Source organism: Oncorhynchus clarkii, chromosome 20, assembly GCF_045791955.1.
Source record: "Oncorhynchus clarkii lewisi isolate Uvic-CL-2024 chromosome 20, UVic_Ocla_1.0, whole genome shotgun sequence".
In the NCBI taxonomy this organism is placed as follows: Eukaryota; Metazoa; Chordata; class Actinopteri; order Salmoniformes; family Salmonidae; genus Oncorhynchus; species Oncorhynchus clarkii.
Genome location: NC_092166.1, coordinates 42,949,370 through 43,021,458, shown reverse-complemented (window position 1 = coordinate 43,021,458; position 72,089 = coordinate 42,949,370). Strand labels below are relative to the sequence as shown.

Here is a 72,089-nt window from a genome sequence, read left to right as displayed (position 1 = left end):
AGCATCTGTAGATCGCTAGCTACTGTAGCTATAGTATAGTGTGCTGCATGCTGTGGGCAGGCAAGTTAGCATTGTCTATCAAATATTTTTCTGACAGAAATGGATAATATCCGATGTATATTGCAAAGAAATGAAAATAATCAACTAGTAAAATGTGATGAAATATGACATTAACACCTCTAGCCAACCGAATTGTTTGACTACAGGAGCTACCCGAACTGTGTCATTTAACAACATCTGTAGATCGCTAGCTACTGTAAACAAGGTTTACAAAAACGCAAAAGTTTATTTGACTGCTGACAACCCTATAAAACCTTAGCTAACATCTATATCAACTCAAACTTGGAATTGTATACTGTTTAATTGTCTATTTTTCTTCGTTTTTTGATGGCATGCGTTTGAAGTGTATGTAGTTGGATGCATTGTATGATATGTGACATGATTGTCATTGGGGCAAACGTGGCTTTCTATGATTTTAACTAAACTGAATTTAACTGCATATGAGCTAATAATCAACCTAACCCGGCACCCCCCTCCACACCACTGATATCGTCCTATACCCGGCCCAACAGTGTAAGCACCATCCCCGCCAGTAACACCCGGCCCAACAGTGCGGCTTACGTAAGTGTTACATATCTTAAAGGAAAATATAATTCTACTTGTTCCACACAGTTGGAAATGGTGACATATTTGCTGTTTTGTTTTCAAAGGCCTCTTGGTCCTGCGATCTCTGCGTTCCTTTCAAGGCGCTCTCTCGCCCCAGGTGAACTGCAGGCGAAGATGAAGAAACTCATTGCTTCTCAGCCTGCAGTTCAAGGTGAGTGTCTAGTTTCACATGTAAGATAAAAAATAAAAATGTTTCGATAAGCTGTGTAGCTCACAATCCTTTCTCTCTCCACGTGATATAGGGGTGTCTTTCCCTCGACCAGCACTGCCACCAACAGATATATCAGACGCAGAGCTGGTCAAAGCAGCTGCTGACATAGACACATGTATGTTTTTACATCACTATTAATTGACATAGGACATTTGATAATTATTCAGTTCAAGTTTTTGCTGACATGTATTAAAGTGTTTTAAATATTTTTCCCTATCATCAGCCCAAGGAAATGTATTGGTAAGAGTCATCTGGGTTTTAGAGGAGAGTCACTGCATGTATGCACTATTAAATATCTTACCTTGCCACATCCTGTATGTTGTGGCTGTCATCCTGTATGTTGTGGCTGTCATCCTGTATGTTGTGGCTGTCATCCTGCATGTTGTGGCTGTCATCCTGCATGTTGTGGCTGTCATCCTGCATGTAGCTGTCATCCTGTATGTCACGTAATCATGACTTTCTATTTTCCATTTTAATCACTAATTTCATGTAAGTTTTACACTCAAACTTGACCAACACTCATTTCATTATTTTGTTACATCCTATCACTGATTGATATTCATCTGGGCATGTTGGAATTGTGCTATTAACTTTCTCTGTTCATTCATGGAAGCATTTATTCATTCATTTAACCTATTTATTTCTGTGTCACTGCAAAAGCCGTATCCCTACAGCTCCACCCATCGCTCCCTCGGCCTCTGCCTCCAAATGACCGAGCCCCGGTTCCTGACCCGGCCCCTGCTCCTGCCCTACTAGGGCGGAGCGAAGAGGAGGATTTGCCCCGGCAGTCCTTCCTGCCTCCAAGGCCCGCCTCAGAAAGTGCTGAGGTAAATTCATCAACTGTAATTACTCCACATTGTTAAGATATTAAACATTGGACACAGTTGTCTTGTCTCCTGCATACTCTCTCCCTGTCCGTTTCTCTGAAACATTACCATCCCCTCTCCCCCATCACTCTCTCCTCTCACTCAGCTGCTGCTTCCAGAGAGTTGGCGTTCATCTCTCACCAAGGAGCAGCAGCGGTGGATCGGCCGCACGCTGTTCACCAGGAACAGCTTTGGGAGGTCGACACTCACCACTGACCTGGTCACGTGGTGGAACCCTCCCCAACCACGGCCGATCTACAATCAGCCACCCGCATCCCCCGACCCCTTCTTCGCATGTCAGCTGTTCCTTTGGATGCCCGTACGTATATGGGCATACAAGCTGGCATGTCCCCAGTCTGGGTGCAGATGCACACTGTGCAAGGCTGGGCTCTACAAGAGGGTCTTGGACATCGACCGCTGGTATCTCATGGCCACTGAGTACCTGGAATGCGGCCGGTGTAAGAAGAAGGTCGCGGGGTGGTCACGGGACCTTGTCAGTCAGCTGGACGCTCGGCATCGCTGCCAGTTTCCAGCAATATTGACATACAAGTAAGTTCACAAGGTTTTGTTAGTTAGTAATGAAGTTAAATGAATGCATGTCATTCATATGCTTTCTCTCACACTCACTCTCACTCACTCTCTTGGCTGTCCTGTGACCTGCGGGTTGTGAGGATGCTGAGGTCGCGCACTTTGGGGAACAGTGCGTCACAGACCTACAGCAAGCTGTGTGAAAGTCACAGCGAGTCCTTGATGCGTAGTTGTATACGGTACCTCGGGGAGTGCAAGCAGTTTCTGGCATTGGGCGGCAGTTCACTGATCCACCGGAGATGCCCTCACCCGTCTGGCTTCTGACAGTCTACAGTCATGACGTGCTATCGCGGCTGGACGAGGTGAAGGCCAGGGTCACCTCCGTCTTTGGGTCCATCTTAAAGATGGACTCTACCAAGAAGGTGAGTTTTCACTTAAAAATGTGAAGTTGAGTCATGTCTGATTTTTATTTTTATCTCTATATTTAAATAATGTCTTTACCTTTCTGTCTTTGTGTGTTTGTCTCCAGGTGACTAAAAAGCTTGCGGGTACCGCTGCAGACACAGCCGCCTGGGTTACCAACGTCGGTAACGAGCATGGGCAGGTCCTCGTCAGTGTCCTCACTGCCGGTGAGGGCGAGGGCCTGCTCCCCATGGCGGCTGGTCTCATGGAACGGTACCGGCTCGCCGGGGTGGCGCCCCCCCCAGCTCATGTACGTGGACCGAGACTGCTGCTCCAGCATTGGCGGATCAAAGACAGCTGCCATGTACAATGACTGGGACCAGCTGGTGGTTCGGCTGGACATCTGGCACCTGATGCGGCGGTTTGCGTCAGGTGTCACCACTGAGAGCCACCAGCTTTACGGTCCATTCATGCGGCAGCTGTCAGCCTGCATCTTTGAGTGGGATGCAGGCGATGTCTGCCGACTGCTGGAGGCCAAGAGGTCTGAGCTGGAGGGGAAGCACGGGATGGTCGGCCTCACCGAGGCAGAGGTTTCGAGGAAGATCGGCAGGAAGGAGATTGCTGTCGGCGTCATACGCGTGGAGCTGCGGTGACCGAATTCCTTCTCCTCGAGACCTTCAACAGCGAGAAGGGGGTCGACACCCTGGGCATCCCGTTGCTGGACTCCATCCGCATCCAGGCGATCTGGAAAGAGCAGAGGCGCCACCTCCACTGCATACAGGACCCACCCGGTGTACCGCTGTACACCGAGACCGGCAAAATCACCAAGGGCGGCGTGATGTTGCCGATTTATCGCTGCGCACGGGGCTCCACATCCTTGGAGTCATTCCATCTCCACCTCAACCGGTTCATCCCAGGTAATTGTCATTGTGGAGCTTAAAGTAATGCTTAATGTTTAATGTTAACAGCAACAGCTCTCCCACCCTAATCGTGCATTGTTCTCTCAGGTACCAGAGCAAATGCAATGCATTTCCAGGCATTCCTGTTGGATGGACTGATGAGGTGGAACGAGGACCGTGCGCAGGCAGCAGTGGAGGGGAAGAACAGGAAGCCCCTGCTCTCCTACAGTGGCCACCTGCAGCACATCCTTAACCTTAGCAGCGAAAGGGTGCTTGGCAAGGAACAGGTTAAGGACTACACCAAGCCTAGTGAGTACACAGGTAAGTCAAGTAAGAGAATGAACATTTACATCAGTTGCATTAATTACATCCCATTAACACTTCTCTACTCTGCTTTTTATTTTTTTTATTTCATAGGGGAACTCCTCGGAGTGGAGTACCTGTACTCGCAGACTGGCAGAGTGCTGCAGGATGTCAGCGGGGACCCTGACCTTCCGGAAGAGGCAGCCGCTTTCGAGCAGCTCGACGAGGAGGACGAGGGCTTTCAGGAGGAGGATGTAGACCAGACAGTCCACATCCCTCATGTCCCTCGTATGAGCGCCCCGTCCTCCAGCTCGGCGGCACCTCTGTCAGGGGAACCCGCTGACGCACCCAGGTCTGGGCCATCCAGTCCCACCGCCCCTGAAGACGGAAGCTCTCCTGAGGCCCCTGGTCGACACAGTTCTCCTCACCCTGACCACTCCTCTGATTCAGAGGTAATTATACTTGACCTTTTGTGTTGGTAAAAAAAATACATGCTATTGCAACAATTCAGAGACTGGCGGATTAATACTTTTCTGTGGTTGATCATTGTTTATTGCAAGCAAAAATATATAACCGTGAGCTTGCAGTTCCTACAACTTCCACACGATGTCGCCAATAACGTCATTTTCGTTGACAAAAATCCTTTGTGTAATGACAAATCATTACACAAAGGATTTGACGTTTTTGTCAACGAAAATGACGTTATTGGCGACATCGTGTGGAAGTTGTAGGAACTGCAAGCTCACGGTTATATATTTTTGCTTGCAATAAACAATTCAGAGACTGGCGGATTAATACTTTTCTGTGGTTGATCATTGTTTATTGCAAGCATCCTTAACCTTAGCAGCGAAAGGGTGCTTGGCAAGGAACAGGTTTAGGACTACACCAAGCCTAGCGAGTACACAGGTAAGTCAAGTAAGAGAATGAACATTTACATCAGTTGCATTAATTACATCCCATTAACACTTCTCTGCTTTTTATTTTTTTTATTTCATAGGGGAACTCCTCGGAGTGGAGTACCTGTACTCGCAGACTGGCAGAGTGCTGCAGGATGTCAGCGGGGACCCTGACCTTCCGGAAGAGGCAGCCGCTGTCGAGCAGCTCGACGAGGAGGACGAGGGCTTTCAGGAGGAGGATGTAGACCAGACAGTCCACATCCCTCATGTCCCTCCCCTCGTATGAGCGCCCTGTCCTCCAGCTCGGCGGCCCCTCTGTCAGGGGAACCCGCTGACGCTCCCAGGTCTGGGCCATCCAGTCCCACCGCCCCTGAAGACGGAAGCTCTCCTGAGGCCCCTGGTCGACACAGTTCTCCTCACCCTGACCACTCCTCTGATTCAGAGGTAATTAATTATACTTGACCTTTTGTGTTGGTAAAAAAAATACATGCTATTGCAACAATTCAGAGACTGGCGGATTAATACTTTTCTGTGGTTGATCATTGTTTATTGCAAGCATCCTTAACCTTAGCAGCGAAAGGGTGCTTGGCAAGGAACAGGTTAAGGACTACACCAAGCCTAGTAAGTGCTTGTTGAGTGTCCTTCCCTATAAGCATGTTGAAATTCTGTTGTCAATTTGTTTACTGTAAATTTTTCCAGAAGTTTACTAAGGGTTGGTAACAGGCTGATTGGTCGGCTACTTGAGCCAGTAAAAGGGGCTTTACTATTCTTGGGTAGTGGAATGACTTTAGCTTCCCTCCTGGCCTGAGGGCACACACTTTCTAGTAGGCTTAAATTGAAGATGTGGCAAATAGGAGTGCCAATGTTGTCTGCTATTATCCTCCATCCAGGGGCCTGTTGCACAAAACTAGGATAAGGGATTAAGCCAGGATATCTTGGTGATCCTGGCTCAATTGATCCGTAATCCGGTTGCACTAAAGATGGATAGGGGGCAGGAGGATATGTTATGGTATAAATTACCATGGAGATTTATTCTGTGGAGCTAGCCTGCTCCAGACCAGGCTAAATTCCAGGATCTATTTAATCTCATCCCTAATGTCAGTCAGCAGTCACCACAAATGGAAACCAATAGTTATTTCACTGCTCACTATACATTGTTATCACATATAACTAGACCCACTGTTATTTAAACGTTTGTGATCATTAATTTCAATGATTTTGGATAAAAAATGATTTTTAGATGATGTTGCTATCATTAGATAATTTACAGTTTCCCATAGACTATAAGGCTATATATAAAATGCTAGAATATTAGGGCCACAGAGGGGAAAGAAACACAAGTCATAATATTGTAACCAGTTGTTTTAAAGGAGGACAGTTGTTAAAATGACAGATGTGGGGCATTTCGTGAAATTGTACTTCAGTATGGTTTCATAAACAAAGACATGCTGATGTGCCAGAATATTAAGTATCACATTGTCATAAGTATCAAAACTGTAAAAACAATATGTAGCTTTTCTGCAGAAAGAACCAGCCTCATAAATGTATGACTTTATCCTTTTTCTTCAGTGTGGCCCTAGTACTCTGTCATATAAACAAATACACATTCCATATGAATATAAAAACACAATGTGTAACATTATGTTCCTTTATTGAATAAGGACAAAACAAAGCAGGTAAACCATCAGCTCCTTTCAAAACTGAAGTCACAGTGACTCTACAAGATGGAAAGCACAGAATCTAAGCATATTATACAAAATGATACATATACAGACCTTTGAATGTGTATAACACACCCTGCATGTCTGCACACTAAAATAAATGCAGGACAAATCCATACACATCAACTGAACAGACAAATGAATGGATGCAGTAGCCTCCCTGCAGCCTTGTATTACACACAGTATACCGCACAAACATCATAAGAGGCCAAATTCGTCAAAAAACGAACCCAAAAAAACCCAAATTCCTCTGCCACCGCAGGACATATTTAACCAAAATTGAAAGCACACATACTAACTAAAATAATTCAACACATATTGGTCCCTCAGCAGCCGACCACTGTCGTCATCAGGGAAGATTGCCGGATTGTCCCAGTCCATGGCTGGTGGCACTCTGGGGGCCCTCTCCTTCCTCAGGCAGGCCACATTGTGAAGGACAGCACAAGCCACAGTAATATCACATGCCCTAACAGGGCTGACCCTTAATTTGTGAAGGCAGTGAAAGCGTGCCTTCAGGAGGCCAAAGGTCATTTCAACTCTGGCCCTGGTCCTGGCATGGGCATGGTTGTAGGCCTGCTGTGCTTCCTGGGGGTCTGTGAAAGGTGTCAGGAGAAAAGGCTGGCAGCCATACCCCCTGTCTCCCAGCAACACACCAGAGAATTCACCTGTCAACACAAAATCTCATCATTACTACCTCATAAACACAGTGATATTCTTGACACAGCCATGATGGTTATAAATAGGGGTTGTGTGGCTTACCTTGTGATAGGCACTGATAGATTTCAGAGGCCCGAAAGATTCTGGAGTCATGGACTGAGCCAGGCCATTTTGCCACAACATTGCTGATCACACAGTCAGCATTGCAGACCATCTGAAATCATAAGATGAGGAATATTACACCAATCAATGCACATCACTGGCAATGCAGAGTGTTCGTCAATGGACAATATCAAAAAGTTATGTTCACCTGAACATTAATGCTGTGAAAGGATTTCCTATTCACAAAATCGGCCTCATGGGCACCTGAGGGGGCTTTTATCCTTATGTGTGTGCAGTCCACTGCACCAATGACATTGGGGAAACCTGTCACACAAAGTAATGAGTATCCTACTATGTGTTAACAGTTGTCCTGTAATTTGTAGATCCTCTTACCTGCAATCCTATAGAACTCCTCTTTGATGTCACAGAGTCTTCTGTGGCCAGGGAAGGAGATGAAGACATCTGCTAATGCTTTGATAGCCAGACACACACTCCTTATTGTGCGGCAAATTGTGGCCTTGTTCAGCTGTTCTGCATCCCCCACTGAGTACAGGAAGGCTCCACTAGCAAAAAAGCGCAAGGCCACACAAACCATTTGCTCCACACTCAGTGCATGGCTCCGTGCAGTGCGGTGCTTAATCCTGGGACCCAGTAGTCTGCATAGATACCTGATGCCATCTGCAGAAAACCTGTATCTTTCATATAGATGGTCATCAGGGAAGGCCAGTGGGTCCAACCGGTCCCTGAAGACCCTTTCTCACCTGAAGGCTCTCCTCAGCACAAGTGCTTCTTCATCCACCACATCTCGCACGAATGGGCATGCCATTGTCAGAGCAGAAAGGAACACACAATTTTGGGCCTTCATATAGGCTAGTGGCCACACCTGGTGCTGGGGGGGGTGGGCAAAAGAGGGCGATGCCTTATAACGATGACTTGGTTGTACTGATTGCTGGGAAAATAAAAAAAACCTTAGAAAGATGCCACCGTCCTGTGTGCTCACAATAAGAGCTCATATGTCATGGCTCACTTGACTTTACGAGAATATACCTAATTTTTATTTTGAGCTGTGTCATCTTCTTGGAGCTGGGGGAGGAAAGAAAAATAATGATTAATACATTTGTGTTACAGTTAGCATACAGTGTACATTGAAGGCATATCTCACCTCCCTCTCAAGTTTTTTTATTTCAAGGTCCAGTTTCCTAATTGTCCTCTTTTTTATTTCGAACTCCAGTGCAAGATTTTCCATCTTTTTCTTCTTGTACTGAATGTCTATGTCTGCCAGTTCTATTTGGCACCGGAGGTGGTTGCCATACAACTTTCTGATAGCTTGTGAGCTCTGTGAACACAATACAATTAGCGCAGCTGGAATTTGGCAGGATGTGGTGTCCTTTTATTAATACGCACTATGTTGCCAGGCTGGTTTTCCCACTGTATAGCATCTGGGTCCTGTAAAAGAAATTAGATTTTTTGATTTTGATGAGGACTCCTCACCATTGTAGAGTAAATAGTACTTTCACAGTCTTAACATGATACCTCATGCCTTCTGGAATCCAGAGAGATGGTCTCCTCCTCATCATCGTCTCCATCATGTGCTGTTGCTGCTGCACTGGGGCCTTCACCCTATCACATTTAATCGGATTCATATTGAAGCTAGTAGACAAGACATGCCAGGCCTACAGTATGCCTTTGATGGAGTACTCACTGGATCAGCATCGTCTGGTGCTTGTGCTGGTGGCTCTAACAGGAACACAGTGCTGCCAGACACTGCAAGGCAATAGGTAAACCAAAGTCAGACAGTCCAAATTGATTCAATATGAATGTGGTTGTATCCCATGTAGAGATGGAAGGACATACCTTGAATGAAGCGGGTGGCATCTTGGGAGGAACCTATGCTCGTCTCTTTCCCCCCAGGGATCCCCTCTAAGACGGGCCTGCCTTTATTTAGCTCCAAGGCCATGTCCTCTGCTGGGGTAAGGTCAGCCTTTGGTGACCCACCACCCGTGCCTTGTCTGTGGGTATTCTTTTTCACTGCTAAAACAGTACAGACAATGTGTGAGCAGGCACCTTCTGGGTACAATATATGCTTGTGCTTTGTTAAATATTAGTCAGGGACCATACCATTCTGCAGAATGTTCTTGTATTTGATTTTGACCTGCTGCCATGTCCGTTTTGGCCCGTTCATGTTTAATCTACACACACACACACACACACACACACACACACACTTAATGGAGTCACACTGCAAAAAATTACTTGGTATTTTTGTCTTGTTTTCAGTAAAAATATCAAAAATTTTATCATAGCTTTATACAGTGTGATGGAGTTACTTTACACAATTTCACTCATATCTGCAGTGCATTTCAATAAAAAAAATTAACCGTTTCATAATTACAGTACAACTGCATTTTTGGAGATGTGAATTAAATATTTGAATTGTAATTGTGATGTTTCAGCGGAGCGGTGAGTGTGTAATTGTGCACTACTTACGCATTCAGGCGGTCTGCAATACTTTGCCACGCTTTTTCTCTTTGCTTTATCACTGTGGCGGTGTTGCCTTTCTTCTTAATTATATCTTTTACCTCCTCGTATGCCTCCATGAGGATTTGTGCTTCCGACGGGGAAAAGTACGCGGCTCTAGTTGCCATGGTAAATCAGTTAATCTGTGATCTGTGGCGGGGTCTATTTGAGTGAGCCGTGAGCGCGCACCTATCCAGGATTGGTTTCACCTGGCTTAATGAATCCGTGTCTGCTCATCCTGGCTTGGTCTTTGTGCAACCAATTAAGCCTGGACGCACATGTTTTGGCTTCATTGAGCTCAGCTGAGTCATTTATCCCGGATGTCTTAATTCTACTTTTGTGCAACAGGCCCCAGATTGTCAGACCCTGGTGGCTTGTCATTGTTGATAGACAACAATACTTTTTTCACTTATTCAACACGGACTTTACTGAATTCAAAAGTACAATTCTTATCTTTCATAATTTGGTCCAATATACTTGGATGTGTAGTGTCAGCGTTTGTTGCTGGCATGTCATCCCTAAGTTTGCTTATCTTGCCAATGAAAAAGTAATTGAAGTGGTTTGCAATATCAGTGGGCTTTGTGATGAATGAGCCATTTGATTCAATGAATGAAGGAGCCGAGTTGGCTTTTTTCCCCAAAATGTCATTTAAGGTTACACTATCATTCTTTATATAATTTCTTAGTTTCGCAGTGTAGTTTATTTTTTATTTAGTTTAGTCACATGATTTCTTAATTTGCAGTACGTTTGCCAATCAGTTGGGCTGCCAGACTTAATTGCCATACCTATTGCCTCATCCCTCTCAACCATACAATTTTTCAATTCCTCATCAATCCAAGGGGATTTAACAGTTTTTACAGTCATTTTCTTAAATGGGTGTGTGCTTATTTGTAACTGGAAAAAGTATTTTCATAAATGCGTGAAATGCAATTCCTGTGCTGTTTTTAACTACCCTGGTAGGTTAACTGACAACCTGATCCAGGTTACAGGTTTAAGTTTTTACCTGAGTGGGTAGCTTGATGATAGCCAGTCAATATTTAAATCACCCAGAAAATATACGTTTCTCTGTTGATATCACATACATTATCAAGCATTTCACACATATTATCCAGATTCTGACTGTTAGCACTTGGTGGTCTATAGCAGCTTCCCACAAGAATGGGGCTTTATGTGAGGCAGAGGAACCTGTTGCCATATTACTTCAACAGTATTTAACATTAGATTGTCTCCAAGATTTACAGGAACGTGGTTCTGAATTTAAACAGCAACACCGCCTTTGTTGGCATTTCTGTATTTTCGGTAGATGTTATAACCATGTATTGCTTCCACTGTATCTTCAAAAGGTATTATCTAAGTGAGTTTCAGAGATAGTCAAAATATGAATGTCATCTGTTACAAGCAAGTTATTGACTTCACCTTGTTTCTTAAGTTATGTAAGGGAATACCCCCCTGAATTGTACAAAAATGAATGGCAAGATATTGGCATTGGACAAACCATATACACGATGTCCAATACCACCCAAAGCGGCGTTGATTCGTGTAAAGTATATGGCAAATGCCATATGGCAATTGCCAATTGTAACACCTCAAAAATCCAACAGGGGGCGAGTGCGCTCCACCGGGGTTTTTCATATTGGAAATGTAACCCAAGTCAACATCCAAAAGAAAATTTTTGAAAAAAGGATATTTTTTTCAAAAACTTTTCACCCCTTAAAAAAGTGCTTTCTGGGCCTTTTTTCGAAATTCTTTCGATTTTTTTGTCAATTACACATGTGTAAGAGCTGTATGAATATACTTTTGTCCAATTTTTTTATCATATTTTTTTATTTTTTTAATTACATGCGCATAAGGCATATGTTTTGTACATTTGCAATATGATTTCATAGGAAGTCAAAAGTCAAAAGTCAAAAATGTCAAAATTTGGTAAAAAACTTCACACATCCTTAAAAAAGTGCTTTCTGGACCGTTTTTCAAAATTCTTTCAATTTTTATGTCAATTACACATGTATAAGAACTTTATCAACATACTTTAGTCATACTTTATTATCCTATTTTTTATTTTTTTTTACTTGTGCATAAGGCATATGTTTTCTCCATTTGGAATATGATTTCATAGGAAGTCAAAAGTCAAAAGTCAAAAATGTCAAAATTTGGTAAAAAACTTCACACATCCTTAAAAAAGTGCTTTCTGGACCGTTTTTCAAATTTCTTTCAATTTTTGTGTCAATTACACATGTATAAGAACTTTATCAACATACTTTAGTCATACTTTATTATCATTTTTTTTTTTTTTTTTTTTACTTGTGCATAAGGCATATGTTTTCTCCATTTGGAATATGATTTCATAGGAAGTCAAAAGTCGAAAATTTGATTTTTTTTTTAAACTTTAAAAACTAAAAAAAGTGCTTTCTGGACCGTTTTTCGAAATTGTTTCGATTTTAAGACAATTAATCATGTGTAAGAAGTGTATGAATATACTTTTGTAAAATGTTATTATCATAATTTTTTTTTTTTTACTTGTGCATAAGGAATATGATTTGTCTATTTGCAATATGATTTCATAGGAAGTCAAAAGTCAAAGTTACCCAAAAATGTTTTGGATGTTTTTTTGTTTATGTTTCCTTACTTTTTCAAAGTCACTGTGCATTTGCAATATGTTTCAATGGGCAGGTACCGTCACGAATTTGTCATGCTCAAAAATTTTTAGATGTATTTTTTTTTGTTTCTTACTTTTTCAAAGTCACTGTGCATTTGCAATATGTTTTAATGGGCAGGTACCATCACGAATTTGTCATGCTCAAAATTCAAGCTTTACTTTGCTCAAACTATACCTTTGTCATCTTGTGATCTAAAATATGCAACTGGTTACCCAAAAAATGTGTTGATGTTTTTTTGTTTATGTTTCCTTACTTTTTCAAAGTCACTGTGCATTTGCAATATGTTTCAATGGGCAGGTACCGTCACGAATTTGTCATGCTCAAAAAATTTTAGATGTATTTTTTTTTGTTTCTTACTTTTTCAAAGTCACTGTGCATTTGCAATATGTTTTAATGGGCAGGTACCATCACGAATTTGTCATGCTCAAAATTCAAGCTTTACTTTGCTCAAACTATACCTTTGTCATCTTGTGATCTAAAATATGCAACTGGTTACCCAAAAAATGTGTTGATGTTTTTTTGTTTATGTTTCCTTACTTTTTCAAAGTCACTGTGCATTTGCAATATGTTTCAATGGGCAGGTACCATCACGAATTTGTCATGCTCAAAATTTTTTAGATGTATTTTTTTTTGTTTCTTACTTTTTCAAAGTCACTGTGCATTTGCAATATGTTTTAATGGGCAGGTACCATCACGAATTTGTCATGCTCAAAATTCAAGCTTTACTTTGCTCAAACTATACCTTTGTCATCTTGTGATCTAAAATATGCAACTGGTTACCCAAAAAATGTGTTGATGTTTTTTTGTTTATGTTTCCTTACTTTTTCAAAGTCACTGTGCATTTGCAATATGTTTCAATGGGCAGGTACCATCACGAATTTGTCATGCTCAAAATTTTTTAGATGTATTTTTTTTTGTTTCTTACTTTTTCAAAGTCACTGTGCATTTGCAATATGTTTTTTCACTATAGAATCATATTGCAAATGCACGTGCATCTGGTCACCCCCCCAAAAATTTTTTTGATTTTTTTTGTTTATGTTTCCTTACTTTTTCAAAGTCACTGTGCATTTGCAATATGTTTTTTCACTATAGAATCATATTGCAAATGCACGTGCAACTGGTCACCTAAAAATAAAAATAAAATGTTTATGTTTCCTTACTTTTTCAAAGTCACTGTGCATTTGCAATATGTTTCAATGGGCAGGTACCATCACGAATTTGTCATGCTCAAAATTTTTTAGATGTATTTTTTTTTGTTTCTTACTTTTTCAAAGTCACTGTGCATTTGCAATATGTTTTTTCACTATAGAATCATATTGCAAATGCACGTGCATCTGGTCACCCCCCCCAAAAAATTTTTGATTTTTTTTGTTTATGTTTCCTTACTTTTTCAAAGTCACTGTGCATTTGCAATATGTTTTTTCACTATAGAATCATATTGCAAATGCACGTGCATCTGGTCACCCCCCCAAAAAAATTTTTGATTTTTTTTGTTTATGTTTCCTTACTTTTTCAAAGTCACTGTGCATTTGCAATATGTTTTTTCACTATAGAATCATATTGCAAATGCACGTGCAACTGGTCATCCCCCCAAAATAAATTTAGATTTTTTTTGTTTATTTTTCCTTACTTTTTCAAAGTCACTGTGCATTTGCAATATGTTTTTTCACTATAGAATCATATTGCAAATGCACGTGCAACTGGTCACCCAAAAATAAAAATTTTGGATTTTTTTTGTTTATGTTTCCTTACTTTTTCAAAGTCACTGTGCATTTGCAATATGTTTTTTCACTATAGAATCATATTGCAAATGCACATGCAACTGGTCATCCCCCCCAAAAATTTTTAGATTTTTTTTGTTTATGTTTCCTTACTTTTTCAAAGTCACTGTGCATTTGCAATATGTTTTTTCACTATAGAATCATATTGCAAATGCACGTGCAACTGGTCATCCCCCCAAAACAATTTTAGATTTTTTTTGTTTATTTTTCCTTACTTTTTCAAAGTCACTGTGCATTTGCAATATGTTTTTTCACTATAGAATCATATTGCAAATGCACGTGCAACTGGTCATCCCCCAAAAAATTTTTTTGATTTTTTTTGTTTATTTTTCCTTACTTTTTCAAAGTCACTGTGCATTTGCAATATGTTTTTTCACTATAGAATCATATTGCAAATGCACATGCAACTGGTCATCCCCCCCAAAAAAATTTAGATTTTTTTTATGTTTCCTTACTTTTTCAAAGTCACTGTGCATTTGCAATATGTTTTTTCACTATAGAATCATATTGCAAATGCACATGCAACTGGTCATCCCCCCCAAAAAAATTTAGATTTTTTTTGTTTATGTTTCCTTACTTTTTCAAAGTCACTGTGCATTTGCAATATGTTTTTTCACTATAGAATCATATTGCAAATGCACGTGCAACTGGTCACCCAAAAAAAAAAATTTGGATTTTTTTTGTTTATGTTTCCTTACTTTTTCAAAGTCACTGTGCATTTGCAATATGTTTTTTCACTATAGAATCATATTGCAAATGCACATGCAACTGGTCATCCCCCCAAAAAAATTTTAGATTTTTTTTGTTTATGTTTCCTTACTTTTTCAAAGTCACTGTGCATTTGCAATATGTTTTAAAGGGCAGGTACCATCACGAATTTGTCATGCTATAAAAATCTTGCAGGAATGTGAAATTGACTGGCCCGATGAACTCGGGATGGCTTTGCAGTGATTCTGGGTCATCTCAATCGCTCGTTTGGGTTGATTTCAGAATGTCGCTTTTGGTGATGTTTTTTCACTATAGGATCATATTGCAAATGTACAAGAGTCAAGTGGACAAGAGTCCATCAGTCAATTAGATATCATTCTGACCACCAAACTGATACAAACTGACACCAAACCCACTTTTTCCAACTCGTTTAGTAGCCAACTATTACATACTTCAGAGCTGGCCCAAAATTCACAACCCCTTCGGTTCAAACCATAAAAAAACCATAAAACACGTAGTTACGTTCTAGCTGCGGGTCCATTTCTTATGTTATGTGTTGGCCTAGCTGAGGCGACCCCGAATCCCAAGTTTCGGCTCGATAGGTCATTTGGTGTCCGAGAAAAACCCTAATTGGTGCTGAAAATCCACTATTTTCCATGACTTGCTACGGGGTCCTTGAATGAGCTATTGGACAGAAACGTTGGGGTCTGTCTATATGGGCCGAGACGTTTGCAATGCACCTAGTCTTGCGACTCTGGGACATTTCTAAATGTCGTCATTTTCGTGATGCAAAAATGAATTGAAGTTATTTCAAATGTACGAGGCTGTTTCTCGGTCCGAGAACCGTCTAGAGCCACGTAACTCACCACGCACCATCTACGGGAGGTCTAGAACAGGTTTCTAAAGTTTCGGAACTCTAGGTCCGACGGTTCTTTTCTAGCTCCAACAAAGCTAACTATTGGAGCCACTGTCTGTCTCTACGCACCCCAATACGTCCCTCCTTCCAAGTTGTGTTTTAGTGTGATTTTTTTTTCCTTTGAATTTTTTTGGGAAAAATGACTGATTTACAGTTCATGGGGGTTGCCTAATCACACATATGAAGTTTTGGAAAGATCAGACTTTTTTAACCCTTCGAAACAGCCCCTGAGACACCAATTATGGCACTTCCGGTTGGCACAGGAAGTTATAAATCAACACATATCCTCATTGGGGTATGCTGTTACAGAATCCTGAGTTTTAAGTCCTTACGTTAAGAATTGACTGATCTACACAGGGTTGAATGCACTATGTCTATCAAACTGCATGCAGTGTATGGGTAAACACTTTTAGGGGCATTTTAACCACTTCCGGTTGGTCCAGGAAGCTCAGAATCAACACAGGTAGACCTCATAGTGGCTTGATGGACTGGTACCGAAGACAGGTTCATACGGCATTCATAACCCATATAGACTTCAGGTTGAAATTAGGGGTGCAGGCAATGTATTCCTATGGGGAGAGATGACACTGTAATCTGTGAGATCAAAAAACACTGTTTTACTCTTAAGGGTTAATGCCACACGGTCAAGGTTAGGCTTGTACAGATCGGGAGGACCTTAGGAACATTCATGTGGTGGAATTTTTCTTCTCACCCTAACGGTTCTCTCACTGTCACTCAAAAGCAAATGACATTGTGGGGCAGGCTTCATTTTGGGCCTACTTTTCTAATGGTCGTTGCGCTTAGACCGAGCGAGCTACGGTCAAGCGGGATAGCTCGTTGAACTCAGCACAGTCTGGAGACTATGGTGATGCCATTTTTTATGTTGATTTCAGAATGCCATTTTGGTGATGGTCCCTCTCCGTTTAAACATATTGCAAATGCACAAAAGTCAACTAGCAAGTCAGTGTCCATCAGTCAATTAGATGTCATTATGACACCAAACCCACTTTTTACTACTCATTTAGAAGCCAACTATCACATATGTCAGAGCAGTCCCATAATTCACAGCGCCTTTAGTTTAAAACATAATAAAAAGGTAAAACACATAGTTACGTTCTAGCTGCGGGTCCAGTTCGGACATTATGTGAAGTCCTATGTGAGGCGACCCCGAATCCCGAGTTTCGGCTCGATAGGTCATTTGGTGTCCGAGAAAAACCCTAATTGGTGCTGAAAATCCACTTTTTTCCATGCCTTGCTACGGGGTCCTTGAACGAGCTATCGGACAGAAACGTTGGGGTCTGTCTCTATGGGCCGAGCCGGTTTCAATGCACCTAGCCTTGCGTCTCTGAGACTTTTCTAAACGTCGTCATTTTCGTAATGGTCAAAATGAATTGAAGGTATTGCAAATGTACGAGGCTGTTTCTCGGTCCGAGAACCGTCTAGAGCCACGTAACTCACCACGCACCATCGACCGGAGGTCTAGAACAGGTTTCTAAAGTTTCGGAACTCTAGGTCTGACGGTTCTTTTTTAGCTCGAACAAAGCTAACTATTGCAGCCACTGTCTGTCTCTACGCACCCCAATACGTCCCTCCATTCAAGTTGTGTTTTAGTGTGATTTTTTTTTCCTTTGAATTTTTTGGGGAAAAATGACTGATTTACAGTTCATGGGGGTTGCCTAATCACATATATGAAGTTTTGGACAGATCAGACTTTTTTAACCCTTTGAAACAGCCCCTGAGACACCAATTATGGCACTTCCGGTTGGCACAGGAAGCTATAAATCACCACATATCCTCATTGGGGTATGCTGTTACAGAATCCTGAGTTTTAAGTCTTTACGTTAACAACTGAGTTATTTACGGAGGGTTTAGTATGTGTGTGTTATTTCAGAAAATCATAGAAAATCACAGAAATCTCGCAGAGCTCCGCAGCACACTTTAAAAAGATTCGTATGAACACCCTGCAACTGGATCTGTAACCGTTGAAAAAAAAAAACGCCTATTTGTGACCATTGCCAAGTTGTCATTGTTCCGTTTCTCTTAAATGACGATAGATAAATGGCTGGTTCTTTTTTTATTGACACCGGAGGCTCCTTGACTTTGACCTGAAGTGGAAAAATAATTTCTCTATTTCCATTTAGGACCTTTAATCCCAGAAAAACGGCCATAACTCAAAAACCGTCGAGGCCTAGACGCCATCTTGTTCGGGGCCAACTGCCCATTATGCCAAACCTACGCTCACCGAGTTTCGGCTTCGAAATATTTTCCGTTTTCGAGATAAGGCCCCGTCGTGATTCGTGATGTTTTGCCAAATTGCCATATGATTCCGTATGCCCTCTTGTGGGAAATTCCGGGACAGCGGAAAAACGGTCAAAAACTTGTTTATTTTTTAAAACGGAAACCGAATGTCCGACAAAGTTCATTTGATGACTTCCCGGTAGGTCTGGCCCTACCGCACGGCCCGACGCCGACCGCGAATTTTACAAACGATTTCGGACGTCTAGTAAGGGACCGTACATTTGCAATATGGACTTTCTCACTGATCATACACGAAATGCCGAAATGTTCCCTTAAGGTATGTTAATTTGGGCTATTCAGATTTTTTTAATGCTTTACTGAGAAGCTTACCAGAGGTAGACTTACTCATGCTATTTACATTGGAGCTGATAGTGCAGGGTGAGCTGCATAAAGTGGTCTTCCTACTATTGCACACCGCCTCAGTGCTTACAGTGTAACTGATTTATAGGCTCATGATTACTGCTTACAATAGCTGTAGGATAAACAGATGTATTCGGTGCAATTAGGGGTACATAAATTAAATTACTTCCATTGTGTTTGCCAATGCCCCTAAGATCATGTACATTTGATGCAGCATTATGATGACTCATTGTCACAATGGTAGGGATTAACTCATTCCTGTAGAGTATCTTCTGTTTCCTGAAGGTGTCACTGTTATCAATAAATATGGCTTTAGCTAGCCAGATGTGTAATGCCAGCGTCTGCTGAATCTTTCACCCCCAACGATGGTACTGGACATGAAATTATTGGCCGTTTTTTGGAGTCTTTTAATGCTAAAATCAGTTCTTTAAAATCCATTTTCAAATGTTCCGAGCTAGCCCTCCTGATGTCGTTTGACCCCACATGGACTACGACAGTGTCAGCTCCCAGCATCTGTGGTAGAACAGTCGGAAGCAACCTTGTTATGTCCTATGCTCGTGCTCCTGGGTAGCACAGGGTTTTTGCCTTGGGGACCGAGATGTTTCTCACCATAGAGAGCTGCCTATGATGACAGCTGGTGATGTTGAATGGGCCGGACTCTCAGGCAGCCTCACGGTCTGGTGAGGCTGGGAGCTCCGAGGATTTGACCCCGAGGTAGAAGCCACCGGAGAGGGAGATCGAACCGAGGATGAAGACGCAGGTGCCTCCAGATCCAGGGCGGCAAAGCTGTTTCTGGTCTGTGTCAGTTCCTTGCTCAACATCTCCATGGAGACCCCCGTTGCCAGAGGATGCCTTCTTCGACTTCCACGGTCAGTGACGTACCTCCATGGCGAGTGACGTACCTCCATGGCTGGTTGGTTGGGCCGAGAACAGCTCCATTCTCCAGGGAAGGGGGAGACATCTTCGGGGATGGAACCCTGCCTAGCACCAGCCAGTCGGCTGTGGAGAGCCGACATGGCAACGAAACTTCGACCAGACCAGAGCGGCATCCGGCCACTGGAGTGGAAGAAAAATAAAAAGTAGGTGGGCGTGGGTTCCCCTGTAGTTTATGTAGGTTTGTTACTTGCTTGCTACGAGTAGCTACTTCGCTCCTGTAGTCCTCCGCAAGCAAGCAGTTGCTACATTGAAAGTCAGCGCGGTCCACATTGTCCCGGAACAAAGCAAAGTAAACACAGCTCCTGCAATGCTGGAAACGTTCAATAGCGGCCTCCATTTGAGACCGCCGGCTAGCCAGCTAGGAGGAATCCCTGGACAGATAGCAGCACTCACAGCAATTTAGCCCAACAGAGCCACAGGATTCAAAATAAAAGTATATAAAAACACTGTCAGCTTTTAAACCGAGATCTTTAGTTCAGGTTTCGGCGTTCGACAGCATTCAACAGCAACAAACATACGGTGCGCTCCGATGACGTAGTAGTGTCATCTGGATTCACCTGGCCACCTGGATGTTACTTTATTGGACAAAAAAAAATGGGCTTTTCTTTCAAAAAGAAGGACATTTCCAAGTGACCCAAACTTTTGAACGGTAGTGTAGGTTTTGCAGTAAAAATATATAGTAATATATTCCATCTTTTAGACCAGAACTGTCCTTTGAGAAAAAATGTTTTTTTAATTGTGATCTGAATGTGCACCAGCGGTGGTCAGTGCCATTTAAGATGAGGAAGCACAATTTTGAGCATGGCCTTATTTCTATTACAGCATATTGGATGACTGTCATTCATATTTCATTCACCCAGCTCAATATAACATCAATAGGTTAAGGCTACTACATGATACCTACATTTTCCAAATAACCATCATGAAGTTGCTACATCCTATCCTACAAATTAAAGTTTACCACGTACATGCACAGGTCGAGAGAAATGTTTTAGTAATCAAGGTGACAGACAGTGAATGACGCATTCAATACAGCCTTGCACACTTTTCCCTACATTTAGCTGATCTAGGGTTTAGTCATTAGTCCAGCAGTTGCAAACGAGAGTTTCTATTGGACAAATTTAGGTATGTTGATCCCAAATTTGTACCGTTTGCTTCCGTTTAAGAAACGTTTTTCAATAGAATCGGTGAAATTAACACACCTCTGATCACCCGCAAACACAGTTTACAGCCACAGATTCACAATTCTTTCTCGCATATACGCTGTCCTCATCTCTCCTTTCCCTTCGCTTGTGGACTTCATTGCACAACCCATTAGCTGTTTGTGACCAGGCGAAAAAAAAAATTCAAGTCAAACCTTCATACCATAACCGCTACACACAGTCTACATCGTTGTCACCATATTTGCTAATGTCATAATCAACATAGCTAATAGAACTAACATGTTAGTAAACCCGCTATAATCATACAGTGTACAGCAAGAAGTTTAGCAGCTACACCGGCGGGCCCCGGTGGCAATACATTTATAAAACCAAAAGCTTATCTAGACTTGGAAGAGTTCCAGTGTTGGATAGCCATAGGCAGCAAGTTAACATAGCATCCCTCTCTGTTTGAGCTGAGTGTTTGAGTAGGCAGAAAAAAAATATATAGAAAAAAGGCAGAAGAAGTAGGCGGAAGAACAAAAAAATTATATATATACACAGTTGAAGTCGGAAGTTTACATTCACCTTAGCCAAGTATATTTCATACATTTAGTCCTAGTAAAAATTCCCTGTCTTAGGTCAGTCAGGATCACCACTTTATTTTAAGAATGTGAAATGTCAGAATATTAGTAGAGAGAATGATTTATTTCAGCTTTCATTTCATCACATTCCCAGTGGGTCAGAAGTTTACATACACTCAATTACTGTTTGGCAGCATTGCCTATAATTGTTGAACTTGGGTCAAATGTTTTGGGAAGCCTTCCACAAGCTTACCACAATAAGTTGGTTGAATGTTGGCCCATTCATCCTGACAGAGCTGGGGTAACCGAGTCATGTTTGTGTGGCTCTTTGCTTGCACACGCTTTTTCAGTTCTGCCTTCAAATTTCTATAGGATTGAGGTCAGGGCTTTGTGATAGCCACTCCAATACCTTGACATTGTTGTCCTTTAGCCATTTTGCCACAACTTTGGAAGTTTGCTTGGGGTCATTGTCCATTTGGAAGACCCATTTGCGACCAAGCTTTAACTTCCTTACTGATGTCTTGAGATGTTGCTTCAATATATCCACATCATTTTCCTACCTCATGAAGCTGTCCATTTTGTGAAGTGCACCAGTCCTTCCTGCAGTAAAGCACATGATGCTGCCACCCCCGTGCTTCACGGTTGGGATGGTGTTCTTCGGCTTGCAAGCCTAACCCTTTTTGCTCCAAACATAATGAAGGTCATTATGGCCAAACAGTTCTATTTTTGTTTCATCAGACCAGAGGACATTTCTCCAAAAAGTACGATCTTTGTCCTCATATGCAGTTGCAAACCGTAGTCAGGCTTTTTTATGGCGGTTTTGGAGCAGTGGCTTCTTCCTTGCTGAGTGGCCGTTCAGGTTATGTCTATATAGGACTCGTTTTACTGTGGATATAGACACTTTTGTACCCGTTTCCTACAGCATCTCACAAGGTCATTTGCTGTTGTTGTGGTATTGATTTGCCCTTTTCGCACCAAAGTACGTTCATCTCTAGGAGACAGAACGCGTCTCCTTCCTGAGCTGTATGACGGCTGTTTGGTCCCATGGTGTATATACTTGTTTGTACAGATGAACTTGGTACCTTCAGGCATTTGGAAATTGCTCCCAGGGATGAACCAGACTTGTGGAGGTCTACAATTTTGTTTCTGAGGTCTTGGCTGATTTCTTTTGATTTTCCCATGATTTCAAGCAGAGAGGCACTGAGTTTGAAGGTAGGCCTTGAGATACACCTCCACAGGTACACCTCCAATTGACTCAAAGTATGTCAATTAGCCTATCAGAAGCTTCTGAAGCCATGACATCACAACATGTCAGATCGTGCTGCAAGGAATCTAACTGGCCTCCGGCTACACCATGGTACTACCCCAGAGATTGCTGTTGAGGCTACTGAAGACCTTCATTGCAAAACTTTGTGTTTTAATTCATTATTTGGTGACGTGAATATAGTTAGTATAGTTGTATCTATAAAGGATAACTTTTTAATGTTTCACTGATGTGCACACGCTGTTCCATTTGCACGCACTAACACTAAACAGTGACGAACAGTGTGTCTTTCAAACCTTGCTGTGTGTGTCTACTGCCCCCTGCAGGTAAAGTGTACTGGTCAGACAGCACACTAAAGAAGGTGAGTAGAGCTAACATCAATGGGACGGCTCATGAGGATATCATTGCTACAGGTAAGGGAAATAATCAATTAACTTTATTTCATAAAGCAAAACATATCTGAATCACATTACAGATAGTACTAGGCTAGTGTCTTTTTTGTCTTTCTGCTGTATTACAGACGAATATTCATCTGTTTTTGTAAAACAAATGATCTGTTGCACTGAAATAGTTCAACTTCTATACTTCTGCATACCCTTCGTTTCTCACCTTTCTCTAATCCTCTCTTCTCCCTAACTTTATCTCCTTCGCTCCTTTCTTCCACACTTCCTCTTTCTTTCTTTCTTTGTTTTCCTTCCTTCCGTCTTCCTCTCTCTTTCTCTCATTCTCCAGGTCTGATAACCACTGATGGTCTGGCAGTGGATGCGGTGTGTCGAAAGATCTACTGGACTGACACCGGAACGAACCGGATCGAGGTGGCAAACCTGGACGGCTCCATGAGGAAAGTTCTGATCTGGCAGAACCTGGACAGCCCACGAGCCATCGCCCTCTACCACGAGATGGGGTAAGGAGTTAGAGTTTGGCTGTCAGTCAATTAAGGTTCACTGTGCACAGCAGTGTGTTTAGCTCCAGGTGCTGATTTTGCACTTGTTTTTCAATTAAAATTGAATTTTTATTATCAATTTACTGACTAATCATATGCAGACTGTTAGTTAGTTCCTGTGTGTTTTATTGCAGGGCAATAAAAGTTGGCCCGTCGTGAATTACAACCCAGCAATTTAGATTGGGCAATAGTTAGCCCTCCTTTGTCGGTCTTCTAACGACTTCGTGTGTGTGCTCTCTCTCTCTCTCTCTCTCTCTCTCTCTCTCTCTCTCTCTCTCTCTCTCTCTCTCTCTCTCTCTCTCTCTCTCTCTCTCTCTCTCTCTCTCTCTCTCTCTCTCTCTCTCTCTCTCTCTCTCTCTCTCTCTCTCTCTCTCTCTCTCTCTCTCTCTCTCTCTCTCTCTCTCTCTCTCTCTCTCTCTCTCTCTCTCTCTCTCTCTCTCTCTCTCTCTCTCTCTCTCTCTCTCTCTCTCTCTCTCTCTCTCTCTCTCTCTCTCTCTCTCTCTCTACTAGACAGACTGGGGGGGAGCATGCTAAGTTGGAGCGGTCAGCGATGGATGGCTTGGACCGTTTGGTTCAGATCAGTAACAACTGTTTCGATTCCAGGCTGTATCACAACTGGTAGTGATTGGGAGTCCCATAGGGCAGCGCACAATTGGCCCAGCGTCGTCTGGGTTAGGGTTTGCCCGGAGTAGGCCATCATTGTAAATAAGAATTTGTTCTAAACTGACTTGACTGGTTAGATAACATTTTAATTTATTTTTTATTTCACCTTTATTTAACCAGGTAGGCTAGTTGAGAACAAGTTCTCATTTGCAACTGCGACCTGGTCAAGATAAAGCATAGCAGTGTGAACAGACAACACAGAGTTACACATGGAGTAAACAATTAACAAGTCAATAACACAGTAGAAAAAAAGAGAGTCTATATACAGTGCCTTGCGAAAGTATTCGGCCCCTTAACTTTGTGACCTTTTGCCACATTTCAGGCTTCAAACATAAAGATATAAAACTATTTTTTTGTGAAGAATCAACAACAAGTGGGACACAATCATGAAGTGGAACGACATTTATTGGATATTTCAAACTTTTTTAACAAATCAAAAACTGAAAAATTGGGCGTGCAAAATTATTCAGCCCCTTTACTTTCAGTGCAGCAAACTCTCTCCAAAAGTTCAGCGAGGATCTCTGAATGATCCAATGTTGACCTAAATGACTAATGATGATAAATACAATCCACCTGTGTGTAATCAAGTCTCCGTATAAATGCACCTGCACTGTGATAGTCTCAGAGGTCCGTTAAAAGCGCAGAGAGCATCATGAAGAACAAGGAACACACCAGGCAGGTCCGAGATACTGTTGTGAAGAAGTTTAAAGCCGGATTTGGATACAAAAAGATTTCCCAAGCTTTAAACATCCCAAGGAGCACTGTGCAAATGATAATATTGAAATGCAAGGAGTATCAGACCACTGCAAATCTACCAAGACCTGGCCGTCCCTCTAAACTTTCAGCTCATACAAGGAGAAGACTGATCAGAGATGCAGCCAAGAGGCCCATGATCACTCTGGATGAACTGCAGAGATCTACAGCTGAGGTGGGAGACTCTGTCCATAGGACAACAATCAGTCGTATATTGCACAAATCTGGCCTTTATGGAAGAGTGGCAAGAAGAAAGCCATTTCTTAAAGATATCCATAAAAAGTGTTGTTTAAAGTTTGCCACAAGCCACCTGGGAGACACACCAAACATGTGGAAGAAGGTGCTCTGGTCAGATGAAACCAAAATGGAACTTTTTGGCAACAATGCAAAACGTTATGTTTGGCGTAAAAGCAACACAGCTGAACACACCATCCCCACTGTCAAACATGGTGGTGGCAGCATCATGGTTTGGGCCTGCTTTTCTTCAGCAGGGACAGGGAAGATGGTTAAAATTGATGGGAAGATGGATGGAGCCAAATACAGGACCATTCTGGAAGAAAACCTGATGGATTCTGCAAAAGACCTGAGACTGGGACGGAGATTTGTCTTCCAACAAGACAATGATCCAAAACATAAAGCAAAATCTACAATGGAATGGTTCAAAAATAAACATATCCAGGTGTTAGAATGGCCAAGTCAAAGTCCAGACCTGAATCCAAACGAGAATCTGTGGAAAGAACTGAAAACTGCTGTTCACAAATGCTCTCCATCCAACCTCACTGAGTTTGAGCTGTTTTGCAAGGAGGAATGGGAAAAAATTTCAGTCTCTCGATGTGCAAAACTGATAGAGACATACCCCAAGCGACTTACAGCTGTAATCGCAGCAAAAGGTGGCGCTACAAAATATTAACTTAAGGGGGCTGAATAATTTTGCACGCCCAATTTTTCAGTTTTTGATTTGTTAAAAAAGTTTGAAATATCCAATAAATGTCGTTCCACTTCATGATTGTGTCCCACTTGTTGTTGATTCTTCACAAAAAAAGTTGTATATCTTTATGTTTGAAGCCTGAAATGTGGCAAAAGGTCGCAAAGTTCAAGGGGGCCGAATACTTTCGCAAGGCACTGTACATTGTGTGCAAAAGGCATGAGGAGGTAGGCGAATAATTACAATTTTGCAGATTAACACTGGAGTGATAAATGATCAGATGGTCATGTACAGGTAGAGATATTGGTGTGCAAAAGAGCAGAAAAGTAAATCAATAAGAACAGTATGGGGATGAGGTAGGTAAAAATGGGTGGGCTATTTACCGATAGACTATGTACAGCTGCAGCGATCGGTTAGCTGCTCAGATAGCAGATGTTTAAAGTTGGTGAGGGAGATAAAAGTCTCCAACTTCAGCAATTTTTGCAATTCGTTCCAGTCACAGGCAGCAGAGAACTGGAATGAAAGGCGGTCAAATGAGGTGTTGGATTTAGGGATGATCAGTGAGATACACCTGCTGGAGCGCGTGCTACGGGTGGGTGTTGCCATCGTGACCAGTGAACTGAGATAAGGCGGAGCTTTACCTAGCATGGACTTGTAGATGACCTGGAGCCAGTGGGTCTGGCGACGAATATGTAGCGAGGGCCAGCCGACTAGAGCATACAGGTTGCAGTGGTGGGTGGTATAAGGTGCTTTAGTGACAAAACGGATGGCACTGTGATAAACTGCATCCAGTTTGCTGAGTAGAGTATTGGAAGCTATTTTGTAGATGACATCGCCGAAGTCGAGGATCGGTCGGAAAGTCAGTTTTACTAAGGCAAGTTTTACGGTGTGAGTGAGGGAGGCTTTGTTGCGAAATAGAAAGCCGACTCCAGATTTGATTTTGGATTGGAGATGTTTGATATGAGTCTGGAAGGAGAGTTTGCAGTCTAGCCAGACAACTAGGTACTTATAGATGTCCACATATTCTAGGTCGGAACCATCCAGGGTGGTGATGCTAGTCGGGCGTGTGGGTGCAGGCAGCGAACGGTTGAAAAGCATGCATTTGGTTTTACTCGCGTTTAAGAGCAGTTGGAGGCCACGGAAGGAGTGTTGCATGGCATTGAAGCTTGTTTGGAGGTTAGATAGCACAGTGTCCAAGGAAGGGCCAGAAGTATACAGAATGGTGTCGTCTGCGTAGAGGTGGATCAGGGAATCGCCCGCAGCAAGAGCAACATCATTGATATATACAGAGAAAAGAGTCGGCCCAATAATTGAACCCTGTGGTACCCCCATAGAGACTGCCAGAGGACCGGACAGCATGCCCTCCGATTTGACACACTGAACTCTGTCTGCAAAGTAGTTGGTGAACCAGGCAAGGCAGTCATTAGAAAAACCGAGGCTACTGAGTCTGCCGATAAGAATATGGTGATTGACAGAGTCGAAAGCCTTGGCCAGGTCGATGAAGACGGCTGCACAGTACTGTCTTTTATCGATGGCGGTTATGATATCGTTTAGTACCTTGAGCGTGGCTGAGGTACACCCGTGACCAGCTCGGAAACCGGATTGCACAGCGGAGAAGGTACGGTGGGATTCGAGATGGTCAGTGATCTGTTTATTGACTTGGCTTTCGAAGACCTTTGATAGGCAGGGCAGGATGGATATAGGTCTGTAACAGTTTGGGTCCAGGGTGTCTCCCCCTTTGAAGAGGGGGATGACCGTGGCAGCTTTCCAATCCTTGGGCATCTCAGATGATACAAAGGAAAGGTTGAACAGGCTGGTAATAGGGGTTGCGACAATGGCGGCAGATAGTTTCAGAAATAGAGGGTCCAGATTGTCAAGCCCAGCTGATTTGTATGGGTCCAGGAATTGCAGCTCTTTCAGAACATCTGCTATCTGGATTTGAGTGAAGAAGAAGCTGGGGAGGCGTGGGCGAGTAGCTGCGGGGGAGGGGGGGGGGCGGAGCTGTTGGTCCGAGGTTGTAGTAGCCAGGAGGAAGGCATGGCCAGCCGTTGAGAAATGCTTGTTGAAATTTTCGATTATCACGGATTTATCGGTGGTGACCATGTTACCTAGCCTCAGTGCAGTGGGCAGCTGGGAGGAGGTGCTCTTGTTCTCCATGGACTTTAGTGTCCCAGAACTTTTTGGGAGTTAGAGCTACAGGATGCAAATTTCTGCTTGAAAAAGCTGGCCTTTTGATTGACTGCGTGGTTGAGGTTTGAGGTTTAGTGAATGATTTATCCCAAATGCAATGCTTTTAGTTTTTGAAATATTTAGTACTAACTTATTCCTTGCTTCCCATTCTGAAACTGCAGCTCTTTGTTAAGTGTTGCTGTCATTTCAGTCGCAGTGGTAGCTGAAGTGTATAGTGTTGAGTCATCCGCATACATAGACACATTGGTTTTACTCAAAGTGGCAGGTTGTTAGTAAAGATTGAAAAAAGTAAGGGGCCTAGGCAGCTGCTCTTGGGTGATTCCTGATTCTACCTGAATTATGTTGGAGAGGCTTCCATTAAAGAACACCCTCTGTGTTCTGTTAGACAGGTAACTCTTTATCCACAATATTGCAGAGGGAGTAAAGCCATAATTCACAAGTTTTTCCAGCAACAGCCTTGTATTATTTCTTACATTGTTAGCCCAGAAAATCTTAAGTGTTATTACATACAGCTGGGAAGACTTTTTTGGATATCAGAGCGACATCAACCTACAGGGAAATGGTTGCTTTCCAGAGAGACATCAGGGGTTGTAACATACTCTGTTTCATGGAAACATGGCTCTCTCAGGATATGCTGTCGGTACAGCCACCTGGATTCTCATTGCGTCGCGCCAACAGGAATTAACATCTTTCCGGGAAGAAAAAGGGTGGGGTGTATGTTTCATGACAAATTACTCAAGGTGTAATTGTTACAACATACAGGAACTCAAGTCCTTCTGTTCACCTGACAATCAATAATTATCTTCGGTTATTGTCACAGCCGTGTATATCCCCCTCAAGCCGATACCACGACGGCCCTCAAGGAACTTCAATGGACTTAATGCAAACTGGAAACAATATATCCTGAGGCTGGATTTGTTGTAGCTGAGGATTTTAACTAAGGAAATTTGAGAACAGGGCTACCTAAACTCTATCAACGCTGGAAAAACACTTTACCACAGTTACTCTAACTTCCGCGATGCATACAATGCCCTCCCCCACACTCTTTTGGCAAATCTGACCACGACTCCATTTTGCTCCTCCCTTCCTATGGACAGAAACTCAAACAGGAAGTACCTGTGCTAAGGAATATTCAACGCTGGTCTGACCAACCAGAATCCACGCTTCAAGATTGTTTTGACCACGCGGACTGGAATAAGTTCCAGGTAGCCTCAGAAAATAATATTGACGTATATGCTGATTCGGTGAGTGAATTGATAAGGAAGTGTACAGGAGATGTTGTACCCACTGTGACTATTAAAACCTAAACTAACCAGAAACTGTGGATAGATGGTGGAATTCGCGCAAAACTGAAAGCGCGAACCACCACATTTAACCATGGAAAGGTGACTGGGAAAATGCAATGGCAATCAAACAAGCTATAGAGTATAGAGACAAAGTGGAGTCACAATTCAACGATTCACAATTCAACGACTCAGACACAAGATGCATGTGGCAGGGTCTACAGACAATCACGGACTACAAAGGAAAACCAGCCACGTCACGCACACCGATGTCTTGCTTCCAGACAAACTAAACACCTTCCTTGCCTGCTTTGAGGATAATACAGTGCCACCGATGTGGCCCGCTACCAAGGACTGTGGGCTCTCCTTCTCCGTGGCCGATGTGAGTAAAACATTTAAACGTGTTAACCCTCGCAAGGCTGCTGGCCCAGACGGCATCCGTAGCCGCGTCCTCAGAGCAGGCGCAGACCAGCTACCTGGTGTGTTTATAGACATATTCAATCAATCCCAGTCTGCTGTCCCCACATGCTTCAAGATGGCCACCAATGTACCTGTGTCCAAGAATGCAAGGGTAACTGAACTAAATGGCTATCGCCCCGTAGCACTAACTTCTGTCATCATGAAATGCTTTGAGAGACTAGTCAAGGATCATATCACCTCCACCTTACCTGTCACCCTATGCCCACTTCAATTTTTTTTACCACCTCAATAGGTCCACAGACGATGCAATCGCCATCACACTGCACACTGCCCTATCCCATCTGGACAAGACGAATACCTATGTAAGAATGCTGTTCATTGACTTTAGCTCAGCATTCAACACCATAGTACCCTCCAAGCTCACCATTAAGCTTGAGGCCCTTAGTCTCAACCCTGCCCTGTGCAATTGAGGCCTGGACTTCCTGACGGGCCGCCCCCAGGTGGTGAAGGTATATTACAGCTTGGGGCGGCAGGGTAGCCTAGTGGTTAGAGTGTTGGACTAGTAACAGGAAGGTTGCAAGTTCAAACCCCCGAGCTGACAAGGTACAAATCTGTCGTTCTGCCCCTGAACAGGCAGTTAACCCACTGTTCCTAGGCCGTCATTGAAAATAAGAATTTGTTCTGAACCTGTCTACGATATTGGTTCCCAATTGGGAATCAACCCTCCCACGTTCAGCTGAAACGGTGGCGCATGGAACGCAAAAATATTCTTAAAAATATTTAACCTCCACACATTAACAAGTCCAATAGCTCAAATGAAAGATAAACACCTTGTTCATCTAGCCAGCAAGTCAGATTTCTAAAATGTTTTACGGCGAAAACATAGCACATATATATGTAAAACCACCACCAGACACAGCCAAAACATGCAATCAACAAACGCAGGATAAAAAATAAATCGCTCACTAACCTTTTGAAAATCTTCATCAGATGACAGTAATATGACATGTTACACAGTACATATTTTTTTTTTTCAATAATATGCCATTTATATCCATTTACAGTGAGTTCACGTTCAGAAATTACTCAAAAATGCCCGCAGGAAATCTAGGTAGCGCGGCAAGATAACGTAAATAGACATCATAAACTTTGACTAAATATACATGTTCTACATATAGTTAGAAAGATACACTGCTTCTTTATGCAACCGCTTTGTTAGATTTATTTTTAACGTTACAGAAATCGCACACTATTCAATATGCTGAGACAGCGCTCAGTTCCAAGCTACATTTCTACGTAATGTTGGAGTCAACAGAAACACAGATTTAAGCATAAATATTCCCTTACCTTCGATGGTCTTCGTTCAGAATGTTCTGGAAGGCTTCATACTTACCCAATACATCGTTTGGTTTCAAGTCTTGCGTCTTTGTATTAGCTACTGCTAATAACATCAGCTGAAATGCACCCAAAACGTCCTCTGGTCCGGAAAAGTTGCGCATCAAAACTTCAAAATTACATATTATATGTCGACTAAACAGGTCAAACTAAGTGCAGAAGCAAGCTTTATGATGTTTTAGACACGCAAAACAAACTTCAATTCAATCGGCCATCGTCTGCCCTTCTCTTGAGTGCTGGAACAAAGGAATGGCTGGGACCAATTCGCGCCCTAACGCACAGCCTATTCTCTCGTGGCACGCACTAATTTCACTCCCATAGGGTCAATTCTCGCGGGATTTGAACGATTCAAAGCTCTACTGAAAGAGGACATCTAGCGGAAGAGATAGAAAGTCTCCCCAGAATCATAGCTGGTTGGGAAGGGTGGGGGCCATGACGTCAAAGTTGCTCCAACTTTCATGGCCACAAAAACTAGTTTGGAAGAATGCCTGCCCTGTGAGTTCTGCTATACTTACAGACATAATTCCAACGGTTTTAGAATCTTTAGAGTGTTTTCTATCCAATAATAATTTTTATTTGCATATATTAGCTATTTTTGACAGATTTTTTTTTCAGTTTACTAGGGGTATATGTCTGCCATATCCTTAACAGGTTTTAACTTACTTGCCTAGTTAAATAAAGGTAAAAAAAAACATAGGAAACAACATCTCACACCTTCTATCTCAAGGCCATCAGACTGTTAAACAGCCATCACCATCACAGAGAGGCTTTGGCCACTTTAATAGATGGAATACTAGTTACTTTAATGATGCCACTTTAATTCCGTTTTGCTGGTTAAAGCAAGGTTTTTCTGGTTGGTTTCCAACATCTCACAACCTAGATCCTAAATGTTTAATCTTGTGAACTAAGTTTATTTGCCACTTTAATAATGTGTACATATATTGCCTTACTTATCTCATACTGTATCAAATCGAATCAAATGTATTTGTTACATAGACATGGTTAGCAGATGTTAACCTGTTGCGACGAGCAATCCCGTATCCGGGAGCGTAATTATGGCCTCAAGCTCATTATCATAACGCAACGTTTCCTATTCATGAAAATCGCAAATGAAATGAAATAAATATATTGGCTCACAAGCTTTTGTTAACAACACTGTCATCTCAGATTTTCAAAAAATGCTTTTCAACCATAGCTACACAAACATTTGTGTAAGACTATTGATAGCTAGCATAGCATTAAGCCTAGCATTCAGCAGGCAACATTTTCACAAAAACAAGAAAAGCATTCAAATAAAATAATTTACCTTTGAGGAACTTCGGATGTTTTCAATGAGGAGACTCTCAGTTAGATAGCAATGTTCAGTTTTTCCAAAAAGATGATGTGTAGGAGAAATCGCTCCGTTTTGTTCATCACGTTTGGCTAAGAAAAAACCCCGAAAATTCAGTCATTACAACGCAAACTTTTTTTCCAAATTAACTCCATAATATCGACAGAAACATGGCAAACGTTGTTTAGAATCAATCCTCAAGGTGTTTTTCACATATCTATTTGATGATAAATCACTCGTGACAGTTTTGTTTCTCCTCTGTTCAAAATTGATAGTTTCGACGGAGGACACAGAGCGGACACCTGGTAAATGTGGTCTCTTATGGTCAATTTTCCAATGATATGCCTACAAATATGTCACAATGCTGCAAACACCTTGGGGAAACGACAGAAAGTGTAGGCTCATTCCTTGCGCATTCACAGCCATATAAGGAGACATTGGAACACAGCGCATTCGAAATCTGGCTCACTTCCTGTATGAAATTTAATCTTGGTTTCGCCTGTAGCATTTAGTTCTGTGGCACTCACAGACAATATCTTTGCAGTTTTGGAAACGTCAGAGTGTTTTCTTTCCAAAGCTGTCAATTATATGCATAGTCGAGCATCTTTTCGTGACAAAATATCTTGTTTAAAACGGGAACGTTTTTCATCCAAAAATGAAATACTGCCCCCAGAGGTTCAAGAGGTTAATGCGAGTGTAGCGAAATGCTTGTGCTTCTAGTTACGACAATGCAGTGATAACCAACGAGTAATCTAACCTAACAATTCCAAAAAGAACATGTACATAAAGATATATGAATGAGTGATGGTTCAGAACGGCATAGGCAAGATGCAGTAGATGACTGGGAAGTTGGAAGTTAGAATAGTATTCTAACTTCCATCTAATGCATCTTAGCCTATGCCACTCTGTCATTGCTCATATATATATTCTTATTCCATTCCATTCCTTTACTTTACTTGATTGGTGTGTATTAGGTATTTGTTGTGGAAGTGTTAGATATTACTCATTAGGTATTGCTGCAATGTCGGAACTAGAAGCACAAGCCTTTTGCTACACTCGCAATGACATCTGCTAACCATGTCTATGTGACCAATAAAATGTAATTTCATTTTATCGATAATGTCAAAAGCCGCACTGAAGTCTAACAAATCCTTAGATATTGCAAACCCTTGGATATCTGCATGAACCCTAGCCTAAATCATGAATCAGCTATATTAAAATTGGCTCAATTATATATTTGGGTTACTACATGATACAAAGAAAAAGTCCCTAGCGGACGTAGCCTATATGACGGCTTGGTAGACAAAGGAAAGGGATGGGGACTGAGAAAGAGTGGCAAAAACCAAATGGATACACTACTCATTCGAGAATAATTGCAATGTATATATTTATATTTATGTCGTTGTTGTCTTCTCTGTTGGAATCCGGTCCATCTGCTGGAGAGTCTCTGGTTGTGTTCATAGTGGATACATCAGGCGTACCCATGGTTGTCGGATAGAATAGTTGTTTTGGCGGTTGTCGGAATTCTCGTACTAGACTTATGTAATTTCAAGCTGCAGACTAATAAATTATACGTCTAGGATTTGCTAGATTTGCAAGAGATTGATAGTCTCAGAGTTGAACCTTTTCCAGCCGTGTAGCCAAAACTACAGCTGTATTTTCTTCGTGACCTATAGAATTGTAGCCATTCCAACATAGGGAATCTGTTCTGGCGTTCTCTGACTTAATGTAGGAAGTGGGTTTCATACTCTGTGGAAAAAGGGGCGATTCCATGACGCCAACATAATGTCTATTTTCACGTGGGCATGACCACTAATTTGGTTAACTAATATAAAAACCCATGTTTTCTCATTTAGAAGGTTAACCTCACTAGGGGGTGTGGGACAGTAGCATCCCACCTGGCCAACATCCAGTGAAATTGCAGAGCGCCAAATTCAAAAACAGAAATAATCATTATAAAAATTAATCTCGGTCTCAGTCGTGCGCATGAAAAAGCTCTGGGCCACTGCAGTGTCCACTCATTCAGAGAGGTCTTACTCCCTCATTTTTCAGAATACAAGCCTGAAACAATTTTGAAAGACTTGACATCTAGTGGAAGGCATAGGAAGTGCAATTTGAGTCCTAAGTCAATGGATACTGTAAAGACGTTCAATAGAAAACTACAAAAATGAAACAATCCTACTTCCTGGATGGATTTTCCTCAGGTTTACGCCTGCCAAATCAGTTCTGTTATACTCACAGTTTTGGAAACTTTAGAGTGTTTTCTATCCAAATCTACCAATTATATGCATATCCTAGCTTCTGGGCCTGAGTAGCAGGCAGTTTACTTTGGGCATGCTTTTCATTCAATATACCGAATGCTGCCCCCTACCCTAGTGAAGTTAACATCACATTACATCTTTTCACAAATAGTTTCATGTTTAAATCACATACATTTTACAATATTTAGATGGAAACCTGACTGCTGGGAAATGTACACTTTAAGAGACAGTTGTGTGTTTCCAGTCCTCATGAGATCACCAAATGAAACACACTCGTCATGACTGTCCCTTAAGTTTCCACAGACCACTCCCACATTCTTAAACATATAAACATTGTTTAATTATTCAAACTTTTGATGTCCAAGGGTCTCTCTATGTTCCACAATTTACATTCCAATCTCGAACACTACAGAGCATAGGGGCAGCATATTTTATGACCGACCATAAAACAGCTGACTTCCCGCTCTCCCCCTCTATGAGAGATAGCACGCTGTAGAGTGGACCCCCTTTAACTTCTTGGGGATAGTGAGACGCTAGCGTCTCACGTGGCCAATAGCCTCGGGAAATGCAGAGCGCCAAATTCAAATAAAACGCTATAAAACTCAAACTTTCATTAAATCACACATGCAGGGTACTCAATTAAAGCTACACTCGTTGTGAATCCAGCCAATATGTCAGATTTTAAAAATGCTTTTCGGCAAAAGCATGAGAAGCTATTATCTGATAGCATGCACCCATCTGAACCAGTAGTAAACAAAAGAACTAGCGTAGCAGGCGCTACACACAAAACGCTGAAATAAAATATAAAACATGCATTACCTTTGACGAGCTTCTTTGTTGGCACTCCAATATGTCCCATAAACATCACAATTGGTCCTTTTTTTTTTCAATTAATTCCATCCATGTATACCCAAAATTTCCATTTATAAAGCAGGTTTGATCTGGAAAAAAACAGCTTTCCAAAACACCACGTCACTACAAAACATTTCAAAATATATTTTTGGCATGAGTAGCAGGAAGTTGAAATTGTGCACGCTATTTATCCAAAAGTGGAAATTCTGCCCCCTATCCCTAACAAGTTTAAACCTGCTTCTTCAGATCGTCACAGGAGAGTTATGACACTGGTCACCATGGCAACCTCTCAGTGGTGGGGGATCGCATCTGATAGGCGAAATAAAGGGAGCACTGGAGATGGAGTACCGTCATACTTCTCCGGAAGGGACAGTCGGGCATCGCTGACCTGGGTGGACGGCTGGGTAGGCTGGGGGACTGGCTTACTGTGACGACCCATTTTAGGAAGGCCCTACATCAGAGGTATAGATAACCTCACTGGTGGTGTCGAGGCGGTGGAGAATGTGGACGACCTCCTTCATGATCATACCCAGTAGAGCCAGCTGGTCATGATGTTGGTGGAATAGATTACTCTGTTCCTCAACCGTCCGGAAAATGGTGTTAACTTCTACTGCTTCCATTGCAAAACAGGAGAAGCATACTAAACGTGAACAAAAACCAATACTGCCTAAAGACTGAGGCCACTGAGGGCTAAATAAAGGGGAAGTAATCAGTGTAATGCTGAAGTCCAGGTGTGCAAAACGATGGGGAGCAGGTGTGCGTAATGATGGTTGCCAGGTGTGCGTAATGTGGGTTGCCAACACCGGTGGTTAGTAGAGAGAGTGAACAGGAGTAGGCGTGACAGCTGATCCCTGGGGCGGCAAGGTAGCCTGGTGGTTAGAGGTGGTTAGAGCTTTGGGCCAGTAACCAAAAGGTTACTGGATCGAGTCCCCAAGCTTACAAGGTAAAAATCAGTTTTTCTGCTCCTGAACAATGCAGCTAACCCACTGTTCCCCTGTAGCCAGTCATTGTAAATAAGAATTTGTTCTTAAATGACTTGCCAAGTTAAATAAAGGTTACACACACATTCTAGCTGAGAAACCTGGCCATCCCTACTCCGGACCTCAGTGAAGACCAAATGACACCACTGTTGAAAGGTGAAGCATGGGTACGGAAGGGTCATAGTGAGTGTGTACTTCATCTGAAGTTATTGAAGAGTTCTCTGAAACTGTATTCACTGTAAATGTTGCATATTTCAGATCAATTGGAGCTTGTTTACCCTCAAGCAATCTGTACTTTGTTCCAAACAAAATGGAGATCATGAAAACTATGATCCCTTGTTGATATCACCTGTTAAATTCACTTCAATCAGTGTAGATGAAGGGGAGGAGACAGGTTAAAGAATGGCTGTATGTCTGCCATTCAGAGGGTGAATGGGCAAGACAAAATATTTAAGTGCCTTTGAACGGTGTATGTGTGTCAAGAACTGCAATGCTGCTGGGTTTTTCACGCTCAACAATTTCCCGTATATATCGAGAATGGTCCACCACCCAAAGGACAGCCAACTTGACACAACTGTAGGAAGCATTGGAGTCAACATGGGCCAGCATCCCTGTGGAACGCTTTGACACCTTCTAAAGTCCATGCCCCAACGAATTTAGGCTCTTCTGAGGGCAAAAGGGGGTACAACTCAATATTAGGAAGGTGTTCCTAATGTTTTGTATACTCAGTATATAAGGAGGTACAGCCTTCTCACTCATCATGAATAATAATGAGTGAGAATTTTACAAAGGCTACAAAAAACAGGCAAACCTCTCACCATTACCAATAACTTTCTCTCTCATTATTATGCACTATTCATTCATGATTATCCATAATAATGTTAGCATTCTAATTAATGTAGAAGTGTTCAGAAACATATTTTATTCTTACTTACAATAATTAAGTAAATATCAATAAACACAACCAAAACGAACTGCAAATGCATCCAATAACTTTGTAGACACAAGCTTGGTGTAGTCATTGATTGCAAGGAATATTGGACAAAGTTCTACACTTCTGTCTACTTTAATACACTATACTTGAATTTAAACAAACACTTATGACTTCTTCAAATGTGAGGGACTAGATATGTAAAGTGCTTTCATTTATAAATGGTAAAACAGATATGTATGAAAATACCCTCAAATAAAACATTTGATCTCAAATCCTATATGCTGGAGTATAGAGCCAAATAAAATGTTTTAGCTTCACTGTCCAAATACATATGGAAAATAAGCCATTACAGTCCCTCTTATTGCCATGAAGCTCGTTGATTGGCCAATGAGTGACCAAGCACTTTCCACATCTCAAATGTATTAATTAATTGAAACACTATACCTTTTCCACCACCGCTAGGTATTGCACCCCTTATTCCAGCTGTGCAAATTTAAAAATATTTCTGAAACGCCCTATAGCTTTAGTGCCCCAGGACAGTGCTAAATTGTACCTATTTGTATTTATTACTACTCCTTCTGGTTGAAGACAAAGGAACCTTATTCTATCCATGGAGGAGTAGCTGCATCTAAGCGGGTGAATTCAAGGTGGAACACCCGGCCTCCACTCCCCATCGAATCTTATCTACACTGTTTCATTCCTACGCTGTGAGCCCTGAGCTACAGGGCTGGCTGTCCTCAGAAGACCCCTTTCAGAAGAAGGGCGAGAAATCAGACCACTAAGCCAAAAAGGACACTGACATCGTGAGGACACCAGAGAGTTGCACCAGAGAAGTGCGTCATTGAGAAGCCTAAACGGTCCACGGAGACTTATCGGAGACCTTCAACACGTAATTACATCATTATATTCTGACTGATGTCAATGCGGCAGTTCGGGGCAAGGTTAGGGTTAAAATAAGCATAGCTGACAAATTCACCCAAATGTATATTTCTCTCTGTACTTTCTCCCTCTTTCATATCCCCATTTTGGGTAACACGCATCAGTGTGTGTTGGCCCGTTGTACTAAGTTCTAATCAATAGCCTAGACTGTGTTTTGTGTATGTGTATCTTTTATTATCATTTTAGCTGTCTAGTAAATAAATAATCAACTAAAATTGGTGTGGTACGAACTCATTGGTGGGACTCGGATGTGTGCAGATTCCCGGATTATGCGACGTTCAGAATGAGACTGGAGGAAATTGATTAATTAGTGACTGTTGTAAAATCGATATTCTTTGAGTTAATTTTCCCATGGTGCCCCAGGTTAATGAGTTAATAATTGCCTGATTAATTGAATCACGCAATTATAAACCGTTAATCATTCAATGAGCAGCAGTTGTCACATTAACTAATAGAACGTCACGACAGCAGTATGGGGATGGATCCACCTAGCCTTCCAGTGAACTTAGGGTATAATTGTGGTTCCATCAGAATCTACAAGCAACAAATGGGTAAGAGCGATTGGCTGATTTCAGACAAGGCCATTGTTTCCAGAAACAAAGAACTGGCCATGGGTTGGCCATTTTGAGGTGAGGTCCTATCTTATTATGTTGAACCTTGATCTAGTCTTACTTTACTCTTGTCTTACTATCTCAACACACACATGATATCTCCTCCGCAAAAACAGCCTGTTTTCAACCTCTCCTATCAACACACCATGTGGTATATCTAAATGATATAGTAATAACTACAATGATCCTTCAAAGAGGCATTACTTGTAACACCAGTCTCCCACTGCCTTGTACTTCCTAGTCAGAGCACCTCTGTAATAGACTTAGGCTTTCCTTTAAAACTACATCTCCCATCATCCATTTCCTACACATCATCCTATTTCCTACAAACCTTTCATGTCCTTTTTGTGAGGGTCAGAGGTAATTCCCTTTTATGTTACCAGGTAACAGCTTGAGTAAGCGTCTTTATCTTATACCCAGTTATCTGAATAGCAACCCCATCTGAACTCTCAATATGAACTCTCATTTCATGTTGAAACTGAGCATGAGAAGAACTATGCGGCAGTTCACAGTGACCCTTCCTGCAAATTAGAAGGCTAAAACATCCTTAAAAGCAAGCCAAAATCGGTTGACTGGAAACTCTGTGGTCCACCTCTTTGTTCCTGATCATGGAATTACAATACTGTAATTCAATTAAGGAGTGTACCCTTAATGATTTATCAAGAATCAGTCTTCCCACAAATAAAATAATAACTAGGGTCATGTTCAGCACAAACAAAAGGAAACATTTTCGAACAGAAAACAACGTGAGCGCTTTTATTGGTAGGAATCTCCTTTTTTTTTTATGTTCGCTTGATTCCTTAATGTGAATATATTTGAAGGCTCTGACAATGTACCAGAGATAATACCAAAGGCTTTGCAGCATATTAAAGGCTTTGCAGCATATTAAAGACACATTCCTGGTCAACAGTGTGACCCTAATGCTTACTTGTTTTTGTTTTAGTGGGAGCAACCACATGGAAAATAAGTAACAGTTAGCCACTGATAATTTGGCAGATCATTTGTCATCCCCTTAATTGTAAAGGTTGGGGTAGGGTAATCTGATCCTAGATCATTAGTTACCTTCGCCCACAGGACTCTCCAGTGAGGCCTTATCACCCTCTCCAAACACACTGCACAATTAGCTCATGCAGAATCAGTTTCCCTCACGCAATGTATCACACCAAAATGTGAGATTCCAAAGAATTAGGGATTAGAATACTCAAATACTAGTAATTTAATAGGATCTTTATGGCAGGTTCATTAATTAATTAATTTATTTTCCCTGACCTCCATTTGCTGTTACCTTAGTGACTACTGTTTTTTCTGGGGTTCATCAAGTCCACAAAGCTCAGTGTTCTACCTGGGATTCAAGCTCCAAGTCCAAAGTTCAGTGTTCTACCTGGGATTCAAGCTCCAAGTCCACAAATCCCAGTGTTCTACCTGGGATTCAAGCTCCAAGTCCACAAAGCCCAGTGTTCTTACCTGGGATTCAAGTCGACAAAGATTAGTCTCAGACTATTCCAGTCCAGGTCACTATGATTTGAGCATTACGCTTTGAGTGGACAGCCTGAGGACACCATAGGCACATTAACTTCCTCATCAGTGACTCCATTTAGCATATTTTGCAACCCTCTCTTCAACGTCTACACTATGTTTGGATCAATTACTTGTTCAATCTTCATACTGTTTGACATATTTGGATAAACAGTAGACACCAATACCTCTCCTTCTTTCTCTCTCTCCATATTTTTGTCAGATATATTAGTTCATATTTCTTAGAAATGTTTTCTCCGTCATGCAACTTTATGTTATGATAATCTGTAATGTACAGGGTTGTGGGGGAAGTTGGGGCGGGTGCTATTCCAGGTAAATATCCTCTGTTGGACAGGAGTAATCTACAAATTCCTTATAGTACAACTCTTCCTGTAGAAGAGACAAGAGGGGAGAACAGAGAGGGGGGGGGGGGGTAGATAAACAAAGGTTATTCAATCATTCAGTTCCTTACCTGACAGGTATAACAACTCTCTACAGAAGCATACACTCAGTTGTCAGTTTATTAGGTACACCCATCCTGCACCGGGTCGGAGCCCCCTTTGTGTATAAGGTGGCTGTTGAGAAATTGTTAGGTTAAATTACTCGATGGTTATTACTGCATTGTCGGAACTAGAAGCACAAGCATTTCGCTACACTGGCATTAACATCTGCTAACCATGTGTATGTGACGAATACAATTTGATTTGCCTCCAGAACAGCCTTAATTCTTTGTGGCATGGAAACGTTGCTCAATTGGTATCAAAAGACCGAACGTGTGCCACGAAAACATTTCACACACCATTGCACCACCGCTACCAGCCTTTACCGTTGACACCAGGCAGGATGGGGCCATGGGCTCATGCTACTTACGCCAAGTCTCGACACTGCCCACAGCATGATGCAACAGCATGATGCAACATTCATTGCATCAATTGTCAAGTGTTGGTGATCGCGTGCCCACTGGTGCCACTTCTTGTTTTTAGCTGATTGTAGTGGAACCCGATGTGGTGTGGTTGTCTGCTGCAATAGCCCATCCGTGACAAGGACTGACGATTGTGTGTACCGAGATGCCGTTCTGAACACCACTGTTGTACTGTGCTGTTATTTGCCTTTGGCCCACATGTTAGCTTGAACGATTCTTGCCATTCTCCTTCGACCTCTATCATCAACGAGGAGTTTTAGCCCACAGCACTGCCGCTAACTGGATGTTTTTAGTTTGTCGCATTATTCTCGGTAAACTATGGACACTGTTGTATGTAAAAAGCCCAGCAGGGCTTTTTCTGAGATACTGGAACCGGCGAGTCTGACACCGACAATCATACTATGCTCAAGGTAGCTTAGGTCACTCGTTTTGCCCATTCTAACATTCAATAGAACATTAACTGAATGACTCAATGCTTGTCTGACTGCTTTATGTAGCAAGCCATGTGACTAACTGTCTAGGAGCGAGCCATTTTCGTGAACGGGGTGGTGTACCTAATAAACTGGGTGTACCGGGCCAACTGCAACCAACAGGCAGAATTTAGAGCTGGATTTCTTAAAACGCTACCTACAGGATGCTAAAACATTTGCTTGCAACCAAAAGCCCACAAAAATTAACTAGCAGATCAGTTGATGTCATGTTGTCACTGTTTCAAAAGAGTTAGATGCCAGACAGCTGTGTCTAGGTTCTCTACTCTTGGCCCAATGAAGTATTGGGAATATTGAAAATAGCAAGGCTGGTAATTAATAACACATATTTATTGTATAAACCGAATTAATTTTAAGAAACTCGAGGACAGTAAACTCAAGCAGTGTATAGTTCAGTACAGTAGAAAATAGTTCAGTACCTTAAAGTTCAGTAGAGTACTGTACTGAAGTGAACTATTCTCTACTGTACTGTACTCTACTTTCCTGTACTGTACTGAACTATACTTTACTCGAGTTTACTGTACAGTAGAGTACGATACTGTATAGTTCAGTACAGTAGAGTACAATGCAATATAGTTCACTATAGTAGAGTATAGTTCACTTGAGTACCGTACTCTACTGTACTATACTCTACTGAACTATACTGCCTGAACTATTTTGTACTGTACTGCACTGAACTATACTCTAGAAAAAACATATGGTATAGTACAATAGAGTACAGACTGTACTGAACTCCACTCTACTGTACTGAACTCTTCTCTACTTTTCTATACTGTACTGAACTATACTCAAATTTATTGTACAGTAGAGTAGAGTACAGTAATGTGCAAGACAGTACATTATAAATACCTATGTTTGGGCCACAGAATGTAATTTGTAATTTGACACATTGATTATACTATAATTAATACACATATAGATTATATTAACTCAATCATGATTGGCTTGATTAAGTTACTAATTTTAGATGTAGGCAGTTCAGGAATACTTTATTTTCTCATTTTAATAAGAAATGACCATACTGTATTAAAATGTCTTTATTAATGGATAAAATACATTTGAAATGAAAAGTAATCTAACACAAGCTGTACATTAGTAAAATGTGTAGAGTAAAGATATTACGTTTAATTTATACCAATGACAATACCCACCAGAGGGCTAAATAGTCTTGAAAAATGTTGGAAGCAAACAGGACTTAAAGGTCAACTGCCCCTTAGAACCACACTTCTCTGGGTTTAAATGGCTTATGTGGCATAGATATGAGTTAGAAACATTAATTACAGTGTCAAAATTGACTACAAAGTGTAAATCGGATAATTTTGGTTAAAAAGGCAGTCTTGTCCAAAACTGAGTTTTGTAAGTTAGTTTGTTACGACTTGGGTATGGTTGGGTGTGGATTACTTACTTATCATGTGGACATTTGCTGTCAAGTCAAAGTGCAACGCACGCACATTTAGCTCGGCAAATAGGAGTTAAAATGGGCTTCCATAAAGTTGGTCCCAACTTCCAATGCATTTCAACAATATGATAGATTTGATCCGACACGGTCACTTCTGCTGTTAGCAAGCCAGGCCAGCTATGATACCACATATTAAAAGGGGAATGATACTATATCTAGCTAAATACAGTGCCTTATGAAAGGAATCACACAACTTGACATTTTCCATATTATGTTATGCTACTGCCTGATTGATTCAATTTAGATTTTGGGTCACTGGCCTACACAAAATACCCCATGATGTCAAAGTGGAAAATGTTTTAATTTTTTTTACAAATTAATTAAACATTTAAAGCTGAAAGAAGTCAGTAAGTATTCAAACCCTTTGTTATGGCAAGCCTAAGTACAGGATAAAAAATGTCCTTAACAAGTCACATAGGTTGCATGGACTTCTGTGCAATAATGGTGTTTAACATGATTTTTGAAGGAGTATCTCATCTTTGTACCCCATACATAAAGTTATCTAGTTATCTAAGTTATCTATCTTAGTCGAGCAATGAATTTAGAACACAGATTCAACCACAAAGACCAGGGAGGTTTTCCAATGCCTCACAAAGAAGAGCACATATTGGTAGATTAGTAAAAAAAAAGCAGACATTGAATATCCCTTTGAGCATGGTGAAGTTATTAATTACACTTTGGATTGTGCATTAATACACCCAGTCACTGTCACTCCCTGACCTTAGAGATCCTTTTAATTCTCTATTTGGTTAGGTCAGGGTGTGACTAGGGTGGGAAATCTATGTTTTCTATTTCTTTGTTGGCCTGGTATGGTTCCCAATCAGAGGCTGCTGTCTATCGTTGTCTCTGATTGGGGATCATATTTAGGCAGCCTTTTCACACCTGTTGTTTGTGGGATCTTGTTTTTGTGTTGTGCCTGTGAGCACACCATTACTTCACGTTTTGTTTGTTTCTGTATTGTTTTGGTGAGTTTCAATATTTAAACATGTGGAACTCTACGTACGCTGGCCTTTTATGCTGCAGTAGTTTATGTGTCGGGGGGGCTAGGGTCAGTTTGTTATATCTGGAGTACTTCTCCTGTCCTATTCGGTGTCCTGTGTGAATCTAAGTGTGCGTTCTCTAATTCTCTCCTTCTCTCTTTCTCTCTCTCGGAGGACCTGAGCCCTAGGACCATGCCCCAGGACTACCTGACATGATGACTCCTTGCTGTCCCCAGTCCACCTGGCCGTGCTGCTGCTCCAGTTTCAACTGTTCTGCCTTATTATTATTATTCGACCATGCTGGTCATTTATGAACATTTGAACATCTTGGCCATGTCATGTTGTAATCTCCACCCGGCACAGCCAGAAGAGGACTGGCCACCCCACATAGCCTGGTTCCTCTCTAGGTTTCTTCCTAGGTTTTGGCCTTTCTAGGTAGTTTTTCCTAGCCACCGTGCTTCTACACCTGCATTGCTTGCTGTTTGGGTTTTAGGCTGGGTTTCTGTACAGCACTTTGAGATATCAGCTGATGTACGAAGGGCTATATAAATAAATTTGATTTGATTTGCGTTCTGAGCCCTCTCCTATACTCCCTGTTCACCCATGACTGCATGGCCATGCACGCCTCCAACTCAATCATCAAGTTTGCGGACGACACTACAGTGGTAGGCTTGATTACCAACAACGACGAGACGGCCTACAGGGAGGAAATGAGGGACCTTGGAGTGTGGTGTCAGGAAAATAACCTCACACTCAACGTCAACAAAACAAAGGAGATGATTGTAAACTTCAGGAAACAGCAGAGAGAGCACCCCCCTATCCACATCTACGGGACAGTAGTGGAGAGGGTAGTAAGTTTTAAGTTCCTCGGCGTACACATAACGGACAAACTGAATTGGTCCACCCACACAGACAGTTTGTGAAGAAGGCACAGCAGCGCCTCTTTAACCTCAGGAGGCTAAAGAAATTCGGCTTGTCACCAAAAGCACTCACAAACTTCTACAGATGCACAATCGAGAGCATCCTGTCGGGCTGTATCACCGCCTGGTACGGCAACTGCTCCGCCCACAACCGTAAGGCTCTCCAGAGGGTAGTGAGGTCTGCACAACGCATCACCGGGGGCAAACTACCTGCCCTCCAGGACACCTACACCACCCGATGTCACAGGAAGGCCATAAAGATCATCAAGGACATCAACCACCCGAGCCACTGCCTGTTCACCCCGCTATCATCCAGAAGGCGAGGTCAGTACAGGTGCATCAAAGCTGGGACCGAGAGACTGAAAAACAGCCACCACTAACACTGAGTGGCTGCTGCCAACACACTGACTCAACTCCAGCCACTTTAATAATGGGAATTGATGGGAAATGATGTAAATATATCACTAGCCACTTTAAACAATGCTACCTTATATAATGTTACTTACCCTACATTATTCATCTCATATGCATACGTATATACTGTACTCTATATCATCGACTGTATCCTTATGTAATACATGTATCACTAGCCACTTTAACTATGCCACTTTGTTTACATACTCATCTCATATGTATATACTGTACTCGATACCATCTACTGTATCTTGCCTATGCTGCTCTGTACCTTCACTCATTCATATATCCTTATGTACATATTCTTTATCCCCTTACACTGTGTACAAGACAGTAGTTTTGGAATTGTTAGTTAGATTACTTGTTGGTTATTACTGCATTGTCGGAACTAGAAGCACAAGCATTTCGCTACACTCGCATTAACATCTGCTAACCATGTGTATGTGACAAATAAAATTTGATTTGATTTGATTTGAACTATGGTGACATCATCTTCATGAAAGCAGTTGGCACTTTATTTATCCTGTTAGATGCGGTTTACCAGAGCACACTTCTTTTTATCAGGGGTGACAGGTTTTCTCTATCAACAAGTAGGCTGGGCCTCTGACGACGCATAGGCTGATTCTGTTTTGCAAAAACTCCAGCATTACCTAACTCACTAACATATAGAAATGTGAGATACCATACCTGGTCCCAGTCTTGAAATTCCTTCTTAAACCAAATTTAAGTAAAACAGATTTTAGTTTCTTTGCTCCTCATTTATGAAACAATCTTCAGAATATTCCATAATTGGATGCATTGGTGTCTTTCGGGCAATTCAGATTGTTGGTTGAGGACCTCTTCACTGAGGAATGTGGTTGTTTCTTATGATTTTGTTCAGTATTTTCTTTGTATATTTCCTATGCTGCCTAGATTGCCTATGTGTTCGTCATTCAGAGTTCCCTTTTAAAAGAGACCTTGGTCTCAATGGGACTCCACCCTGCCTAAAAAAAAGTTTAAATTCAAAAATACTGTAAATAGGATTTGGGTGCATCATATTTTTGAATATACTGAAATTCAATTCATGGTGATCTCATGGTGGTTCTGATGCAGAAAACATTTAATTATCCACAATTTCACAAATTTAGCAGAACCAGAGCTGCAGGTCAGCTGACTTTAAGGGGAATTTTACATTGGTGTGACTTGCAATATTGTTGTCATTCATTCCTGATTTTCAGGCTAATTTATGCACAGAATGCAGCTGTTATTTGAAATGTAATGCTTCCCTGAATATATGACATGAGCTAGGCTTCCATCTAATTGGCAACAGATTTCCCACCTGAGGTGTCTCTATCAGACTGAATTGTTGCGGATAAAATGATGTATGACATAGTGCACATAAAGTGTTTCTGGGCTTTATCCTCTCTTGGGTAGGGGACAGTATTTTGACTTCCGGATGAAAAGCGTGCCCAAAGTAAACTGCCTGTTACTCAGGCCCAGAAGCTAGGGTATGCATGTTTGTTTTACCTTTATTTAGGCAAGTCAGTGAAGAACAAATTCTTATTTCCAATGACAGCCTAGGAACAGTGGGTTAACTGCCTGTTCAGGGGCAAAACGACAGATTTGTACCTTGTCAGCTCGGGGATTTGAACTTGCAACCCACTAGGCTACCATATCCTGCCCCTGAACAAGTCAGTTAACCCACTGTTCCCCAGAAGGCTGTCATTGTAAACATGAATTTGTTCTTAACTGACTTGCCTACACTAAAAGATAACACCATTATGAAATTGTGGCACTTTTTTGGGGGGCGTAGCACTAGTGTTGGCAAATGTGATTATTGAGGCAAACAAGATATACTGTACTCTGCATCTTTTGAGCAGAAGCTAAAATATTTATCCAAGTTCAAGTGAGCCGTTTCATTGAATACATTCATATTATATAAGGAATGACAGTGTCCTGAGTAAAAATCATCTCCAGCACCAGGGGTCTACTAAGCTAACATGGAATTGTTTTAAAGTGGTCATACCATGAATCATTTAGCTTTTGAATTTTGGGCTTCCTTTAGGTATAAAAATACGTACAAAATTATTTTATAAAATATTGACTATAGCCCATAGAAACACCTTGAATAACACATTCATAAATGGAAAAAAATATTTTGAAGTGTCTGTCCTTTATCTAGGAGATAAGAAAGCTCAGGAAATATGTGTTTTTTGGACACATATTTAACCCCTTATTTTTGTTTGCACAAAACTACCGCCATACTTCCATTCATTTATATGGGTTACATTCAGACGAGTTCCGTGACACTTGTGGATGTTGTAGAGCAAAACGGACACTCCGACCGTTCGGAAGCTACAGAAGATTTCTTGAGAAGTTCTGCCACCTTCCACCGCAGATGCAAAAGGCTCCTGCCACTAAAACTCCTCTGAGGAGGAAGGGGACTCCTCATCAGTGAATTTCAGACACATTTTTATGCATGAAAAAAGTTATCCTTTTCAGATAAAACTATACGAAATATATTCACGTCACCAAATAATTTATTAATACACACTGTTTTGCAATGAAGGTCTACAGTAGCCTCAGTAGCACTCTGTAGGGTAGCACCACAGTGTAGCAGATAGCTTCTGTCCTCCTCTGGATACATTGACTTCAATACATAACCTAGAGACTCTTGGTTCTCACCCCCTTCCATAGACTTACACCGTAAATATGACAATCTAGTTCTTGCAGCATGCACTGACATGTTGTTCACCCAATCGAATAATCAGATAATCTAGTACTGAAAGCATAAGCTACAGCTAGCTAGCACTGCAGTCTATAAAATGTGTTGAGTAGTTGACTCAAAGAGAGAGAAAGACAATAGTTGAACAGTTTTGAACAAATTAATGTATTCCAGAATGAAGGGAGTAGAGAGAGAGAGAGAGCTAGCTATATTTCGTGATATGTTTTTCTCTTTCACTTACTTAGCTAGAGTCTAACGCAGCTAGCTAGTTAAGCCTACTCAAACACCCTGGTCTAACAGAGAAGGATGCTATATTAGATAGCTGGCTATGGCTTTCCAACACTGGAACTCTTACAAGGTAAGCTTATAGTTTTATAATTTTTTTGCCACCGGGGTCCGCAGGTGTAACTGCTAAACTGCTTGCTGCTGATTGTACACTGTACTGTATGATTGTAGCAGGTTTACTAACATGTTAGTTCTAGTAGCTATGTTGACTATGATGTGACAACGTTATAGGCTGTGAAAAAAGATATCTCTGAAGGATTTTAATGGAGATTTGTTTAATTATGTTACTTGGATTGACACACGAGTGAGTCAATAGACTCTTAAGGATTAAAATGTTGTAACTTTTGATGGCGTCATCGGGTAGAACTTTTGAACTTTATATTTGTTTCTACAAAACGTAGAAATGTGCCATTTTCACAAATGTTGACACTGGTGTTGTGCTGGAGATAATGAAAATGAGGTTGAAAAATGATGGAGTTGCCCTTTAAGCCTAACGTAAGAAACTGCAGTGTCTGAACACAAGATGGTGTCCTTGTGGTTCAGTGGTGGTACCTACTGGAGGATCGTGACCGTCCGTTCATGAAGATGTTGAGGAACCTCTTAGAGAAGTGCAGGTTCGCCTCTGGGGTGTAGTCCTCTGACAGACAGGCGGTGGCTCACCATCCTCACCATTCCCACTCTCACTCTCTCCTTCTCGTCCTCTTTCTCTTCTTCCTCTTCCTCCTCATACTCCTCCACTATGGCCGACTCATACGGAGACGAGATGCAGTTGTTGTAGACGGTCGCAGAGTCGCTGTCATCGCTGTAACATTGGTAACACTGCCGCAGACTCACCAGTTCGAGCTGCGCGTGCTCGTCCACGACGAGTGTGTACTTCACAGAGTCGTAAGACAGACCATTTGCTTCTGAGCTCATTAAATTCCTCGGGGGGGCACCACAGCCGCCACGTCCCAAATACCGCCTGCCTACCACATCCCTTACCCTCTTATCCTCAGCCTCCCCCTCTCCCCCAAATGTCTCATCCTCGGCATCTACATACTCCACCCATTCCCCTGCCCTCACCACCGCCCCTGCTCCTCCTTCCCTCAGGCTGAGGTTCAGGGTTAAGGCTGGGGGTTCCGTGGGGGGGACAGTAGAGGGAGGGGTGAGGAGAGCCTCCACACAGGAGGCGTAGGAGGGAGGGGGCACATACACCTCAACCTCCTCACAAATGCAGAGGTTGGTCTGCTCGGGCAGAGGCTGGTAAGGGGGCGGGCCCTCTGTGTCAGAGCTGATTGACATGCGTCCGTGCTTTGGCTGCTGGGACAGGAATGGGCGGTCCTGCTCGGAACGGTGCACAGGAGTCAGATAGATCTCCTCGGTGGGTTCTAGGCATACGTCTGTGTGATAGCGAATCATCTCTCTGTGTGTACCCCCCTCGCCATTTCCTAAGGGGCCCAGAGGTGCGGGTGTGTAGTTTTGAGGAGGCGGGGTTGCTGGGGGCTTCTCCTGCAGTTTGGAGCGTGTCCCCGCTGTGGAACTGTGGGTGTGTCCAAAGGTGTGTTTGTGTTTGCAGGGAGCGTCAGTGGATGTGCCCCGGTCCTTGGTCTCTGTCCCACCTCCCTGCTGCAGCTTGTCCTCGTCTCTCAGACAGCTGTGCTCATGGGGAGAGGTCAGCCCACCTGGGGGAGAGACACAGACCCAAGCATATGCAGACACACAGACATTCAAACAAGATACAGGCATACAGACATGCAGGTGCACAGACAGAGACAAGCAAACATGCAGACATACATACACAGACACACATGTGCACATTAACATACAAAATACACACAAGAGCACATAGATGAAAACCCAGATGGAAACATATGCAGCAGTTCACATACAGTACACATAGACAACACACACATAACATACAGATCAACATGCACAGACAAACACACAAATTCTGAAATGTCTAGTTGGTTAGGTAACATTGGGATCCATGCTAATCCCCCATTACTCATCATATTCAGTGGGCAGCAAATAGAATGTGATTGACCTAGTATGTCATAATCCACTGTCAAAAGCAATTAGAGCCTTGCGGGGATACTAGCTATTCACCATGCTGTCACTGCTATCAGAGGACACTAATACACACTTTGAGAGCAATGTATTTAAAGCTTTTTATGAATTAATGTATAATTACAACCATTACTAATGACTTGGGGTGGGAAGCAATGAACACAACATATATTGTCATTATAAGGAGACAAATGCATCCCAGAGTGTATGTAGTTGGCCAATATAGATTATTTTACCAGGAAGTGCCATTGGAATGCATAAATATATTTTCAAGAGATATCTGATCAAGAAAACTGCAATATAAAGCACAAAACCATATTGGGACTAGTGGACCTAAAGCAGATACATATATATATATATATATATATATATATATATATATATATATATATATATATATTTATTAGAGAGACAGATGTAACTTCAAAATAGTGGTTTGTGTGTACTAGCCCTATGTGTTCCAAGAATAAAGAGTAACCCATTTTTTATTTAATTCTGTTATCCTTTCTTTCCATAGACATTTAGTGACAGCTAGGCTAATAGAGGCTTAAAAGTTGTGCAGCATCGTTCATCTTTTTAACATCTGAATCTGCGGTGCTAGTCTGTAACTCAACACACTCTGCTAGTTTTAAATATAGTTCATAGAGGCCATTTTATGTATGACCTGTAGTAGCCCTGGGCTGCTAGCCACAGCAGACTGTTCAATATGGCTAGCCTAGGCTACACTGGCATTGTCACTGACGCTAATGAGCCACTGAAAGTCATCACAAAATTTTTTGGACAATGTTACAATGGATAATAGGAAATATGTATATAGTTTTAGTGGCAGTAGTTGATTCTGCAGTCATTGCTGTGTTGCCTAATTATATCTACTAAATCAGCTAAATCAGCAACCCCCTAAAAGATTAAACTGGTGGTATGAGCCAGCAGTCTCCTGTAAAGCAGCTCACCTGTTTTGAGGGGGGAGGATGTGCGCGAGACCTTCTCCTGCCAGCTGTACTTCTTACCAAATGAGTTGTTGTTTAATGTGTCCTGAGAGTTGGAAAAAGAGATACAATTCAAGAGAGAATGGTAAAAAAAAAGATGGAGAGATGAAGCGAGAGAGAATGACACGGAAAAATGTGAGATTTGAATTCACAAAGTCAATGTGCACAATCTCTTTCTCTCTCTCTCACTCACTCTCTTTCATACACACAAAGCTTTTATTATGTTGAATGACCAGGGATTATTTTGTCTGCGCTCCATGGTGTGCATTTAAAGGGACCCGTAGGTCCCTTTTCCAAGCTTGTGAAACACACCCACATTCACAGAGGGGGATTGTTTTCAGAAGCCTGGGGGCTGATACTGTAGGATGGGGGCCAACAGCTCCCCTGTCATACAGGCAGAACCCCCACTCATCTCACTTCTCTGGTTTGGGGTAGAATGTTCTGAATGTCTATGTCTCTGTCTCTGACTTTGTCTCTTTCTCAATTCAATTCAAAGTGTTTTATTGCCATGGAAAACATGTTTGTCACACCCTGATCAGTTTCACCTTTCCTCGTTATTGTCTCCACCCGCTCCAGGTGTCGCTTGTTTTCCCCAGTGTATTTATCCCTGTCTCTCTGTGCCAGTTCGTCTTGTATGTTTCCATGTCGACCAGCGTTTTCCCAGTTCTCCTGCCATTTGCATTCTTCTTTTTCTAGTCCTCCTGGTTTTGACCCTTGCCTATTTCTGGACTTTGTGCCTGCCTGACCATTTTGCCTGCCTTGACCATGAGCCTGTCTGCCACTCTGTTCCTCCTGGACTCTGATCTGGTTTTTAATAAACATTGTAAGACTCCAACCATCTGCCTCCTGTGTCTGCATTTGGGTCTCACCTTGTGCCTTGATAATGTTTACATTGCCAAAGCCAGTGAAATAGATTAACAAAAATAAACATTACTCACAAAAGTTCCAAAGGAATAGACATTTCAAATGTCACATTATGGCTATATATTGAAAGATTATTGGAATCTGTGTGTAGCCAGACATGTAGGATGCCTGGCAATAGTGAAGGTGAACAGGTGTGGGCATGGGTCAGGTGATTGAGAGGAATGGAGGAGACTGCGTGTAACAACGGGAAGCAAGTCCAGGGAGGGAATAAATAAATAAATAAATGAAAACAATACAAAAATGAACAACGCACAGACATGAAACAGAAACAATGACGCCTGGGTAAGGAACCAAAGGGAGTGAGATATACACTGCTCAAAAAATAAAGGGAACACTTAAACAACACAATGTAACTCCAAGTCAATCACACTTCTGTGAAATCAAACTGTCCACTTAGGAAGCAACACTGATTGACAATACATTTCACATGCTGTTGTGCAAATGGAATAGACAACAGGTGGAAATTATAGGCATTTAGCAAGACACCCCCAATAAAGGAGTGGTTCTGCAGGTGGGGACCACAGACCACTTCTCAGTTCCTATGCTTCCTGGCTGATGTTTTGGTCACTTTTGAATGCTGGCGGTGCTTTCACTCTAGTGGTAGCATGAGATGGAGTCTACAACCCACACAAGTTGCTCAGCTGTGCAGCTCATCCAGGATGGCACATCAATGCGAGCTGTGGCAAGAAGGTTTGCTGTGTCTGTCAGCGTAGTGTCCAGAGCATGGAGGTGCTACCAGGAGACAGGCCAGTACATTAGGAGACGTGGAGGCCGTAGGAGGGCAACAACCCAGCAGCAGGACTGCTACCTCCGCCTTTGTGCAAGGAGGAGCAGGAGGAGCACTGCCAGAGCCCTGCAAAATGACCTCCAGCAGGCCACAAATGTGCATGTTTCTGCTCAAATGGTCAGAAACAGACTCCATGAGGGTGGTATGAGGGCCCGACGTCCACAGGTGGGGGTTGTGCTTACAGCCCAACACCGTGCAGGACGTTTGGCATTTGCCAGAGAACACCAAGATTGGCAAATTGGCCACTGGCACCCTGTGCTCTTCACAGATGAAAGCAGGTTCACACTGAGCACGTGATAGACGTGACAGTCTGGAGACGCCATGGAGAACGTTCTGCTGCCTGCAACATCCTCCAGCATGACCAGTTTTGCGGTGGGTCAGTCATGGTGTGGGGTGGCATTTCTTTGGGGGGCCGCACAGCCCTCCATGTGCTCACCAGAGGTAGCCTGACTGCCATTAGGTACCGAGATGAGATCCTCAGACCCCTTGTGAGACCATATGCTGGTGTGGTTGGCCCTGGGTTCCTCCTAATGCAAGACAATGCTAGACCTCATGTGGCTGGAGTGAGTCAGCAGTTCCTGCAAGAGAAAGGCATTGATGCTATGGACTGGTCCGCCCGTTCCCCAGACCTGAATCCAATTGAGCACATCTGGGACATCATGTCTCGCTCCATCCACCAACGTTGCACCACAGACTGTCCAGGAGTTGGCAGATGCTTTAGTCCAGGTCTGGGAGGAGATCCCTCAGGAGACCATCCGCCACCTCATCAGGAGCATGCCCAGGCGTTGTAGGGCACTCATACAGGCACGTGGAGGCCACACACACTACTGAGCCTCATTTGGACTTGTTTTAAGGACATTACATCAAAGTTGGATCAGCCTGTAGTGTGGTTTTCCACTTTAATTTTGAGTGTAACTCCAAATCAAGACCTCCATGGGTTGATAAATTTGATTTCCATTGATCATTTTTGTGTGATTTTGTTGTCGGCACATTCAACTATGTCAAGAAAAAAGTATTTAATAAGAATATTTCATTCATTCAGATCTAGGATGTGTTATTTTAGTGTTCCCTTTATTTTTTTGAGCAGTATATATATATATATATATATATATATATATATATATATATATATATATATATATATATATATATATATATATATATAGGGTAGGTAATCAAGGAGGTGTTGGAGTCCTGGTGAGTGTCATAATGCGCGTAACGATGGTGACCGGTGTGCGTCATAACGAGCAGTCTGGTGACCTAGAGGCCAGAGAGGGAGCACAAGTGACAGTACCCCCTCCCCGACATGCGGCTCGAGCCGCAGGACGCCGACCAAGATGATGATCAGGAGCAGACCGTCACCTATGCTAAGGTGCGGGAACCTGTCGATCCAGCTGAGGTGCAGGAGCATGGGGGCCTAGAGCGCCGGAGAGAGAGCACACGTGACAATACCCCCCCCCCCCGTGCGTTTGGCTTCCCAGGGATCAGGAGCAGACCGGTTGCCTCCGCTAAGGCACAGAAACCTGACAAACCGGCTGAGGTGTGAGAGCCTGATGAGACCTCCCAGGTTCAGGCACCTGTTCACCTAGCTGAAGCATATCGAACCCTGCTGAGGCATGGGAGCCTATCAAACCCAGCTGAGGCATGGAAGCCTATGGAAACCTGTCGAGCCAGCTTAGGCAGGGGAACCCATCGAACCCGCAGAGGCATGGGAATCTGACAAACCGACTAAGGCCTCCCAGGTAGCTCTGGTTCTGACACCCAGACCAAACATCACCTCCAAAACAAAAATAGAAAACACTCCCTTCCAGTGCGTCCTGGGTCCTGGCCCCGTGGACCCCGAGCCTGACCAAAGCCCCTGCAGGGGAACGAGTGGTTCTGGCACAGAGGAAATTTTTAATGCTGCCCACATGATGCTCCAGCAGAAATAAAACAAATATTTAAAACTCCTTGCACACAGAATACCCAGCTGGTGATTAATGAGTGGATTGCCACCGCAGTGAGGCTCCCATGTTCCTCCCTGGTGATCGTGTCTGGCTCTGCACCAAGGAACCTCCTGCTCCGCCTGTCTTTCTGGAAGCTGAGCCCCCAGTTTGTGGGGCCCTTCAAGGTCCTCTGGAGGGTCAACAAAGTAACATATCTGTTACAACTCCCCACCAACTACTGGATCTCACCTTCTTTTCATGTTTCCCTCCTAGGTCCCTATTGGACTCCCAACGTCCTGGGGGTCGGCTTCAGTACCTGGTGGACTGGGAGGGGCACGGTCCAGAGGAGCACTGTTGTGTCCCGGTGACCGACATCTTGGACCCCAACATCTTCCGGGATTTCCATCTCCTCGCCCTCAGGGCCGTACTCCTGGCCGGCGTCGTCCTGCAGCTGGAGCCGCGAGTCAGGATGGGTGGGTACTGTCACACGTACTCCCGCTCCCCATCTGAGGCGCTCAAAATGGCCGGTCTACTAACTACTGGTCCGGGCACCATCATTATGTGCACCTGGTCCTCATCAGCATCACCTTGATTACTCTCCCTTTATTTAGCCCTCAGTAGCCTCAGTCATCAGGCAGTATTGGTGGTGTTCATATTCAGTACGCACGCTTCTCCTGTTTTATCTAACTTGTTCATGTTTATTAAACTCACCTTCTGCACCTGCTTCCTGACTCCAAGCATATACGCTAAATCAATAACGAAATTAAAAATACTCTGGATACATTCAGTAACATAATAAGAATATAAATTTACATTTTGGAGTAGGTGCAAGATAAAAAAATTACAGTTTGAGTTGGAGGTCTAACTGTGGTCTACAAGTGGTCACACACCTCTCCAAACCGTGCACAGTTCCTAAGTAATTTAAATGCACTTTTATAACAAAGAAATATAAAAAATGTTGCTCTCCTAGCTTTACCATTGAGGATCTGAAGCAAGTACACTTGTATTGTTTTTTGTTTGGAACACAGTCCCGCATTTCCACTATCATACATTCCAAAAACGTTCCTTTGTAAATTGTAGTCTGGGTCAGGCGGGCATCATTTGACAGGTTATTATATTGCCAACAAGTTAGAAAATAAGATTTTATAATGTTAAGCTTTCAAAAGGTAAACATATTGTCATTTTGGTGCGCATATAATGGAGTCATGAGTACATTCAAGTGAAGTGCACATTTGGACTCACAGGTTTGTGGTTTTTATTAAATTATTTATTAAAATCCTCATCTTTCAGAACACATCCACTCCTCTTGCTTTACAGCATTCCCCTCACTCATACAACCACAAATGTGCAAAAGTAGCCCAATTAGCGAACATCTTTATGTGCACGCTGCTCAATTTTTAAACGCCTGTCAGTCAAAACCTATACAGCGCTGTGAAGCGGAGAACCTGAGCTTTGATAGCATGTTAACTGCATTCCAATTCATGCCCTTATCAATAACAAAATCTGCCATTTTCAACCGGGATACTGGATAACGGGCTGTGAGTGGAAAGGGCTTACTGTGTTATCACTGATCAAATAGCATAGCCAAATTACCTCGATTGCAGTTGAAATTACAATAAAAGTACATAGTACAAGTGGGGTGGCAGGTAGCCTAGTGGTTAGAGCATTGTTTAGTTTAGTTTATTAATTTGACCATTTTAAAAAACAAGCACACATAAAACTTAAAAGCCATACATGCACATGAATAAAATCATTGAGGATAACACATAAAAAAGTCTGGGACTTATTTCCATTGTGGTCCTCTTGAGACAAGATGGAACACAGTATGGCAGTGAAATAATAAAACAAAAACATAGAAGAAGAACATCTATCTAATAATTCCAGTTACATCATAGGGGTTATTCATATGGGCACAGAAGACATCAAACATATTTTTACTTTCTTTTTAAAGCTGTCCAGAGAGGACGTTGTTTTTATTGGCAGAGGCAACTCATTCCATTATGAGGCTCCAGTATACAGGAAAGTACCTTTCCCAGCATTACTCCTAATCCTGTATAAGCACACACATCAGCAACACCTGATCTGGTGCTGTGATTGTGTGCATCCCTAACACGAGGAAATCACTTAGATATCTGGGCGCAGGACCATAAATACTCCTGTAAACCAAACCTAGTCTAATCTGGGACACCCTAGCCTCAACAAGCAGCCAATTTAGTTCCTGAAAGCAGCTCCTGCTTCCAGTGGGGCAAAAAATAATTTTGTCAGCCACCAATTGTGCAAGTTCTTCCACTTAAAAATATGAGAGAGGCCTGTAAAATTTTCATCATAGGTAGACTTCAAATATGACAGACAAAGTGAAAGAAAAAAATCCAGAAAATCACATTGTAGGATTTTTTATGAATGTATTTGCAAATTATGGTAGAAAATAAGTATTTGGTCATCTACAAACAAGCAAGATTGCTGTCTCTCACAGACCTGTAAGTTCTTCTGTAAGAGGCTCCTCTGTCCTCCACTCGTTACCTGTATTAATGGCACCGGTTTGAACTTGTTATCAGTATGAAAGACACCTGTCCACAACCTCAAACAGTCACACTCCAAACTCCACTATGGCCAAGACCAAAGAGCTGTCAAAGGACAACAGAAACAAAATTGTAGAACTGCACCAGGCTAGGAAGACTGAATCTGCAATAGGTAAGCAGCTTGGTTTGAAGAAATCAACTGTGGGAGCAATTATTAGGAAATGGAAGACATACAAGACCACTGATAATCTCCCTCAATCTGGGGCTCCACGCAAGATCTCACCCCGTGGGGTCAAAATTATCACAAGAATGGTGAGCAAAAATCCCAGAACCACACGGGGGGACCTAGTGATTGACCTGCAGAGAGCTGGGACCAAAGTAACAAAGCCTACCATCAGTAACACACTACGCTGCCAGGGACTCAAATCCTGCAGTGCCAGACGTGTCCCCCTGCTTAAGCCAGTACATGTCCAGGCCCGTCTGAAGTTTGCTAGAGAGCATTTGGATGATCCAGAAGAAGATTGGGAGAATGTCAGATGAAACCAAAATATAACTTTTTGGTAAAAACTCAGCTCGTCGTGTTTGGAGGACAAAGAATGCTGAGTTGCATCCAAAGAACACCATACCTACTGTGAAGCATGGATCTGGAAACATCATACTTTGGGGCTGTTTTTCTGCAAAGGGACCAGGACGACTGATCCGTGTAAAGGAAAGAATGAATGGGGCCATGTATCGTGAGATTTTGAGTGAAAACCTCCTTCCATCAGCAAGGGCATTGAAGATGAAACGTGGCTGGGTCCAATAAAATACATAACTCAGAAGTCCATGAACTTTGCCAAAGTACTGAATGGTGATATGCCAGAATTTGGACTGGTCAAAAACATATTTCTTGATAATTCTAGGCTTTATTGTTTGGAATATCAACCATTTTAAACTATATGCTTTGATAGAATACGTCATTGCTTATCAAGTTGAGGTCCCACACCTTGTACAGGCCACTGAGTTTGTGGATGCGAATTACTACACAATTAGCAACAAGAGCCAAACTTATGTACAGGTCAAATACCATCTTGGGGATGTAATAGTATTTGTACAACAGTTCAAATGACTCATAGTGTGTTCCCCAGATATGAAAAGGGTACTGTCTTTGTTCTGTACTGTATTTTGTCTACATGATTTCTGTGCTGTGTGTAAGATTGACAATAAAACAGTGAATTCCATTTGGTCGTTATCTGTTCTTAATATGTGAAGAGATGAAAAGGTTAAGATGCTTGAAATAAGAAATTCTGACAAAGCAGTTTTGTACTTGTCCGTGTTGATCAGCTTTATAATTCTGATAATTCTAGTTTTGAGCATTAAGTTACTCAGAACCAGTAATACAATCTCAGTAACAAGTTATATTATTTTATTAAGAATATTAAGTACAAAAAAGCTTGAAACAAGTTAAATGCTCCAACATAAAAACTGTCTGGTTAGAATATCTATCTTGTCAGACAAAAAACAAGCACATATTGCCTTGATTTAAGATAGTTAATCTTTCTTAGATTTCAATACAAAGCTTTCTTAGTGTCCCAACAAGCTTTCTCTGCCCTTAACCTTGTTCTGAATAGCTCCAAAACAAAGGTAAATGTGGTTTGGTAAGAAGAATGCCCCTACTACTTCTGAGGGTTTAGAGCTTGAGGTTGTCACCTCATACAAGTACTTGGGAGTATGGCTAGATGGTATACTATCCTTCTCTCCGCACATATCAAAGCCGCAGGCTAAGGTTACATCTATCGTAATAGCTCAACTTTCACCCCAGCTGCCAAACTAACCCTGGTTCAGATGACCATCCTACCCATACTAGACTACAGAGACGTAATTTATAGATCGGGAGGTAAGGGTGCTATCGAGCGGCTAGATGTCCTTTATCATTCGGCCATCAGATTTGCCACCAATGCTCCTTATAGGACACATCACTGCACTCTATACTCCTCTGAAAACTGGTCATCTTTGTATACCCGTCACAAGACCCACTGGTTGATGCTTATTTATAAAACCCTCTTAGGCCTCACTAACCCCCTATCCGAGATACCTACTGCATCTCTCATCCTCCACAGACAAGACCCATTCTGCCAGTCACATTCTGTTAACGGTCCCCGAAGCACACAAATCCCTGGGTTGCTCCTTTTTTCAGTTTGCTGCAGCTAGCGACTAGAATGAGCAGCAAAAAACACTCAAACTGGACAGTTTTAGCTCCATCTTGTTGTAAATAATAATTTGTTCTAAACTAAACTTCCTCTATTGAACATGAGGGGCGACAGAAAGCTGGTTTCAGGGCGCAGCAGGTGTCAGGTGTTTTGCAAATGACCACAGGAGGATCAGGTAGCTGGGTCCAGGGGCAGGCAGAAGGTCATAGAGGGGGTCCAAAAGGGCAACAGTACAGGCAGGGATATGGCTACTAACGTAATCCGGGAGATCATGCAGGTAGATAACAGGAAATCCAATAGGCTAAAGTACAGGCAGGGAATAGGCAAAAACTATCACACACAGGAGGAGTACATCACGGAGAAAAACAGAGCTCCGAAAGACGTGTCACAAAGCAAACAATACCTCACAGTGATGGGGGGCAAAGAACTGAACTAAATAGTGTGTGATAATGACATACAGGTGTGTGAACAGGTGATTAGAATACAGGTGATTGGTATCTGGAGAGTGAGCTGCGTTTAGGGGATCTAGGTGTTTGAGGGTGTGAGTTGGAAGCAGACATTACACATTAGTAATAGCTACTACAGTACTGCCGTTTAGTAATAATTAATAGATTTATTTAGAATTCAAGGCACACTTAAACAACATGGCTACCACAGCATTCTGCAGCGATATGCCATCCAATCTGGTTTGGGCTTAGTGGGACTATCATTTGTTTTTCAACAGGACAATGACCCAACAACCTGTAAGGGCTATTTTACCAAGAAGGAGAGATCTGCTGCATCAGATGACCTGGCCTTCACAATCCACCGACCTCAACCAAATCGAGATGGTTTGGGACGAGATGGACCGCAGATTGAAGGAAAAGCAGCCAACAAGTGCTCAGCATATGTGGGAACTCCTTCAAGACTGTTGGAGAAGCATTCTAGGTGAAGCTGATTGAGAGAATTCCAAGAGTGTGCAAAGCTGTCATCAAGGCAAAGGTGGCTATTTTGAAGAATATAAAATATATTTTGATTTTGAACACTTTTTTGGTTAGTACATGATTCCATATGTGTTATTTCATAGTTTTGATGTCTTCACTATTATTCTACAATGTAGAAAATAGTACAAATGTTTGACTGGTACTGTACTGTGGGGACGACATCGGTGTATTTATTGATGAAGCCGATGACTGAGGTGATAATGCTAACCCGGAAGCTTATGTACAACTCTGACCGGTGTATGAAGTTTGTTTCTCCTTATTTGGTAATGCAGAAATTAACCGCCACACATGCCTACCAATTTGAAGATGCAAAATATTTTTTATTGTAAAACAAACTAAATAAGACAAAAAAAACAGAACTTGATCGTGCATAACTATTTACCCCACCAAAGTCAATACTTTGTAGAGCCAACTTTTGCAGCAATTACAGCTGCATGTATCTTGGGGTATGTCTCTATAAGCTTGGCACATCTAGCCACTGGGAGTTTTGCCCATTCTTCAAGGTAAAACTGCTACAGCTCCTCCAAGTTGGATAGGTTCCGCTGGTGTACAGCAATCTTTATGTCTTACCACAGATTCTCAATTGGATTGAGATCTGGGCTTTGATTAAGACATTCCAAGACATTTAAATGTTTCCCTTAAACCACTCAAGTGTTGCTTCAGCAGGATGCTTAGGGTCCTGCTGGAAGGTGAATCTCTGTTCCAGTATCAAATCTCTGGAAGACTGAAACAGGTTTCCCTCAAGAATTTCCCTGTATTTAGCAGCATCCATAATTCCTTCAATTATGACCAGTTTCCCAGTCACTGCCGATGAAAACATCCCCACAACATGATGCTGCCACCACCATGCTTCACTGTGGGGATGGTGTTCTTGGGGTGATGAGGTGTTGTGTTTGCACCAGACATAGCGTTTTCCTTGATGGCCAAAAAGCTCAATTGTAGTCTCATCTGAACAGAGTACCTTCTTCCATATGTTTGGGTAGTCACCCACATGCCTTATATATATTTTTTAAGCAATTGCTTTTTTCTGGCCACTCTTCCGTAAAGCCCAGCTCTTATGAGTGTACTGCTTAAAGTGGTCCTATGGACAGATACTCCAATCTCCGCTGTGGAGCTTTGCAGCTCCTTCAGTGTTATCTTGGTCTCTTTGTTGCCTCTCTGATTAATTAACTTCTTGATGCTACCCATCCCTTAAGATGGATAATTGTCATCAGCAACCACTGAATAGCATAACGCCACAGTCCAAAAATATGACTACAAATATTTATATTCATGAAATCACAAGTGCAATATTGCAAAACACAGCTTAGCCTTTTGTTAATCCACCTATCTTCTCAGATTTTGAATTTCTGCTTTACAGCGAAAGAAATCCAAGCGTTTGTGTAAGTTTATCGATCGCATGACAAAACATTAGTACACTTAGCATCAGGTAGCTTGGTCACGAAAATCAGAAAAGCAACCAAATTAATCGTTTACCTTTGATGATCTTCAGATGTTTTCATTCACGAGACTCCCAGTTACACATTAAATGTTCCTTTTGTTCCATAAAGATTATTTGTTATATCCAAAATACCTCTGTTTGTTTGGCACGTTATGTTTAGAAATCCACAGGAAACAGCGGTCACGACAACGCAGATGAAAATTCCAAATAATATCCGTAATGTCCACAGAAACATGTCAAACATTTTTTATAATCAATCCTCAGGTTGTTTTTAAAATATAATTTTTAATATATCAACCACAACGGTCTTGTTCAGTAGGAGAGGGAAAGGAAATGGGTGTCCGAACTCTGTTGCGCGAGCAAAACTCATGTGACCACCTGAAGCGATGTTATCTTTCTGACTCATTTTTCAAAATAAAAGCCTGAAACTATGTCTGAAGACTGTTGACACCTTGAGGAAGCAATAGGAACATGAATCTGGTTGATATCCCTTTAAATGGAGCAATGGGTGGCTATGGAACATGGAGTTTTCAAAATAGAAGCCAATTCCTGATTTGATTTCTCAGGGTTTTGCCTGCAATTTCAGTTCTGTTATACTCACAGACAATATTTTGACAGTTTTGGAAACTTTAGAGTGGTTTTCTATCCTAATCTGTCAACTATATGCATATTCTAGCATCTGGTCCAGAGAAATAGGCCATTTACATTGGAAACCCCCACATAGCCTGGTTCCTCTCTAGGTTTCTTCCTAGGTTTTGGCCTTTCTAGGGAGTTTTTCCTAGCCACCGTGCTTCTACACCTGCATTGCTTGCTGTTTGGGGTTTTAGGCTGGGTTTCTGTACAGCACTTTGAGATATCAGCTGATGTACGAAGGGCTATATAAATACATTTGATTTGATACGTTATTTTTCCAAACATAAAAATAGTGCCCCCTAGCTTCAAGAGGTTATTAATGCCTTCCTTGCCTGGTCTTGGGGTTTTGGTGGGCGGCCCTCTCTTGGCAGGTTTGTTGTGGTGCCATATTCTTTCCATTTTCTTATTAATGGATTTAATGGTGCTCTGTGGGATGTTCAAAGTTTCTGATCTTTTTTTATAACCCAACCCTGATCGGTACTTCTCCACAACTTTGTCCCTGACCTGTTTGGAAAGCTCCTTGGTCTTCATGGTGCCGCTTGCTTAGTGGTGCCCCTTGCTTAGTGATGTTGCAGACTCTGGGGCCTTTCAGAACAGGTATGTATATATACTGAAATCATGTGACACTTAGATTGCACACAGCTGGACTTTATTTAACTAATTATGTGACTTCTGAAGGTAATTGGTTGCACCAGATCTTATTCAGGGGCATTTGAGCAAAGGGGGTGAATACATATGCACGCACCACTTTTGCTAGGCACTGTATTAAGTGTGTGCCCTTAGTCCCCTACTCTACTACCACATATCCACAACACAAAATCTGTGTTTACGTGTGTGCATAGTGCATATGTTAGTGTCTTTGCCTATGTTTGTTACTTCACAGTACCCGCTGTTCCATTAGATGTATCTTTATCTGTTTTTTTAATCTAATTTTACTGCTTGCATGTTAAGTGTACATGAGTGTTATTATAGTAATAAATCATAATTATTTGCTATTAAATGACATAGACAAAAAATATTGATTTTAAACCAAATTTTTGTCCAATTTACACCTAATCTAGTAATCACACCTGTACCCAAAAAAGGTTGGAAACCACTGGGCTAGATTATAGGGAAAAATGTTGTATAATATAGTAGCCAAACCTATCGATGTTACATTGAGCTGGGGGAATGGAATATGAATGACATTGAATGGCACCAACCACCACTGATGCACAGTCACAAGCCTCAGTCACACATATACACAGTTGTCAGACACAAAAGGAGATGGGTACCAAAAACACACTCTATCTCCTGACAATCCCAGCCATTGTTTTGACCAGCATAACACACTCACAGAGAAAAACAGACATGGTGTCTGGGGGTGATATCACAGGTTTTCCCCACTGATTTTATACACACATATAGGCTAGATACAGTAAAGAATTTCAGCTTTATCCTCACATTCTTATACATATAAATCTATAATTTCATTCTTCCATCCTTCCAGCTCTCAGTATTCACTCAGCTGTCACAAACAGAGGTTAAAAACAAAGAAATAAAAGGGGACAGTGAGTGCAGTCAGCCAGCGAAAGGATGGGAAGAGTACTGAAGGGATAACGGAGGGTTCATTTGGACTCACCTGAGTGTGTGGCACCATGGGGAAAAGGTTAAGGGTTGTGGGTCTCTTAGGGCGGTATATATCCATGGTTACTAGAGGCGGGTCCTCGGTTATTGGCAAGGGTGCTGTGGAAGATGACTCCTTGGATGACTCCTTGTCGTCACGGTAACCATCGGCCCCGTCAATCAGATCCAAATGGAGCATCTCGGCCTGGAGCTGGCCGACAGCACCCAGCTCTGCCTTCCCCACCACACTATTGTAGCCCCGCCTCACACAGCCCTGCAGGGATTGGACAATACTCACGTCAGTCAGTCCAGAGAGAGCGAAAGGCAACGGAAGATATAAGCAGAGACACACAAAGGGAGACAAAGATTGAGAGAGAGAGAAAATGGAACAAGATGAGAAGGTAGAGAGAGGAATGGAGGAAGGAGAAAATAGGGGGGATGGGGGATTAGAGGCTGATCTGACATCAGCTTGCACACTGTCACTGCCGACGCTGAGCCACTTATATCAGGGAGAGAAAAATAGAGCGGGAAAGAGCCAAATGGAGAGATCAAGGCAGACACTATTCATAGCAGTAGTTTGTTTACTGACAGTATCTACATAAATGGATTGATGGACATGAATGCCACTACTTGTAGAGCTCAACATTACTCTTTCTCTGAGGTGCTGGAAATAACTGAAGGTACACACACATACACCATACTGTAAAATGTTGTGGACAGGGAAATAATTGTATTTTTAATAATATTGTAATTCCACCCCACAAAATACAATACTTTTGCATGATATTATTGTTTCTGGCTCATTTACATATTTTGAGACGTGCCTTCAAAATGGCTATATTTGTTGCATCTGTTAGTCAGAGTGCAGTACCAGTTTAACTGATAGGAGTGCCTCATCAATTTAAAATGTATAGGGGACAGATTGGAGTGCCAGCAAGTCATGGTTGAGCATTTTGCCATGTCCTTTTAGTATGTTGCCGTTTAGTCACTGCCGGTTTGGAACCCTTTGCTAAAATCCCAATGCTGTCAAAATTCTGTGTTTGATGTGTTTTGTATATTATTGTACAGCTGGTGAAACTAACACTGTAAAAAGTGTAAATGTTATCAGTGGTATTTCCTGATAGTTGCTGATTGATATTAGTTGCACTCTACACCGGAGTTTCGGCTTACCATGGTGACATCACCATGCTGTAAATTGGTTTATAGACCAAAAACAGTTCAAAATCTCTCTGTCAATAACAGCAAGTTTTCAGTTTTCACATCCCACTCAGATCACTCCCAGAAGGTCCTAGCAAAATTCTTGCTTTAAATTTTTTTTTGCTTCACATTTTTGGGGGATTTCCATTTTAATGGAAATCTATTACAGTAAGGTACTTAATTTGTACCCAGAAAGGATTTGATATTGATAGAAGAACGTCTGCATTGGGCCTCTAGAAGTGCAAGGGATATAAAAAAACAAAATATTGACCAACTCAGTGGTCTTGTGGTTTGAATGTCCGCCCTGAGATTGGAAGATTGGTATAATACAGCCGGGGATCAAACTCCCAAAGTCTGTAAAAATGGGACCCAGTGGACCCAAGGCCCTGCGATATGCTAGCATCCTGTCCAGGGGGTGTACTTGTAAACCAAGCTACATCATTCTACAGAAACAGGAGATAGGCTCCTGCTCCTATGAGCCGTTCCGGCTCACACAAGCCAAGGCTAGTGCAAGGCTAAATACTTATTCACTGATATGCTGTAATTAATATGTAAACACCTTACCTACCAGCCGCCAACCTGCTTGCACCAATCATGTATAATTACAGTAAAATACAAACCCATCTCCCCTTAATGAATTGAATTAATCTATTCATGAATTCCAATTACAAATGCATTAACTATTTTACAGTATAATACAGTCAATTTGACAGTATTGTATTGTGTGTAGTTGCTCTGATATTACAGTAGAGGCAGTTAATGGCAAGTAAATTACTGTGAATATTACAGTAACCCCTTTACAGTGTACGTCAACATTATTGTATACACAGTATACACATTTGCGTACAAATAATAATCTAGCATACTGTTAATAAATGTAACAGATTGGGACGGTTGCGGTAGTGTGCCCTTAAGCAGAGCATGTAGTTATCAGGAGTAAGTAAAAAATAAAGAGTTCTTTGCACCCCATCACTGTGAGAATATTTTTCATTTTGTGACACACGTCTTTCAGAGCGCTGTTTGTCCCGTGATTTACGCCTGCCTCACTAACGACGCCTTTTGCCTATTCCCTGTCTGTACTTTATCTGATTTCCTGTTATCTACCTATTGCATGATCTCCCAGACTACTTACTATATGATGATCTTGATGCCTTGCATTGCATTGGCCAATCACCAGTTTTTTGACAAAGACAAAGAAAATGATGTGGATATATTGAGGCAACTTTGACTGATGTCTTGAGATGTTAACTCAATTATTTAGATCAATGTTGAGCTCACCCATGATGTAGCCTGGTGCGCTCTATTCCAGCTCCTCGCATTTGCCGGGCTAGAATGGGTATCCAGCCAGGACACGGATGGTGCCGGCTCAGCGCTCCTGGTCTCCAGTACACCTCCTTGGACCGGGATATCCTGCACCGGCTCTGCGTACTGGGTCTCCAGTACGTCTGCAAAGCCAAGTGCGTCCTGTGCTAGTGCCCCGCACTTGCCGGGCTCAAGTGAGCATCCAGTCAGGACGCATTGTGCCAGCTCTACACTCCAGATCTCCAGTGCGCCTCCACAGTCCAGTACATCCTGTGCCTCCTCTCCTCACTCGCCCTGAGGTGCGTACCACCAGTGCCGGCACCATGCATCAGACCTCCAGTGCGCCTCCACAGTCCAGTACGTTCTGTGTCTCCTCCCCGCACTCACCCTGAGGTGCATGTCATCACCACCTGTACCGGTCCCACGCATTCAGTCTCCAGTGCACATCCACAGTCCAGTACATCCTATGCCTCCTCTCCCCACTCGCCCTGAGGTGCGTGTCAACAGCCCAGTACCACCAGTACCAGTCCCACGCATCAGGCCTCCAGTTCGCCTCCACAGTCCAGAGCTTCCGGCGACAGTTCCCAGGTCAGAGCTTCCGGCGACAGTACCCAGTCCGGAACCTCCAACGACGGGCCGCAGTCCGGGACCTCCAACGACGGTCCCCAGTCCGGGACCTCCAACGACGGTCCCCAGTCCCGGGGTCTCCAGCGACGGTCCCCAGTCCCGGGGTCTCCAGCGACGGTCCCCAGTCCCGGGGTCTCCAGCGACGGTCCCCAGTCCCGGGGTCTCCAGCGACGGTCCCCAGTCCCGGGGTCTCCAGCGACGGTCCCCAGTCCCGGGGTCTCCAGCGACGGTCCCCAGTCCCGGGTCTCCAGCGACGGTCCCCAGTCCCGGGTCTCCAGCGACGGTCCCCAGTCCCGGGTCTCCAGCGATGGTTCCCAGTCTGGGGCCTCCGGCGATGATCCGCAGTCCAGAGCCTCCGGCGATGATCCACGGTCCGTTTCAACATAGGCGGAGGGATCAGCATAAGGAGGGGGGGGCTGCGTCCAGAACCGGAGCCGCCACCGAGGGTAGATGCCCACCCGGACCCTCCCCATTAGGTTCAGGTTTGCGGTCGGGAGTCCGCACCATAGATATCTCTGTTTTCTTTATATTTTGGTTAGGTCAGGGTGTGACGAGGGTGGGTTTGCTAGTTTTTGTATTGTCTAGGGTTTTGTATGTCTAGGGGTTTTGTAGGTCTAGGTAATTTGTATGTCTATGGGAGCCTGATATGGATCCCAATTAGAGGCAGCTATTTATCCTTGTCTCTGATTGGGGATCAAATTTAGGTAGCCATTTTCCCTTTTGTGTTCGTGGGTTCTTGTCTCATTTGTATAGCACGTGTCGTTTTGTTATTTTGGTATAATAATAAAGAATGTACGCATACCACGCTGTGCCTTGGTCCGATTAGTACGACGAACGTGACACAGTGCATTCGGAAAGTATTCAAAACCCTTCATTTTTTCACAAATTTTGTTACGAATACAGCCTTTTTCTAAAATGGACCCCAGAATCCTCATCAATCTACACCCAATACCCCATAATGACAAAGCAAAAACATTTTTTTTTTAAACTTTTTGCACATTTATAAAACATTAAACAGAAATACCTGCTTTACATAAGTATTCAGACCCTTTATTGCTTTATTTAGACAGGTAGCAGTTTATCATCCAGTCAGGTCCATGTGGCCTCTGTTTCTAAGATACAGTAATGAAATAATCTGATTATCCAGCAATCTTCACTTCTTCTTGTGTAATACAGTGGGTGTTTCTCAAAATGCATACTACTCCAAGCACGCAAATTGGAGCATGCAAACAGTTGGAGTATGAATCCAAATTAAATTATGAAATTCATTATGAAAAACTTTATACTCTCTTTGGATAATTCATTCCAATCATTTAAAAGTTAACAGCAGGTATTCTGCATGTAAGTTTAAGTATTTTGATATGTTCACATAGGGCATTTCTTGGATGCGTACTTCATTTCTACACATTTTGAAGCATGCATCGATGGCGTCCGTTGTCAAGCTAGCCTGCGATCTATGACACTACTGTGGGTATTCTAGACAGTTAAACATGCCTAAATGAACACCATGTATTTATTAACCTATCAAGATAATCCACTGTAGTCAGGAAACATATAAGATGTGAATTGACAACAATTCATTCTAAAGTCAGAGTTTACTTCATGTTCATTTAGGCATCTTTAACTGGCTAGAATACCCACAGTAGTGTCATAGATAGCTACAAATTCTTCGTCAGTTAGAATGCTAACGTTGGCCATTGCATACTTTGATTTAGACTCCGACCGTTGTACGCCAAAATGTATGTGCTCGGCCTAGCGCACCTCGTACTGGAGAATTTATCCCTTTGGTCACCCATCCAACATTTTAACCAAATCCAGACCTGCTTAGCTTTGATATTTGTCACTGACTACTACCAATGTTCTATAGTGAGAGTAATCGTTGAGCGATCTCCACTTAAAAACGAAATTGATTCACTGTTGTTATTGAAGTCCTTCCAAATGGTACTCTCTCAAAGTGCTAGGTAATAACTTCTTGGTGACAGGGGGCAGGCAGTATTTTCACATCCAGATGAAATGCATGCCCAAATTCAACTGCCTGCTATTCATCCCCAGAAGATAAGATATGCATATTATTAGTGGATTTGGATAGAAAACACTATGACGTTTCTAAAACTGTTTGAATCATGTCTGTGAGTGTAACATAACTTATGTAGCAGGCGAAACCCAGAGGAAAAACCATTCAAAACCATTTGAGGTTAATCTCTTTTCAATGGGTTTTCATTCGGAATCCAGATTTCTAAGGGACCTTCTTGCAGTTCCTACCGCTTCCACTGGATGTAACCAGTCTTTAGAAATTGGTTGAGGTTTTTCCTTTGTGTAATGAAGAAGTAGCCCTGTTCAAAACGAGGGTCACTCAAAGTGTACTGTTAGATAGAGGCGCGTGACCAGAAAGGTAGCTTCAGTTTGTTTTCTTCCTGTATTGAACACAGATCATCACGTCTTCAATTTTATTGATTATTTACTTTAAAACATACCTAAAGTTGTATTACAAAAGTAGTTTGAAATGTTTTGGCAACGTTTACAGGTAACTAGATATTTTGTAGTCACGTTGCGCAAGTTGGAACCGGTGTTTTTCTGAATCAAACGCGCCAAATAAATGGACATTTTGGATATATATCAACGGAATTAATCGAACAAAAGGACCATTTGTGATGTTTATGGGACATATTGGAGTGCCAACAGAAGAAGCTCGTCAAAGGTAAAGCATGAAATATATCTTTATTTCTGCGTTTTGTGTCGCGCCGGAAGGGTTGAAATATGATGGTCTGTGATTGTTAGCTGGGGTGCTATCCTCAGATCATAGCATTGTTTGCTTTCGCGGGAAAGCATTTTTGAATTCTGACACGTTGGCTGGATTCACAACAAGTGTAGCTTTAATTTGGTATATTCAATGTGTGAATTCATGAAAGTAACATTTTTATAGTAATTTATTTGAATTTGGCGCTCTGCATTTTCACTGGATGTTGGCCAGGCGAATTTAAAGCTTTCAGCTTAAAACACTTGCATGTACCAACATTTGTTTTTTCGTGACGCTGCATGATTTATAACTGTCCTGTTGACGGGAATCAATGGCTGATTCAATGGCTGATTCTGAATCTCTGCTTATTCTCTGGCTGCCCTCTGTTGAGGACGGGTCTGATCTGCACAGTGTTCTGGTGTTAAGACACACTATAGTCCTTTTTAAATATATTTACCCTGATAGATTCACGTTTTAATCCCCAACCTCCTCTCATCAATGACCTCTAGTGGGTCAAGTTTCAATCCCACCACAGATTTTAGAATAAATTCTAAGGTTTGTAAGGTTATTCAGTATTAAATGAATTTCAAGCAAATGCCTGTGCCAGTCTACGACTTTAACCCTGAGTTGATTTAAAATATCCATGGTTGCTTTGTGGTTAAACCTTTGCTTGAAACTCATATAGGACTGGGTAACCTTACTTATCATTCATTCTAAAATCATGAGAACCTCTATACTGTAAAGTCTATTCAACATAGGGTGTGACTTGTTAAGTAATTTGTGTTACATGCATCTATCTTGGATTCAGATACTTATGCACACAATACATTTCCACTTTCTACGGAAGCCCTGAAGCCCAAGGCAACAAGAATTTGGAAAACATACACTCTTGGAATTATCTCGTTTGAACTCATTCAAACGAGATAGTATCTTGTTTAAATGACTTATTATCTAATTTGGACGACTTAACCCATTACAGTCTAAGCTGGGGAGGGGTTCTACTAAGCTATAAATAATTGTTTTAAGATGGTCATATTAAGTATCATTTTGCTATTTGATTTAGAATTTTATGACCCCTTAAAGTATAAAATATAATATGAAAACATGATTAGCTTTTTTAAAATGTATTTAGCCTTATTGCTATTAGCCCATACAAATGCACTGAATAACAGATTCACTACATACAGTGCATTCGGTAAGTATTCAGACCCCATGACTTCTTCCACATTTTGCAAATGGGTCTGAATATTTATGTAAAAAAGGTATTTGTTTTTAATTTTTAAAACATTTACTAAAAATAATTTGTCCTCGGTTGCAACAAAACCGAGTTCCAAACTGCCTCTGGAAGCAAAATCAGCACAATAACTGTTTGTCGGGAGCTTCATGAAATGGGTTTCCTTGGTCGTGCAGCCACATACAAGCCAAAGATCACCATCCGCCATGCCAAGCGTCTGCTGGAGTGGTGTAAAGCTCACCGCCATTGGACTCTGCAGCAGTGGAAACCTGTTCTCTGGAGTAATGCTTCATGCTTCACCATCTGGCAGTCCAACGGACTAATCTGGGTTTGACGGATGCCTGGAGAATGCTACCTGCCCAAATGAACAGTACCAA

General features: G+C 42.2%; 2 protein-coding genes and 1 pseudogene across 9 annotated transcripts; 1 reads left to right on the top strand and 2 right to left on the bottom strand.

The window, feature by feature from the left end:
* The first annotated feature begins 576 nt into the window (after window positions 1-576).
* LOC139376385 (uncharacterized) lies at window positions 577-4,568 on the top strand. Of its 7 annotated transcripts, XM_071118919.1 has the most exons (11): window positions 578-621; window positions 711-817; window positions 909-992; window positions 1,101-1,117; window positions 1,538-1,704; window positions 1,850-2,292; window positions 2,415-2,693; window positions 2,801-2,962; window positions 3,215-3,590; window positions 3,681-3,893; window positions 3,990-4,568. In XM_071118919.1, the coding sequence occupies exons 9-11, from the start codon at window positions 3,512-3,514 to the stop codon at window positions 4,355-4,357; spliced, it is 660 nt and encodes a 219-aa protein (XP_070975020.1). In that variant the 5' UTR covers window positions 578-621; window positions 711-817; window positions 909-992; window positions 1,101-1,117; window positions 1,538-1,704; window positions 1,850-2,292; window positions 2,415-2,693; window positions 2,801-2,962; window positions 3,215-3,511; the 3' UTR covers window positions 4,358-4,568. The 7 variants fall into 7 exon arrangements, with proteins under 7 accessions (XP_070975021.1, XP_070975020.1, XP_070975024.1 ...); XM_071118923.1 differs by having other exon boundaries at window positions 2,445-2,693; window positions 2,801-3,590; XM_071118918.1 differs by having other exon boundaries at window positions 2,801-3,590.
* Window positions 4,569-6,384: 1,816 nt separating this feature from the next.
* LOC139377439 (putative nuclease HARBI1) lies at window positions 6,385-9,549 on the bottom strand. 2 transcript variants are annotated; one of them, XR_011628004.1, is made up of 8 exons: window positions 9,370-9,549; window positions 9,106-9,282; window positions 8,954-9,015; window positions 8,785-8,871; window positions 8,414-8,697; window positions 7,645-8,334; window positions 7,252-7,363; window positions 6,385-7,157 (listed from the first exon to the last, which is right to left on the bottom strand). XR_011628004.1 is itself a non-coding variant. In XM_071120468.1 (4 exons), exons 1-4 carry the CDS (start codon window positions 7,844-7,846, stop codon window positions 6,787-6,789), a joined length of 801 nt encoding a protein of 266 aa, XP_070976569.1. In that variant the 5' UTR covers window positions 7,847-8,244; the 3' UTR covers window positions 6,385-6,786. The 2 variants fall into 2 exon arrangements, 1 of the variants encoding a protein (XP_070976569.1); XM_071120468.1 differs by lacking the exons at window positions 8,414-8,697; window positions 8,785-8,871; window positions 8,954-9,015; window positions 9,106-9,282; window positions 9,370-9,549 and adding an exon at window positions 7,460-7,575 and having other exon boundaries at window positions 7,645-8,244.
* Window positions 9,550-40,642: 31,093 nt separating this feature from the next.
* LOC139377092 (C-Jun-amino-terminal kinase-interacting protein 1-like) lies at window positions 40,643-68,214 on the bottom strand (annotated as a pseudogene).
* Window positions 68,215-72,089: the final 3,875 nt, after the last annotated feature.

Coding starts and splice junctions, on each gene's coding strand:
- LOC139377439 (XM_071120468.1), bottom strand. CDS start 7,846: ATGGTTTGTGTGGCCTTGCGCTTTTTTGCTAGTGGAGCCTTCCTGTAC. Junction 7,364..7,459: donor TTCACAGCATTAATGTTCAG/GTGAACATAACT, acceptor TTATGATTTCAG/ATGGTCTGCAATGCTGACTG. Junction 7,158..7,251: donor CTATCAGTGCCTATCACAAG/GTAAGCCACACA, acceptor TTGTGTTGACAG/GTGAATTCTCTGGTGTGTTG.
- LOC139376385 (XM_071118920.1), top strand. CDS start 3,512: ATGTTGCCGATTTATCGCTGCGCACGGGGCTCCACATCCTTGGAGTCA. Junction 3,591..3,680: donor CCTCAACCGGTTCATCCCAG/GTAATTGTCATT, acceptor TTGTTCTCTCAG/GTACCAGAGCAAATGCAATG. Junction 3,894..3,989: donor CAAGCCTAGTGAGTACACAG/GTAAGTCAAGTA, acceptor TTTATTTCATAG/GGGAACTCCTCGGAGTGGAG.